This window comes from Homo sapiens, chromosome 4, assembly GCF_000001405.40.
Source record: "Homo sapiens chromosome 4, GRCh38.p14 Primary Assembly".
Classification (NCBI taxonomy): Eukaryota; Metazoa; Chordata; class Mammalia; order Primates; family Hominidae; genus Homo; species Homo sapiens.
The window spans coordinates 170,223,737-170,295,825 of NC_000004.12; the positions used below are offsets into that span (position 1 = coordinate 170,223,737).

Genomic DNA, 72,089 nt, shown 5'->3' on the forward strand with positions numbered 1-72,089 from the left:
GAATGAGGGTTACCAGAATGGTAAGGTGGGGAGGAGATGGTGAGAGGTTGGTTAACGCGTACAAAAATACAATTATATAAAAGGAATAATTTTTGGTGTCTGATAGCACTGCAGGTGACTACAGTTAATAATAAGTCATTGCAAATTTAAAAATAGAAGAAAAGATTTGAATGTTGCTAACACAGAAAATGATAAATGTTTGAGGTGATAGGAATCCCTGTTACCCTGATTTGAGTATTATGCACTGTATGAGTGTACCAAAATATTATGTGCACCCCATAAACATGTACAATTATTATGTATCAATAAAAGTCAGTAGAATTTTATCATATTAATAATGAGTATACTTTTATTTTCCCCAAGTAATTATGTATATTAAAACATGATTCTACAAACAAATTTTAAAAGAACATTTAAGAAAGCAACCACCTATCATCTTTTTAAAGTGGCTTTATTGAGATATATTTCACAAACCATAAAATTCACCCATTTAAAGTGTACAGTTCAATAGTTTTAGTATATTCACAATAGATCACATTCATAGTTACAGTAGATAACAGTGTATTCACATTATTTAACGATCACTGTAATCTAATTTTAGAAAATTTTATCAACTACAAAAGAAACTATGTAGCCACTAGCAGTAGTTTCTATTTCTTCTAATTCCTATAGCCCTTGGCAATCATGAATCTACTAACTCTATATTTTTGCATATTCTAGACATTACATATAAATGAAATCATGTACATACATGAATTATTGAGGTTGAGAATTCCCATGATTTGTCACATTTGTCACCTGCAAACTGGAGATCCAAGAGAGCTGGTGGTGTAATTTTGGCCTGAGTCTGAAGGCCTTATAACTGATGGTATACTCCAAGTCCAAAGGCATGAGAAGACCAATGTCACAGCACAACCTGGTAGGTAGTAAGGGAAAGAATTCTTAATTTCCCTGCATTTTGTTCTATTCAGGCTCTCAATAGACTGAAAAATGACCACCCACATTGTGGAGTTAACTTTACTTTACTGAGTTAATCAGTTCAAATACTAATCTCATCTGAAAACACTGTTATAGACCAAAACAGAAAAACGTGTAATCTGGGCACTCAATAGCCCAGTCAAATTCACACTCAAAAGGAACAATTACATGAGTGATCACCACCTTTTGACTTGTACGCACGGGGCATGATAATCAAGTAGTTTCTATATTTTCAGAATTTAGTGGTGAAAAGATGTCAAATTAAATTAAGAAATGAGATATAAAGAGACTCAAATCCTGGCATTTGAAAAAGAGCTATTTCTTATTTAAAATTTTCTTGTAAATTTCTTTATAAAGAAGAGTAATAACAAGTTCAAAGAAGAAATTAAATGATAATGTGTTTTCCATTGAGGATTGTTATAGCTTGGGTTAGAAAAATCTGTGAGGAACAAAAAAGGAAAACAAGAAATTACACACTGCTAATATAGGTGTGATGTTTCAGGTACTAAAAATAAATCACCTTTTCTGATACTGAGAAGAGAAATACCAAATGACTGCAAATGATCATAATATTTACTTTTATTTCTATAATTTAAAAAACAAAGATTGAGTAAGAAAGATAGAACATAGTTTTGATACTCGTGTCCCTCAGGTGCTATCACTAGGAACTAACAAGACAGATGATTTTTTCCAGAATTTTCTCTCTAGAGCTGGTAGTAGGATCTGTGTGTAAGGCACTGGTTCCAGGAAAGGTGAGATTAGCAGATATCTTTCATTATAACTATACCTTTATGTCAAAGCCAGCTAAATGAAACTATACACTAAAGTTAAAAGTTTAAAAATACTATGATTATGATTGAAGGACCACTTATAACCACCTTTAAAGAATAGTTTTGTGGCTGGGTACAGTGGCTCATGCCCGTCATCCTAGCACTTTGAGAGGCTGAGGCAAGAGGATTGCTTGAACCCAGGAGTATGGACAATGTAGTGAGACCCTGCCTCTATGAAAAAAAATGTAAATAAATAAAGAATAACTTTGAGTTGATATTAACTCTGGGGACTCACAACACTGCTTAATACAGATTAGAAAATATTATCAGGCAACATTTTATAACAGTAACTATTATTGCAGAGAAAACATTTTGGGAAAGGTGAACACCAGTGAGAAAGAAAAAGGTAGTTGGGTTATATGAGCACAAGTCTATAGATTTTGGAACAGAATTATGCTGTATTATTATCTAATTATGTATCCAAATCATCGTGGTCAAGTAAAAGAAGAAATTCAGCTATAGGGAGAGGAGGTGGCAATATGGGGTTTTAAACAAAATCTCTATCTCTACTCTTATCTATCTTATGCTGAGAGGTGCAGGGTCGAGTTATCCTAGATCTTAACTTAATGAGAGTCCTGGAGGGGAAATGGGAGCCCAGTGGAAGGAGCTAGAGGTGAAATCTTGGATTTTAGGGCCCTGCAGACACACAAACCAGAAGAGAGTGAATGATCCTTATTAAGGGGTCTGCAGAAATGAAGGAATTTCTTAAGAACCCCTACATGTACCAGGTGCCAGAAATAGTAAGTTCCTCTTCTAAGCTTCCTTGGTTTTTCTTGCTCTGTGCACAGCCCTTCCTGCTTAGTCTGTAATGAGCACTTGTTTCTCTGCTTAATCTGTAACTAGCAAACCTCTTACTCTGTAAACAAGCCTTCCCACCTAGTTGGTAAGGGACAGCCTCTGCCTTCTCCCCTAATTGGCCTTACTCAATTTCAAATACTAGCCAATCGGGTCAGCTTAGACTGTGTGGTCTGACTCCAGCCAATGGGGAAAGGACTCAGAACAGGAACTGTGTTAGGGATAAAAACCCCTGCCCTACCTGGCTAGGTGTGCTCTTGTGATTGTGACTGACACAGGCAGCACCCTTTTGCAGAAGTAGATGTGCGTTGCTGAGAAATTTTCTGCCTAAGTTCTGGTTTTCTTTGCAGCACCCAGCATTTGTTTCTAACACAGGGAAAGAGTGAGCTGGAGAAACCTCTCAAATTCAAGAAAGCGTAAAGCAAATTGAACAATACGGGTGAGGTAAGAACTTGACTTCTCTAAGTTTTTCCCCTCTACCACCCTCTTCCTAAAATAATTACAGGATGTAGAAGCTAAGATGAGTAGGCTAAGGAAAAAATTGGTAGGAAAGAAAGAAGATGCCAGAAGATGTCAAAGGTTTTTGCTTCCAGCAGACTCTAACTAAATAAATGTTAAATTAATGTAAAAATAAATATGGGCTTTTGATTATTACATGGAACAAGATCATTTAATTTTTTAACTGATTGGAGTTTAAAATTGCAGTTACTTAAGATTGACCCCTAAGTTTTGAGACTTCCCAAGTCTTTATTCCAGGTAAGTGGGAAGATAGAACATTTTAGAGAATATCTTCACTTTAATCAGGTTGAACCTTATATAGCTAACATTTTCTTTTGTCTCAAAATTATGAGAAAGGAAAATGTCATATGAACTCAGAAAAGTAATAGGATCTAAACTTGAACAAGTAAAAAAATCATGATTTTTCAATTCTCTTGTGTATATAAATTACTTAGACCAATCTTTAGCAAAAATAAAATGAGAACTGTTTTATAAACAGTAAAGCGTCTACAGATTATTCAAGAAAGAAACCTTATCTGTGAGTTCTTTGAGAACAAAAGCATTTTATGACAGCTGTGAACTAATTAGTGTCATTAGGTATTAAAAGGCAAGAACAACAAAAAACAGTGAGCAGACCATATAGAGAAGTTAGAGGACTGGAAAGAAATTAGGCATGATGTAAAGTTTAAGAACAGTAAAAACTAAATATCATTTGCATTGAAGAAAAGGTGTTTGAAAATGATGAGTTCTGTTTTTTGTTTGCTTGTTTATATTTTTCTTTTGGTAACTTTTCTTACCCCTCCCCCAAAACTGTTAAGTGCTTCATTAGTAAACAACATGATGGACAGAAAGGAGGAACACATTATGAATAGTTTTGGCTTAGAATTATGTGTTAGTTTATAATAGCATGTCTAAAATTTTTGAGTTGTATGTAAAATGCTTAAGAATTTTTAATAAAAAATCCCAGTGTGTTGTGATATCTCTTGATCTAAAATAGCTAACATCTGAATTTTATGATTTCATGCAACAATTTTATTTCATTCATGATTTTGTGGGTCAGGAATTCTGGAAGGGCCAGGCTGGGTGATTCATCTTTGCTCAGGTTGGCAGCAGTAGAAGCTGTGGGATACACTCAAGATGGCTTCTCCACCCCCATATCTGGTGCCATGGTGCTCCCTGGCCTCTCTTTCTTTCCATACAGCATTTCCAGGGCCTCTCCAATGTGGCCTGGGCTTCTCACATACAATGGTTTCAGGATAAGTAGCTCAGGGCTCTGGAAGATCAAGAAAGAGACACTAGTTCTCCTACAGGCTGAGTCTGGAACTGGAGTGGAATAATCTCTGATGCTCTCTATTGTCAAAGCGTAGTCCACCAGTTTAGATTCAAGAGAGAGAAATAGATTCCACCTCTGCATGGAAGGAGGGTCAGAAGTTTTTCAGCTTTCTTAACCCTCCACACTATAGTTTATCAACCTTTAAGTTTGTCGAGCCTTCTGAGAATCTGATGAAAAATATGGGAAAATGCACTTTCATCACATTTGTATGCAATTTTGGTGGAAACACTTACCCTGAAGATTTAATGTCTAAAATAAGTTGCTTGATGAATGGAATTATAGAAACAGTATATAATCCTTACCTTGATGTCAGATCCATTGGTCTGTTCACTAAATCCCTATCTTCTTTGTCCTCTTCATTCTTCTTTAAGCACTCTTGATTTTCGTCTCCTCCAACCTTAACCTTCTCTTCCTTTCCTCTTGAGGTCTGTCTTTGAAAGGATCTTGGTTGTAGTTCAGCAGTTATAATTTCACAAGGTTCATTTCTCTCAGGGTAGTAATAAACTTTTAAAGTATGACTAGGTCAATATTTCTCTAAATGAGCTCCTTTGTCCATAATTTATACCCAGTGGCAAACACTCTGTGACTAGAAAGACAGAAAGGAAATAATACCTTGGGACAATATTTTAATAGCCAGATGTCATTGCCACTAACCAATGTTTAGGCTGTATACAAGTATAACCTTGCTGACTGATTTCCAACTCTTATCCAAACTGTCTACCTGGATTTTGTTTCTTGTCAGCCACCACAAATACAAAGGTTGTTTCTCAATTTTGTTCTGTAAACATATGATTGCTGCATCCTCCAGGAATTGAAATTAAGCATCCCAGCTTTGGGAATATTTTTCAGAAGCAATAAAAGACTTCTTTGGCTTTGTCTTTTTATGAGGATGCTTTGCATCCTGCTCACATGCCTTGTAATGTAATCTCAAGACACAGCTGTTGTTTCAGAGAGTTCATTCATGTCAGCAGCAATTAAAAAGTCCTTTGTTTTCCAAACATGCTTCCCAGCTTGTCTTGAGGAGCTTTGCAAACAATGACTCCTACAGCTTGAGGAAAGGAATCCTTATTGTGTGTGGCAGAAAGGGTGTGTCATGCTCATTTTCAGTCTCGTTCCATGATTTACCACAGGTACACCTGTGCATCTTCTTGACAGTGAAGTTTTAAATATAGAACATTCTCAGTCATCACTTTGCCACCTTGAGTTATGACCCCTTGTAGCAATGAGTTAGAGCATACTTATAAGATGGGATGAAAATCAAACCACTCCTTTGATATTACAAGTGTTACCCTGCTTATATTTTCATTTTATATATCGAAATGGATGTATCCTGGAGACTTGAGCTTCAGTAGCTTGATATTGCTTTGCTTTTAGGTGAGATGTGTACTATAGGACAGTATCTCAAGGGCTCCCTGTGCATACTTTGTGTTTCAGGTTATGGGCACCTGGAGAATGACGAATTGAAAGAGAGACATGTGCTATGATTTCAGAGCCTCAAAAAGGCAGGTTCTTTCCCTATTGGTCCTGTTTTCCTTTCTCAAAAGTGAATGAGTACATTCCTTGTAGAAGATTAGAGAAAGTACACATGGCCTTGTCTTATCTAGCCTTTTCACTTGTAGAGTCGGGTCTCATGTGTATTAAGATAAATCACTGCTATGATCATTTACAAATATTAGTATCATGAATACATTTGTATACCTTTCAGATTGCTACACATAGACTATGTCTTATTTTAATGATTTGTGTGTGTTTGTGTGTGGTGGTGGTAGGAGTAGGGGTAACTAAACTGGTACTCAAATAACACATCCTTTCTGTTTTTGGTCAGTTTCTAGACTTCTTTTTGCTTTGGAACAAGAGGATGGGATGAAGGTGGGAGCAGGGAACTAAGGAAACTGCTAACATAATGAGCTGAAACACACAGCCGGGGTACATGTTTTGCCTTCACCTTTTAAATAATCAGAATGAGCATGTGACATCTCAAATGAAATATTCGTTTACCTAATTGACAATGGGTTTTATATTTTAGCAAATATACAAAAAAGTATAGAATCTGCACTCTAGGGAATACATAAAGATATTATAGAACAGGACAAATATTTCAAACTCAAGTTCCATAAGTCTATAGACTCTTTAAAGTCTGCTGACATTAAGATAAGGAGTAATCAGGTATATATTAAAGTAGATTTTAAAAACGTGAAGCTTTTGAGTATTTTGCAAGCCTGTTGGTGAACACACATGTGGACTCTGAGCCATGTGATTAACGTGAGCTCAAGCTTTTCTCAGCTGGAAAGCTGCCCTTAGCAATAGCATATCCTTCACTCACAATGTCTGAAAATCCGAGTAAAAGGCAGGCAAAGTAATATGTAATTAAAAAGTGTTTTTCTTATTCTGCCTTTATGAAAGTGTTGTAACCAAGCGAGTTACAGAGAAACGCCACACTGTGAGATGAATTCAGGATTCCTTTATTAGCTGGCGACCAAGAAATGGCTAGCACTCAAAATTCTCTTGGCCCCGAAGAAAGGGCTAGATTTTCTTTTATACTTTGGTTTAGAAATGGAAGTGGGGGAGTCTAGTTAAAACAATCTTACAGAAGTAAAGCAGGCAAAAAGTTAAAAGGATAAATGGTTACAGGAAAGCAAACAGTTCCAGGTGCAGGGGCTTTAGATCTATCACAAGGTGATAGACGTGGGGCTTTGGGTATTATCAACCAGATACAAACATGGGGGCTCTGGGTGCTATTAACTGGGTGAATTCCTGGGAACTGTGGATATAGCTTGCCACAGTAACTTATCAGTTTAATTGCATTCTTGGATGTGCTGGGAGTCAGCTTGCACAAGTTAAGTCCTTGAGGAAGGAGGATGGGTAAGGGGCTGCAAGTGAAGGAGCCAAGATGGAGTTTGTCTGGCTCTTTTAGCTAAGGGAGAGTCAATTCAGGTTAAAACAAGGTAGGGTATCACAAAAGAAGAGATCCAAATAATCCTAGTTCATAGAGTTAGAACTGATCTTAAATCAGCTAGTGGAAACCTTGCTTTGTGTAAAAGGAGGAAGCAGCAACAGTAACAGCAGAGAGATAAGTGATTGCCTACACACTGCTCAGTCAGCCAGGATCTGAATTTAGGTCTTTTGACTAAGCCAATCCTGAATATCAAATTAGAAAGCCTGAGAGAAGTGTACTAGGTACTTTGTTTTTACATCTTTATTGAGATAATTCACCCATTTAATATATACAGAACTGGGCTGTTTTTTAGTGTTGCTGTTGTTTGGATTTGTATCCCCACCCAAATCTCATGTCAAATTGTAGTCCTCAGTGTTGGAGGAGGGGCCTGGTGGGAGGTGATTGGATCATGGGGGCTGATTCCCTCTTGCTGCTCTCCTGATAGTGAGTGAGTTCTCACGAAATCTGGTTGTTTAAAAGTGTGTAACACTTCCCCCTTTGGTCTCTTCCTCCTGCTCCAGTCATGTAGGATGTGCTTGCTTCCCCTTTGCCTTCCACCATGATTGTAAGTTTCTTGAGGCCTCCTCAGCCATGCTTCCTGCACAGCCTGTGGAACTGTGAGACAATTAAACCTATTTTCTTTATAAATTACCCAGTCTCAGGTACTTCATTATAGCAATGCGAGAACGAACTAGTACAAACCTATTCACAGAGTTTTGGAGTTATCACCACATGTGAACATGACTTTAGAACATATCAAAACTCCCAAAAGAAAACCTTTCTCCTCTAGCAGTCACTTCCTATTCACACCTAAAGGCCCGCCTCCACCCTCGTCCTAGGCAAGCACTGGTCTACTGTCTGTCCTGATGGATTTTCCTATTCTGGACATTTCATACAAATGGGATCATTTGACATGTGGTCTTTTGTGAGTAGCTTCTTTCACTTGGCATAATATTGTAATACTTCCATGTTAAAATGATAATCCGTATTTCATTTTTTTATTGCCAAATAGTATTTTATTGTACAAACACTCCACATTTTGTTAATCTGTTAATGAGTTGAAAAATCATATAGGCTGTTTTCATTTTTTGGCTATTATGAATAGTGCTGTTATAAATATTGTGTGAAAGTTTTTGTGTGCACTGCACATATATTTTAATTTCTCATGGGTATATATTTGGAAGTGAAATTGTTGGGTCATATGGTAAACCTATGTTCAATATTTTGAAGAACTGCCAAACTATTTTTTCCTAGTTTGTTTTTAAAACAATGTCACAATATTATACTAACAACTACCATGAATCAGGGCGATGTTCAGCTGATTTTCAAAGTATATAACCATCCATATGGAAAAGTTGGTGTATATTAATACATAGTTAAAAATCATGAAGAGGCACAAGAAAGTCCTCATCATTAAAATAAGACTATGAAAAGCAATAATCATGCTTTCTACATTGTGAATAATTTGCATAGTCTACATTTAAACCAGCCAGTATATAACAGGCTTTTCGTTGGCAGCAATAAGGATTTGGCCAAGTTAATGCTAATGTACTCTTTCACTTTGCATTTCTAGATATAGAAAATGGCAACAGGTTTTTGATAAAGATGTTAAGATATTGAAAAAATAAAACTAAAAATATCAGCAGGAGAGAAGAACAGCACCATTAAAGGAAGGGACTGGTCTTAGTACTAAAGTTCTCTGAATACCAACTGCATCAGGGGTTTGGCAGCAGTATCATGCATACACTGAAGAAAGCTTTTTTGCTGCCTTTTGAAGCTGCCTTTTGTAGGTCTTATGTATAAACAAACCAGATTGAGGCTATTCAATTTTTTATCTGTATTTCTCTTAAGACATTTTGACAGCAATTTTTTTTAACCGTATACCCAGTAAAATAGCTGGAATGTCTAAATTTAGGTCCAAGACCCATTTTTTCTCTGAGCTCCCCCACAATCCATGGGACATTACTTTGTATCCTGGAACCCCACCTTCACCTGTGGAACAGGAATAATTATCCACCTGTGCACCTAAGGAGATGGGGATATGTGATAAAAAATGAGCTATGTAGCACACAGTACTCTGTGAACTATTTATTTGTTTATGTGTTTTGAGACGGAGTCTTGCTCTGTTACCCAGGCTGGAGTGCAGTGGCACAGTCTCGGCTCACTGCAATCTCTGCCGCCCGGGTTCAAGAGATTCTCCTGCCTCAGCCTCCTGAGTAGCTGGGATTACAGGTGCGTGCCACCACACCCGGCTAATTTTTGTATTTGTAGTAGAGACAGGGTTTCGGCATCTTGGCCAGGCTGGTCTTGAACTCCTGACCTTGTGATCCACCCAGCTCGGCTTCCCGAAGTGCTAGGATTACAGGTGTGAGCCACCACACCTGGCCCTGTACTCTAAACTATCAAGCCCTAAAAGGTAAGGCATTTCTATGGGCCAAGTATAACTGTGCTTATTATAAATGTTTGAAGGGATATTTTAAATGTTCAGAGCACTTATGCTTATTTTTTTCACACCTACCTATAATTAATGATCAGCACTATTTAAAGCATTTAAAGGCACATTTCTAAACTAATAGGCACAAATAAAAATATAAAATTAGGAAGAATTGAAACATTTGCTTAGCTACCACATCCAACATGAAACATTCCTTCAAAAGGCTTTCTTGGAAGATATTGGAAGGAGCATGGAGCACATACATTACAGAGAAACTGAATTTGTATTTTGCGTAATTTCAGGTTGCAGATTGCTCAGTTCTTTCCTTATTTCCCACAAACACTTGAAGCTCACCCCATTCTTAACTCCATCTCTTGGAGCTGATTTTATATTTTTGCAGGCAAAAATAAGAGGTAAAGGGATAGGTGAACTGTGGCTATTTAAAGTAAAATATATATAACACATTTCCTTTGCTCTCTTCTTGTGATACCAATACCAAAACACACCATTTTTTTTTATTATACTTTAAGTTTTAGGGTACATGTGCACAACATGCAGGTTTGTTACGTATAAAGAGTTTTTCAAGTTCCATTTAAAAAAGAAGGAAAAACATAATAAAGAGCTATTATTAAAATTCACATCAATTGGCAAGTTAAAAGCAATGCTGGGAATATGACCCTGAAGAGCCATTTCTTTTTTGCTTCTACTCACTTATCAATATAATTATAGTTTCATTAAATGCATTTGGGATTGAAAGTGTTTGTAAAGTAAACATTTACTTTAAAACAATGTATTAAAAGCTTAGAAAGATGGGAGTATATATATCTGTACACATAAAAGTACATCTCTATATATATACTTATATATTTTATTATATATAATTTATATGTAATTATATATACTTGTATATATATTATTAGTATATATATTTATATATGCAAACAGTATATACATACTATATATAAAGTATACATATATAAAGTTTATATATAAAAAAGTATATATATACTTTATGTATAAAAAGTACATATACTTTATAAAAAGTATATATTAAAAAGTATATATATATGTTTTCATGATGAAAGATTGCAAATATAAAATAAGACAAAGAATAGGAAATTTTAGTAAGAATATATCAACAGAAAATATAATTAGCAGCATGTCGAGAACATTAAATTTTGCTGCTGTCGAATTTTATGATAGTAGCAGCTGCTCTGCCACTTACTACCTAAGCATCAATATCTTAAGACAACACAGAGCCTTATTTTTTATTATTTTTTTTCTACCTGAAAAAAAACCAGACAGGGAATTCAGCAGGTGCTATTTCTGGAGAAAAATGACTAGCATTATGAACATCTTCAGTTATTTGCCTCGCTTCATGTAACTTCCTCTTTCCTCCCTCCAAGTTCTCATTATTCAAAAATCATTTACTACTAAATTATAGAAACAATAGTTTCTCCTAAAGCAGAAGTGAAGTGAAGCTGGGTATGAGTCAATAAAAAATTACGAGGCTCTCAAATCATCAAAAAGATGCCACCTATGACATATGACCTATGCTGGTCTTGGCACCCGTTTATGAAGAGACTAGAAGGGGTAATATTTTTTCTTCTGTGGAACTGATGGTCCCTGTCATCTCAACTTGAGGGAAGGTTTGTCTTTGAACCAAAACATATTCGTTTTTGGAGGATATACACATGAGCATCTTTTCCTAAGAAAATATGTCCGAAACGCTCATCATTATCTCGGCAAACAGAGCGCTGAGATCAGTGGCTTGCAAGCCTCAGTAGCCTGGCTCATTGTTTTCTTCTAGGTATGGTAGAATCAGTGAGTGCATGGCTCAGAGGGAGGCTGCAGAGCTAGGCAAGCCTCAGTTCAGACTTGGCTGCTCAGGAACAGTGTGACCTTGGCAAATTATGGGGTTTCTTAAAGCCTGTTTCTTCATTTATAAGTTTAAGTATATGCATCATTTTTTTAAAAAAGGTTTAAAAGTATGTATATAATACTTTGCACATGTTATGCACAGCAGAAGCTGCTGGGTTTCCTTACTCTTTCCTTGCCCATAGAATCCTGAGGATATTTGAGTCACAGAGTACCCAGGGCCGGGGGATTAGTCCTGACTGTTTTTGTACTATGTGGCAATCTCATTTTCCATTGCCATGGCTGATTTTCAAATATGACATTCAGTTATGGCCAATGATATGTAGCGGGGAGACCTCTGGGGCTTCTAGGAGAGGTTTTTCACCTTGAAAAGACAGAGGGGTTGGAGGAAAAGTTCTGTTTGGTGTTGGACTTTTGTTATATGAGAACTTGAGGCCTGGTGCTGCAGTAGCCAACTGACTGAGACAAAACTGAGTATGAAAAGCTGAGCTTGAGTTTGAATGTGGGTCCCCAGGTCATTATGGAGCAACCATGAGACAGCCTCTTCCAGCCTTTTGTTAAACACAATAAATATCCTGTGTTTAAAGCACTCTGGGTAGTATTTCCCATTATTTGTAACCAAAAGCATCCAACGCAAAAAGTAGACTGTTAATAATATGTGTTAATCAGTATATTTTAAAAGGGCAAATTGGTATTTATTAAAATCTATATCCTTGAATTAATAGAAAATAATCCCCAACTGAATTCCAGCTGCAATTCTATAATACTTTTTAGAATTTTGGAAATTTAAAAATCTTAAAAAACCATTTTTTTTTCGATTTCAAGGAAGATCTAATAAAATTTACTTGAATTCAATCAGTTATGTTTATTTTAAAGGCAAAGCAGAATGCCATAGACTTATACTTTGGAAGGGAATTTAATAATAATTATTTATATCTAAAATTTAAATTAACTTCCTGCCTCTAATTAAAGAGCACTTAAAAACCATCTCAAGAGACAGAACTGGGGTTTTTAAATGAATTTTTAAAAATCAACCTATTAAATAGCAGCATTTTAGGTTAGGTTTATGTAGTACACAGGTTCATGTTAGAATCCATAATTATGGATCACATCCAGTTTGGGTGATCCATGAAAAATAGCTCTTCCTTCATGCCCATAATTTACATAAAAGAAGGTATTTCTTGTTCCTTCTTTTAATTACATGGGTAATACTCACTGCAGAGGAGAATCCTAATTTCTGTTGTATTTTTATTCCTCTATTGGAGATCTTTCTCTTCCCTTTCTTCTGCTTATCTCTGACAGCCTACAAAGCTAAAGGAAATTAAGAATGTATAAACATACCAATCCCGGAAATTTGAAATCTTTTCGGATTTTATTAGACCCTGTGATACCAATCAGAAATTTGAAACTTCTTTTGTCTTGGAAGCTGCAGACAGGCTGTCATATTCTTTAAAAAAAATTAGTGAGAAATGGTACATACAGATCAGGTAAGGACCTAGATCTAGATCTGATTTTTTTTAAAGTACCAGCAATTGGCCAGGCTCAGTGGCTCACGCCTGTAATCCCAGCACTTTGGGAGGCTGAGGCGGGCAGATCACGAGGTCAGGAGATTGAGACCATCCTGACTAACACGGTGAAATCCTGTTTCTACTAAAAATACAAAAAATTAGCCGGGTGGTGGCACGTGCCTATAGTCCCAGCTAATTGGGAGGCTGAGGCAGGAGAATTGCTTGAACCTGGGAGGCGGAGGTTGCAGTGAGCCGAGATAGAGCCACTGCACTCCAGACTCCAACTCAAAAAAAAAAACAAAAAAGTACCAGTAACCCAGTAACTATAACAGTAGGTTGTTTGAGCCAGTTCAATAGAGAGTACAGGTTGTTGTATATTAAAGTAAAATGTGTAAATGTCTTCTTTGATGTAAAAGGTTACACATTCATCATTTGTCATTAAAAAATAATTATTGCGTCTCTACTATGTTCCAGGCCATTCTACATTCAAACTTATAAAACCCCTGGAGGCCCCGGGCCCTACTGCGTAGTAAAAATGCCTCAGAAGCTCCTGTAATTCCCTTGGCCATACTATTGATATTCCAAATTATATTACTATGTGAGCATAAGTGTGTGGCTAGAAAAAAGCAGTCAAGAATGATGGACTGCATGCAGGCAGGAGTGTGCCTTGTACTCACCTCAGGGTCGGTGAGCTGGACTTGTGGATTATGAACTTGTTGCAGGTGGTCGACAGGAACTGTCTGTGGTTTGGGTTGTCAGGGGGCATCAAACAATGTAACTGTGCCATGTGGGTGTTCACGTTGTGCACATGTACCCTCAAACTTAAAGTATAATAATAATAAAATTAAAAAAACAAACAAACAACAACAACAAAAAATGTAACTGCCCCCTCATCAGCATGTCAAATTGTATTAATTCTCATCTTATGTAAATTCTCTGATGAACATTCTTATTTCCTGCAAGATTATTTGAGATAAAGCTGAGAGTTAAAATATAAGTAATTTGAAATGGATTTCCATGATTATGAACAAGAAATCCTTGGGAACCCATTTCTTTGTCCATGGACCACCAAGGGGAGTGCAGAGAGAACTGCAGTTCCGTGCAATCAATTTCCTCTGTAATTATGCATTTTACAGTAATAAATTTTAAAACATGATTTTTGAGGACTCAGACTTCCACAAACTGCCTGAAAGGTCTATGAGCCATTGTGGAAGTCAGTATGGCAATTCCTCAGGGATCTAGAACTAGAAATACCATTTGACCCAGCCATCCCATTACTGGGTATATACCCAAAGGACTATAAATCATGCTGCTATAAAGACACATGCACACGTATGTTTATTGCGGCGCTATTCACAATAGCAAAGACTTGGAACCAACCCAAATGTCCAACAATGATAGACTGGATTAAGAAAATGTGGCACATATACACCATGGAATACTATGCAGCCATAAAAACTGATGAGTTCATGTCCTTTGTAGGGACATGGATGAAATTGGAAATCATCATTCTCAGTAAACTATCGCAACAACAAAAAACCAAACACCTCATATTCTCACTCATAGGTGGGAATTGAACAATGAGAACACATGGACACAGGAAGGGGAACATCACACTCTGGGGACTGTTGTGGGGTGGGGGGAGGGGGGAGGGGATAGCATTGGCAGATATACCTAATGCTAGATGACGAGTTAGTGGGTGCAGCGCACCAGCATGGCACATGTATACATATGTAACTAACCTGCACATTGTGCACATGTACCCTAAAACTTAAAGTATAATAATAAAAAAAAGAATAAAATAAAAAAAAAAGAACTAGAAGGGGGGAAAAAAAGAAAGTTTAAGAGTAATGTGGAAAGTAAATATAAGCATTTGTGCAACAGTGGTGGAAGGAATATGGAAATTAGATAATAGAAACAAGATCACTAATAAAGTTTATCACTATAAAGTTTAGGTCAGTTTTATCTTCCTCTAGCACATGAAATTGGGGCTGGAGCTGGCATCACAACATCACTGAAGTCTCTGCATGGTTGGGAACCTTCACACCTCCTCATGAGGAAGGGAATAAGCACAGCAGTGTGTGATTCTGTGGACAATCATCTTGGAGCTGTTGGATTTAGCAGTGGCTAAAATGGCCATATGTTTTGAAAAGGAAGCAAGTCCTAGAGTTTGTTAGGTTGAAACTGGCAAGCAATCACAACTTTTTTGTCTGACTACATTTTACTTTCATTGCTTAGTAAAAATATACCCCAAACATCGGTAATGTCTAAGTACTTTCATTAAATGGTTTTATTTAAAAAGTGAGCAAGACATTTCCTCATATCACCATATCCTGTGATATGTTTTTAAGTTTGCAAATTGGAAAGCAGGCCCAGAGACTGGTATGTCTTGGGTGGCCTTTCATGGCCCAAACTAGTTGTAATCGCCTATTTCCAATTTTCTCCTCTCTTTCTTTATCCATTGCAGGATTAATGAAGACTCAGGTATATGGTCATATTTTCAGAACCATGTTAACCATAGTCAAAGGAACTTGTAAATGTATACAGACTGTTTTTTTAAAGTTATGTCACACATTTGCTTTTTATTATTTATTTACTTTTTGTAATTTCAGCCTGTATTTTAGATTCAGGGGGTACATGTGCAGGTTTGTTACTTGGGTATATTGCATGAGGCTGAGGCTTGGTGTACGATTGATCCTGTCACCCAGGTAGTAAGCAGAGTATGCAACAGTTAGTTTCTCAACACCTGCCCTCCCTCTCCTTCCCACCTCTAGTAGTCCCCAGTGTCTATTGTTCTTACTTTTATGTCTATAAGTACTCAATGTTTAGCTCTTACTTATGAGCGAGAACATGTGATATTTGGTTTTCTGTTCCTGTATTAATTTGCTTAGGATAATGGCTTCCAGCTGCATCTATGTTGCTGCAAAGGATATGATTCATTCTTTTATATGACTGCATAGTATTCCATATACCAGACTATTTTAAAATAAAGGCAGTTTTTCTCTTAAGGAGAGAACTGCAAATAATGAAAATGTGTTCAAAAGTTATTTAAAATCAAAACAAGCTAAGGGTCTTTGTCCATTTTGTGCTGCTATAACTGAATATCCAAGACTGAGATATTTATAAAGAGGAGAGACTTATTTCTTAGAGCTGGGAAGTCCAAAGTTGAGGGCGTGGCATCTGGTGAGGGCTTTCTTGCTGCATCATCCCATGGTGGAAGGTGGAAGGGCAACAGAGCACGCACAACAGAGAGGGCTGAACTCATCCTTTTATCAGGAAACTACTCCTTCAATAACAGCATGAATCCAGGCATAAGGGCTCTACCCTCATGAGTTAATTACCTCTAAAGCGTCCAACTTCCCAACACTGTTGCACTGGGGATTAAGTCTCCAACACATAAACTTTGGTGAACACACTTAAACCATAGCACTAAGTTAGTTATACTGAATGAGAACGTGCTCGAAGTGTTACTATTTGCAGTTCAAATTCTATTAAAAACTGTTGAGGCATAACTTTTAGCAGGCTCAAAATGCCTTTCTTTTTATGTTTCAGGTTAAGAATGGAGAAGGAAACAGGCTTAATGTGGCCAAAAACCTTGCATATTCTAATGTGGCCACTCAAACATTTTTTCTGTCTCTCTCTGGAGTTTAAAGGCAGGGTAAAAATATCTCTGATTTGGAAATCAGAATTGATTTCCATTTTTACAGATGTGCAGCTGAAAACCTTGGAACATTCCTTGGACCTTCTTTTTCTCTTGCACCTCACATATGGTTTGTCAGCAAATGTTGTCACCTTTACCTTCAGAATATATTCATACTCCATCACTTCTCACTACCTTCTCTGTGAGCATCCATGTCATGGCCACCATCTCTCTCCTGGGTGACTCTACTGGTCTTCAAACTGGTCTTCCTGTTTCCCTCCTTGCTCCTGTTAGATTCTTTTTTCAACACCTTAGACAGAGGTCTGTTAAAATGTTAAGTCAGATCATGTTACCCCTCCACTCGAAACCCTGTGATCATTTTCCATCTTACTCAGGGTTCCAGTCATGGCCCTTCCAGTGGCCAACCAGGCCTTACATTCTGTTCATGTTAGCTCTCTTGTCTCATTTCCTCATTTTCCCTGCTCACTCTACTTCAGCCACACTGACCCATTGCTTTCCCTTATCTTCAAACCCTGGAATAGTGGCTGTCACATAGTAGGTACTCAATAAATTTTGGATAGATGAATGGAAAACCAAGTATCTTCTGTGCTTATACTGTGATCAGAAATTCAAAGAAAAATGGACTAAGTCCCCCATTTTGTGTTTAGCTCCTAATGTCCCTTGTAAGTTCCTGGGGGACCTTAAATATCTTTTTATTTTTCTTTCTCTATTATTATTATTTTTTTGAGATGGAATCTCACCCTGTCGCCAGGCTGGAGTGCAGTGGTGTGATCTCGGCTCACTGCAACCTCCGCCTCCCGGGTTCAAGCGATTCTTCTGCCTCAGCCTCCTGAGTAGCTGGGACTACAGGCGCCCGCTGCCACTCCCAGCTAATTTTTGTATTTTTGGTAGAGATGGGGTTTCACCATGTTGGCCAGGATGGTCTCGATCTCTTGACCTTGTGATCCACCAGCCTTTATCTCCCAAAGTGTTGGGACTATAGGCGTGAACCACCATGCATGGCCTTCTTTTTAGTTTTCAAAAGCCCTAAATCCTGATTTCCTCTGAAGTTTTTGTTTGCATTCTGCATTCTGCCTTCCGTGTGTGCTGTCCTTTTTCTGCATTATGTTGCTCTGTTGTGCATGCTTGAATCCTTCACTCCCCACAGCTCTGTGTATAGCAGGCTTGGTTAAGATTTGGAATAATTAATGTTTAGGTCCTTGCTTTCTTAAAAGCCATTACTTTCTGCACTGAGAACTTTTGATGGATTCATCTACTCAAACTCCAGCCTCCTTCTATTTCCTTGGTTTTGCTTTTTCTCTTTCCCAAAGTACTGCATTCCTTCTTAGGACATCTGATTATCAGAGCATTCTTTCATTTCTGAGCCAGACTATCTCATATGGTTTCTACGCATTAGCAGATAAAATTCATTTTCCTAATTCTGTAACGCTCATTTAGAACAAATAACATCCCTTTTTCAGTGCTTCTCAGTCTTCTGGGGCTCTACGAAAGTATTATAAGCCTGGATAATTTGACTAAACATAGTTTTCTTAAAACGAAAACCATTCCTCCATCTGGAAAGTTCTATTTATTTTGGAAAAAAATATGCTTTATAGTGATTAGGCCTCAGATATAAGCTCATTAGCCACATTATAGCCTGCATTTATTAATACATATTGGCTTTTTCAAAAAACTTTCTTAATGGATCTCTTGATATAGTAAAAACTGTGAATGGTTTTAATTGTCTAATGTATATTTTATGACAGATAAAAATATTATTATATCTGAATTCATGCTCTATTGCTAAAACTTAAGAATGTTATAAATAAACTACTTGAAATGTCCCATTTTTTGGGGAAAAAAACTTTTTATGAAGCTTAATGTGCAGTTAATTCAGAGCCTACACAAGAATGGCCTCCTCTTAAAAGACTAACTATTCATTATGTGGCATTTTGTAGAGAAATTTAACTAAAGCAATGTAGGCAGCTTCACTCCAGTTCTTGGCAATAAGCAACACTGATGATTAATGACCTACACTGGTAATTGGCTCTTGGTTACAGATGCCATGGACATTTAAGAAATGAGACTATAATGAATGGAAATATCTCAGTAGTTCAACTAGTGCTTACTCACTGAGGGATTAAGGTGACCTGACATGCTAGTGCAAGCCTGGTTATGTAAAACTGCATATGCTGTTTTTAGGTTTTCTTTGCATGGCAGTAATTTTTTTTTTCACTTAAAAAGATCTTAGAGTTAGGAAACCCTGCCAAACAGAGAACATTATGAAACAAATGCTACCAAAAACATTTGAAACCAACCTGCTAGTCAACCTAAGAGAAGTAGTTTCTTATTTTCTAAGCAAGTGACATTTCCTAATGATCACCTGCTATGAATGGGTTGTATTGTTACATTCTGTCAGACTTTAGCTTTATAAAGGTCTGTGCCTACAGGCGAACCCATGGGAACTGGGTCCTGGATTCTGCAAAGAAGAACCAAATCAAGAATCACTGTCCATGACCATTTTAAAGACCTGGTATAGGAACTAAGCCTTTCTTCTTGTTTAAATTTGCCAGCTTTGCACTTGGATTTGCCCTTTCAGATTTTGATGTGTCTGCACACTGAGATTTGTCAGTTAGTAATAAACTTTGCCAATAACTGACCATACCATATCTACCCACATTTTTTTTTTTTTTTTGAAAACTGGTTTTCTACAAGTCTTAACTTTTTTGGCTTCCAATTGGAGATTTTAGACTTGGGCAGTTTGGGGAGTGGCTGTAACTAAGAAAGCAATTCTCGCATGAGAGCCAGTGAAAGGCTTGGAAATATGAACATCTAGGTTGTTTCTGGAAGAACAGGCTGTATTTCAGCATGGCATGGGGTCTGTGGATGCATACGGTGCAGTAGACTCTAATGTTAAGCTCCACCTGATCGTAAGGGGCTCAAATGCCACTCATAACAGCTTGGCAATATCTTGTAGACTTGAAGTTTTCAAACAGGATAATGAGACATGACCATCTTTTCGTATGTTTTTGGAAGATAGCTGTCTTAGGGTGAAGGACTTAGGGAGCAAGAGGAAAACTGGAACAAGAACTGAACATTTTTGTTAGCTCATCACCAAGATAATGAGGACTTAAATTAGGGAAGGGGCTGTAAGAGGGATAAGAAGAGCAAGTTCTGTAGTAGGTAAGGCAAGACTTGGCATGTCACAGAGGTAAGAGAGAAAACAGGAAGAGCTGAAGCTAACTCAGAGTTTTCTAGCCTGTGGGGGCAGAAATGATGGCTTTGTTATGCGAGGTATGCAGCACATGAGGAAATAGGTTTTGCTGAGAAAATGTTGAGGTTTGAATATGTGGAGGTTGAAGGACTGATGAGACATTTTTCTGTTAATTAAGGTCCAGCTAGTCGGCAGAATTTAGGATTGAGGTCAGGGATGAAAGACATAGAATTGTCAGTCATCTACTTGTAGGAAATGTTTTCTCAGTGTGAGCACAGTCAGTCCTTGGAGGGCAGGTCTAGGTTTTGTTCACTCCTGTGTTTCCAACCTTTAGTGGCTGGCACAGACATTACACTGAATACTGAATGAAATAATGTGTCATATACTCCCCACCCCATTTCTTCTTTCCATTTTTCTACCAATTACTCCAAAGAAAAGAAATGTTAACCTTAAATAGTTGTATTATTATGATTTTCTTTCTAATTTAGAAGATAAACTTGCAGACTGAGAGGAGATTGGATTTTCAACACAATGGCTAAGTGTTCCTGATCTCTTATTTTCAATCTCCCTAATGCTAGCTTTTTAAAAATACGATGATTAACAACTTCTGCAAGACATTCAGACTTTATCACAGGTCTTGAACAAGAGTTAATTTTACTGTTTTGTTGAATGCTATAGCAATATATTAAAATTAGAAAGAAATATTCAGTTATGCAATATTAGGAATAAGGTTGGTTTCAACAAAACAGGTAGCCTTTCTAAAACAGAGAATGTGGTGAAAATAACAATGTTAAATTACAAATTAAACCAGTTCTTTGTCAGTGAGTAAAAACATGTTCTTGGAATTATGATTTTTTTTTAATAAAGCTGTTTGGGAGAAAAGTTCGGCTTTATCATGGTTTTCAGTCTAATCACATTGTAGCCCAAATTCACTAGTCTGAAGGTTTTCAGTGGTGGTAATGAGACAGGTATAGCAAAGGTTTAATAACTTGTGCTGTGTTTTGGCTACCTTATGTTATTTGTATATTATCTCTTTGTGTTTTAGAAATTGCCAATGTTCCTTTTTTCTGAAAAAGAATTTTTATGTCTAAAATGAGCTTTTAAGGGATTTGACTGAAAAATAACTTTGGAAATGATAACCGATTTTATATGACTCTGATTAATCGTCAGCCACTTGTAAGCTCCTTGAAGAAAGGAACTGGATCTTTGTGTGTGTGTTCATGTGTATGTATGTGTTAGGAAGTTTACATCCAACAGAGGAAATTTATGTAATTTATACATGCTGAATATGGATGAGGAAATGAGTGGTCATTGAATAGTGATCATCTACAAGATATTTTCAGAGACAAAAACTACATTAAACTGGTTTCAGGAAACATCATAATTCCATCAAAAGTATAGCTTTTGAACCAATGACTTTCAGAGCTGTTCAGAAGGACGCCATTGTTAAACTGATGTGCTATCTTTTCAGTCTGTGAACAGCACGTGGCATATCCAAACTGGCAGACAAAAGGTACGAACACCTATTGATTGCTCTTTGTTGTGTCTAGTGGGTGAATCAAACATTGAGAAGACTCTCAGTGACTTCTCCTTTTGCATTTTCTTTTCTATTCCAAGTCAAATATCACATAACATAGTAGGGAAGCCTGAAAACTGACAGTCTCTCTCATTGAGTATAAACCCTGTTCAGTATTTTTCTTTCCGGAATATTAGCCAGGGCTGTCACATTCTCTTCTATCTATGACCACCTCAGAATACACCTCTGCATGAGTAGGGAAGGTGCCGTGCTTGTGGGAGCCATATTCAGTGAAGCCCAGTTTGCATTCTAAACATTTCAGTGCACTGGGATGGCAGATGCCAGCAGAACGCTGTCCCTTGTCGGTCTTTGTCATTTCTCTTCATCCCCATGGCTGCCTCTAAGAAAAGTATAAAACCTCCTAGACTATGTCTAATTATGTAATCCCAGGTGGGCAAAAACTGCTCCCTCTCTTCAACTAATGACAAGTTTATGATCTAGGGAGGAAGAATTGATAGTCCTGGTTATTTTTATGCTAACTAGTGCCAAGACAGATGCTGTTTTGTTCTTGGAGGTATCTAGAGAGGTCTCTCCCTCAGGTGCATCATGGAAACGGAGTTGGACTGTTTTCTGAGTACCAATACGGGAATTTTTTCTTTCTTCTCCAGGCCTTAGGGTAGAGCAGCAAGATTATCTGTTGGGTCTTTTAAAAGGGAAGTATCCACTCCCTTCCCCTGCCCCCTTTTATTTAGAGACAGTGTGTCGCTCTCTTGCCCAGGCTGGAATGCAGTGGCCTGATCATGGCTCACTCCTGGGTTCGAGCAATCCTCCTGCCTTGACCTCCCACAGCACTGGGATTACAGGCATGAGCCACCATGCCCGGCTGGAAATATCCTCTTTTGAAGAGCATAAACTCTGTTTCCGCATACTTCAGATTAGTACTCCTCCTGTACCGTCTGTGACTGCTGTGTCTCTGGGCTGCTGCTGAGCTTGTGGCTGTGTCCCTGCCCCTGTCCACACCCCCTGCCTGGCTCAGGCCTCAGAATGCTACTCTGATCTCCAGCATGGACTCGATGTATTTCTCATGAAAACTAATTGAATTTCGATTCTGAATGCCTGAATTCTCCATCAGTCATTTGATTATAGCTCAGCCTCCCCATAGGCCCATAAAGGAGAAGAAGTGCTGAGAGGATACTCTGGCTAAGGACTCTTCCTCATGACAAGGCAGGGTTTTGGAGAAATACCTCTCGTGCCCTGGCAAGTGAACCTTGCATGAGCTGGGAGGGCCCCTCTTGCCTTCTCATTGAAGTCTCAACTACTGATGGGGACAGGGCCTCTAAACGTGAGGCTACATGGTCATATCACTCTGCAGATGAAAAAGGGCATGGAAAGATAAACTCATGAAAAGTCCTGTTAGGTATTGCCAGCCAGGGGCTCCTTCCCCGCAAAAAACAGCCCTGGCTTCTGTCCCTGCACTGGCCACACAGAGGCGATTCAAAGCTATATGGAGGGGCCAAAGAGGCCACAAGACTACTCACTCAGAGCTTCCTATTTGCTTTTTATTGTAAGGTTATCCATCACCTTTTATAATGCCCTAATTGTGTCTTTAAAGTCCCTCTGTTTTTGTTCACTTTGACTACTAGTGAGACTTCTCTTCTTCCTTGGAGGTAAAGGAGGTGAGCAGCAGGGGGAGAAAAAAGCACTGACTTCCTTCTGGAAGTCAGTCATTTCAGCCAGTACCATGTATTTCAATGCTTTCCCATTTTGTTGCCAACAATAGCTTTTGACATAGGCCTGTCTTCTCCTGGGCATCTCCTTCTGCTGGAGTTTCATGACTTTGGTGGATAAGACCTCCAGCCTTTCCCTAGGCTCTTGGCTCAGGGTGGGTTCTGTGTCTCAGAGCTCCTTGAGAGTGGCTGAGGGCTCAGGGAGGGACATGCCTGCCTTCTGCTCCTACATGGGGGTTGAAAGCCCTGGATCTCCAGGGGCCGGAAGTGACCACCACTTTCTTTCCTTTCTCACAGCCTAGTTTCTGTGTGGCAATCCACAGCACATCTAGCTTGTTCTTGCCTTTGAACCCTCACTCGCGCAGTTCCTGTTTTCTGGAGTCCTTTTCCTTATGACATTTCAAATTTGACTTATCCTTCAAGGCTTTTGTCATCTTAACTCCTCAGCACGTAGGGTCTCTTCTGCAAATGTAGAGATTATTCCATACTGTCTTATACTTGTGTTCAGTGAGACAATTCCATTTCTCTATTTTTTTTTTCTTGGCTCACACTTGCCAAAATTATTCTGAGTTATTTGCAAACTTCTACCTAGAATCTAAGTGTCTTTTGGGGCCTAGCTACTTCCTAGGGATCTGATTAAACTTGATCAAACCTTGCTTCCCCAGCTAGTGACAGGCCAGAATTCTCCCTCCAGTTGCTGAATGTCTGGGGTCACTTTCTCATCACTGAGATAAAAGCTGCTTTGTTTGTTCTGTCTTTCACTCTTCCCTAGAGCAGGGGTTGGTAAATTATGATCATTTCCTGCTGGCCAAATCTGGCCTATTGCCTGTCTTTGTATGACCTGTGAACTAAGAATGAGTTTCACAGAAGCTTTACTGATAACACAGTCAATTAACTCATATTTTGTATGTGATATGTATTATATACTGTAATCTTACAATCAGATAAGTTAGACAAAAGAAAATGTTATTAAGAAAACGTAAGGAAGAGAAAATGTATTAACTATTCATTAAGTGGAAGTGGATAATTGGAAAGGTCTTCATCTTTATTGTTTTTATATTGAGTACGGAGGAGAAGGGGCTGGCCTTGCTTTCTCAGGGATAGTAGAGGCAGAAGAGGTGGAAGACATGGAAGGGGAGGCAGGAGAGGCAGGCACACTCGGTGTAACTTTTTTTTGAAAAAAATCCATGCATAAGTTGACTCATGCAGTTCAAAGCTGTGCTGTTCATGGGTCAGCTACACACGACTTGCCGAGTGCTCACACTGGAGTTATTGCTCTTTGACTCTTTTCTGACTCTATACATCATTCTTTTTTTACCACTTTCTACCCAATCCTCTCCCTCCCTGCAATGTCTGGCAAATTTATTTTCTTATCTACTACAGCTTAGTTTCACCTAAAACAATGTCTCCTGGCACGTTTACCTCCAATGAGGAAATCTGGGGCCAGCTGTTAATATAATTGCACTTCCCATCTTTCTCTACATTTTTAATGCACCTTAAACAAAAGCATTGTCTCCTTGATAATCTCTCAGCTTCTTTACTCTGACTTTTACGATTTATTAAAATATTTGAGAAACAATATGCCTGATAATTAGAATCAACAATAAAATATATATATGTCGTGGTTTCCAAGAACCCTGGAGCATGGTGTGGGGTGGGAGGTGGGGGATGGCAGGGACCTAGAAAGGTCATTGAGGCAGTGAGGTAGTGATTCACTTAAGTCCCACAACTGGTTAGTATCGTTAGTCATTCACTCAAGACCAGGACTCAGGTTTCCTGACTCACATCAAACCACACTAGCTCCTCGAATGTCCTTTAAATTTTCTCCTAGTAAGGAATGATACAAGCAAATAAATCAACAAACTTATATAATTTCACATATTTAACTGGTGGGGCAAGATGATCCAAAGTAATAATCATGATATGATGTCAACTGTGGAAAGCTATCAGGAGGGAATTACCAATGAAGTGCCTGAGATGGTGATAGCATGCATGTGCACACAGGCAGGTAGATGAAGTGCCCCTTCCAAGCTTCCTTCTTAAATAGCACAGCACCAAAGACAATTATCTCTACTGAATTGCAAAAGCAATAATTATTGTATCTCCTAGAATACTCCATTTTTTCCTATTTTCTCACCTCACCGCTAATTTAAGATAACTCGATGGCATTTCAGTAGGAGAAAAGAATTTGTATGTAAATGAGGGAACAGACAAAAACAGGTTATTAAAGTCCATTGGATTCTAGAAAGCTTCACATTTGATTAAAAAACTATGATTCTACAAAAGTGTTTAAGAACATCTGGAGATTTTTTTCCACTAAATTATTTTGAGAATAGTAATGTGATTTTTATTCTAGAGTAAAATGAATTCTGCAGCAGCTTTGTAATAAAAGTGCAGCAAAGTGAAAATTATCTGAAAACTTTGCCTGCCTCAACCATAGCATTAACACCATATATATTGGGAAGCAGAGGCATTTCTGCCAGTTCATTCTCTCCTTTTAGATGTGACTTTTTGATAGGACGTGTATATATCTGTGTCTATATATGTATAGGTACATACATACATAGCAGTAAGTTTTTTATTATAATTATTAAAATGCAAAATTATAAACAACTTCACATAAATAGAATATTTTACGATTTAAAAATTATGTCAACAGATTACATGGTTAACATTATTTATGTTAATGTTAAGTATTTGAAAGTAGTCACCACTAATCTTCAATAGGATGTGAGGCTTCTTACAGTTTTAAACACATTGTAGAATCAGGCAACAGAGACCATCAGTTCAATGTTAAAGAAACAGAAAGCATTGTTTGATGCCATCAACTCAGGCAGGATTTCAGAGGATCAATGACATCCTATTTTTTTTCCTTAGGTAGGTAGAAGAGACTAGGTGTGTGGTAAGAAACTGAGAAATAGCTTAAATTGATCAGATAGTTATAAGCCCTTGATACTGTAGTTGCACATTTTGTTTTAGGTTCCTAAACATCTAAGAATATAAAATAAATTTATCAATATTTATTCGGCAAAGGAGAGAGAGAGTGTGAGAATCTGTATGTGAGATGACCATCACATAAATCTTCCAACATGGCATGGCAAATGGAGAGAAATGGGAATAAAATGTAACTTCTAGAACTACTTTTTATCAATCAGCTTTGACCTCTATTTCAGGACAGATTGTTTAAGTATTTTCTTATTGGTGGAAAAAAAAGGCTTCTCGATTTGTTCACGGAAGCTCTTAGACTGATTCCTCTAAGGGATATAAGAGGGACGCTTTCCTTGAAATCATTTTGCTTTATTCAATACATTGTACCAACTTAGTACACATTTTGGATTTCTCAACTTCTTAGACTTGTATATATGATAGTTTTCTATTGAGTTTTTGACTTCCTATGTTACAGATTTTGTGATTACAATGTTACCCTATTCTCTAGAGATTCATGGTTGTGAATCTCAAGAGTAGTTATTAGCTAAATAAGATTTCTAACAAAATTAAAGGGTTATGGAAGATGCTATTGATAATTTTGTAATATCAGAAAAGTGGTAGCAAATTGAACAGAAGTTCTGTGTGTGTGTGTGTGTGTGTGTGTGTGTGTGTGCGCGTGCGAGCTGTGGACACTGTGACAGGCAACATAATAGCTTCCGAAAGATGTCCATGTGCTGATTTCTGGAATTTGTAAATCTGTTACCTTACATGCAAAGGGAATTTTGTAGACATGATTAAGAGCATCTTGATTATCCAGATGGGCCTAGTTTAATTACACGTTTCCTTTAAAGTGAAAGAGGGAAGCTGGAGGGTGAGAGAGGGAGATATGATGATGGAAATGGGGATCAGAGTGATGTGACTGCTGACTGGTAGATATAAACCAAGAAATGTGGTCATCCTCTAGAAGCTAGAAGAGACAAGGAAACAGATTCTCCCCCACAGCCTCCAGAAGGTGTGCAGCCTGCCTATACCTTGATTTTAGCCTTGTGATACCCACTTTGGGCTTCTGACCCCTCCAGATCTGTAAGATAAATTTGTGTGGTTTTAAACTACTATGTTTATGGTAAATTTTTACAGCAGCAATAGGAACCTGATATGGATAGATACCGTCTGAAAGTCTGGTGAAACCTATGAGTCTCTTTGCAGGATAATATTTTAAAATGCAGAAAATAAAATAGAGATAACACACATCTCTATGTATAAAATAAAATACAGAGATACTGAAAAGGAAATCAAGTAGATTAAAAACTTTTACCATAACATTAAACAAATTTGTGATATAGTAATATATGTACTTTGTGTTAATATCTTAAATGACAAGGTAAATCATTTAAAATATAGACAAGTTAAATGTGATCTTGTAAATATTTGTCAGTGTGAAGGCTAACCATTTGTTGACTCTGCCCAATTCATGTTTAACAAGTTGTACAGTCCTATAGAGGATTAAGAATTGAAATTTGAACAGTAGAGATTTGTAAAACTTTGAGTTTTCATCTTTTTCCAAGTTTGGTCAAGGAACAATTGTACGTGGGGAACACTGGAAAACAAAGTCATTGTCTGGGTCACCAATAAGAAAGTCCATGATGTCACTGTTAACTGAATAACTGAGAGGGAGAACTACCCAGTAGTTGGCCAGCTATCTTGCATAAGTATTGTTAGAAAAATTCCATGCAGTCTCCAAAGGGGTTTAATAACTACCATGATTTCAAATTAGAGATGAGTATAAATATTATTTTGATATACCTTGAAAACCATATTGTGGTATGAAAATATCTATGCTATTTGTGACAAAATGACAGATACCACTAGTACTTTTTTCCTATATTTATAATTTAATGAAATGCTAAATTTTCACTAGAGATTAAAAACAAAAGATGGATTCTTTTTCAATTCACTTTCATGGGCCCTGTAAATTCTATCCATAGGTCCCAGGTTGAGAACAACTAGAATGGAAGCAGGACAACGAGTGGTTTTGTAAAATGGAGCTATTCTTCTTCCTCTTTTTCATTCTAATTTTGAGAAGAAGGGTTGTCTTGCTTATGAACATAAATCACATTAAAATACACAAAACACACAGAGACGTGATGGATCTGTCTTGCCAGCCCCTGATGGTGGAGATTTGATTGGTTGTGGCTAAGGGATCAATTTCCTTTCTCTCGATGTGTCTTCTTTTTCTTCCTTAATCAAAGTGTTTCTTTTCATAGGGAGGCAAGTAATTTTTTAAAATTATTTGATAATGAGAAAATTATATTCTATGTCATAAGAAAATAATTAAGTGGGAGGTCAAGAATGGAGGTTAAGCAGATATTTAGATCAGATCATTTGTGAGATTATTTGTAAATATGCTGTATGTACTGAATGTTTGTGTTCTAAGTTCATTGGTTGAAATCCTAACCCCCAATGTGATGGTATTAGGAGGTGGGGCTGCTGGGAGGTGATTAGGTCATGAGGGCAAACCCTTATGATGAGATTAGTGCCCTTATCAAAGAGATCCCAAAGGGCTCCCTCGCTCTTTCCATCCTGTGAGATCACAGTGAGAAGATGGTCATCTGTGATTCAGGAAGTGGTCCCACCCCAGGTACCAAATCTGCTGGCACCTTAATTTTGGACTTTTTAGCGTTCAGAACTGTGATAAATAAATGCCTATTGTTTAAGCTGCCCAGTCAATATCATTTTGTTATAAAACCGGAATGGACTTTATAATATGTGTCATATGAAAATTAAGGGAAATGATATTATGATGTCTGTATTGTCATTTTTTCAAGGAAAGTTACAGAATTGATTTGAGCATGAATATCCTGATAGTGCAAACCAATCAGACATGTTACTTAAAGAAATCTTGTCCTGTGAGGGAGTAGATCTACAACTTCAATTGTACAACCCAACTTGGAGAGTAGCGTGGGTGTTCTTCAAACACTTAGGTATTCCCTGATATCAAGAGTGAAGTGCCCATTGTTTATAATTCACAGAAACAATGGACCTGTTTCCCTCAATCCTTTTAAAATTGAACATTACTCATTTTTTATTGAAAAAACCTTTTTTTCTATATAAAATACGGCTCTTATTTAACTTGCTGTCATGAAGACAAATTGAGCTAGTCAACTCAGTAGTAAAATAGACCTCTGTTCAAATGTAGTCAGTAAAAAGTCCAGCTAAGTTGGCATTTTGCAGGGTTTGCATTAAAGCATAAGAAATGACAACTTGCTGAAGAGCAAACCAGGCAAAACAGACATCCAAGTTCAAGAGAAAGTTGAAATCTGGAAGGAATACCTGAGCTTTTTGAAAATGACAAGGAAAGCTGCACCTGGATTCTGCTGTGACCACCATCGATTCCATTCTATTACTTAGCCATATGGGACAAAGGTAGATCTCATGAGGTTTTTAGAAAGAACCTAAGGTATATTACGACAAGTGAGAATACATAATAAATCAATAGCCAGATGTTGCTGGCTATAATGGAACTTGTTGATCCGTAGCAGAGACTTTGGATTAATTTTCAGTGTAAAAAATGCATCAGAAACAGCTGACTGAAACTTGAGAAAACTGAAGTGAAGAATTTCTTATCTGATTAAAGACTGAGAGGCAGAAGCAATCTTCACTAGAGTGTGAACACTGTATTCAGTTACTGATTTTTTGCTAGTAATCTTAGATTTCATATATTTTGATATTTCTTCCTTCCCTCCCTGACCAACCACACTCATTTGTAGTTGTGTGTATGCACTGATGTATGTAGGCCATAGAATGTGTGCAAAGAGGTAGATTTGTGCATATGAATTGTAAATTAACCAGAGCTACAGAGTAGACAGATCGGTAAGTTTATCAGGCTTTTATAGTCACCTACTAGAGTCCTTGATGAAGGTTATGGAGCTAAACATGGAGTTAAGAGACATATCTCAGGCAGAATCCTTATTTAAACATGTAAAACTACAAGTCCAAATATCCCTTGATATTTGAAAACACTATTAATGTCTATTATCATAGTGACCCCAATGGTTATAAGGACTTGTGAATTCACCAGTTATGTACAAGCGCCCTGGCTATTGCACACTTCACACTGCAAACTACCCTGTTAGGTGTGGGATTTAGACATGATGCCAGTAGATGGAGGCATCATGTAGGACCAGGGGTTGGGAGGTAAAGTATGTGCGATCAGGCACCAGAGAAAGGAGGAGAAAGAGGCTGGGATTTCTGTGGCACACTAATTTGGTGACATGGTTTGGATATTTGTCCCCTCCAAATCTCCTGTTGAAATTTCATTCTCAATGTTGGAGGTGGGGCTTGGTGGGAAGTGTTTGGGTTATGGGGGTGGATCTCTCATAAATGGCTTGCTCCCCTGTAGTGATGAGTGAGTTTTCACTCCATTAGTTCACCCAAGAGCTGGTTGTTAGAAAGAGTCTGGCACCTTCTGTCCTCCTTACTCCCTCCCTCACCTTTTGACATGCCAGCTCCCATTGCCTTCTGCTATGAGCAAAAGCTTCCTGAGGCCCCACCAGAAGCAGATGCTGGCTCCATGCTTCTTGTAAGCCTACAGAAACAAGAGCTTTATTTATTTATTTTTTTTTTTGCAGATGAAGAGAAATATAACTTTTTATTTTTCTCATACAACTACATTTTTTTAAACATATTAAAAGTCTTCTAGAACTTCCACAGTGCACAAATAGGGCATTGAGGGGTTTTGTTGTTGTTGTTTTTTTGAGACGGAGTCTTGCTCTATCTCCTAGGCCTTGAGGTATTTTATTTTTATTTATTTTTTATTTTATTTTATTTTATTTTATTTTATTTTATTTTATTTTATTTTATTTTATTTTATTTTACTTTTATTATACCTTAAGTTTTAGGGTACATGTGCACATTGTGCAGGTTAGTTACATATGTATACATGTGCCATGCTGGTGCGCTGCACCCACTAACTCGTCATCTAGCATTAGGTATATCTTCCAATGCTATCCCTCCCCCCTCCTCCCACCCCACAACAGTCCCCAGAGTGTGATATTCCCCTTCCTGTGTCCATGTGATCTCATTGTTCAATTCCCACCTATGAGTCAGAATATGCAGTGTTTGGTTTTTTGTTTTTGCGATAGTTTACTGAGAATGATGATTTCCAGTTTCATCCATGTCCCTACAAAGGACATGAACTCATCACTTTTTATGGCTGCATAGTATTCCATGGTGTATATGTGCCACATTTTCTTAATCCAGTCTATCATTGTTGGACATTTGGGTTGGTTCCAAGTCTTTGCTATTGTGAATAGTGCCGCAATAAACATACGTGTGCATGTGTCTTTATAGCAGCATGATTTATAGTTCTTTGGGTATATACCCAGTAATGGGATGGCTGGGTCAAATGGTATTTCCAGTTCTAGATCCCTGAGGAATCGCCACACTGACTTCCACAATGGTTGAACTAGTTTACAGTCCCACCAACAGTGTACAAGTGTTCCTATTTCTCCACATCCTCTCCAGCACCTGTTGTTTCCTGACTTTTTAATGATCGCCATTCTAACTGGTGTGAGATGGTATCTCATTGTGGTTTTGATTTGCATTTCTCTGATGGCCAGTGATGATGAGCATTTTTTCATGTGTTTTTTGGCTGCATAAATGTCTTTTTTTGAGAAGTGTCTGTTCGTGTCCTTTGCCCACTTTTTGATGGGGTTGTTTGTTTTTTTCTTGTAAATTTGTTTGAGTTCATTGTAGATTCTGGATATTAGCCCTTTGTCAGATGAGTAGGTTGCGAAAATTTTCTCCCATTTTGTAGGTTGCCTGTTCACTCTGATGGTAGTTTCTTTTGCTGTGCAGAAGCTCTTTAGTTTAATTAGATCCCATTTGTCAATTTTGTCTTTTATTGCCATTGCTTTTGGTGTTTTGGACATGAAGTCCTTGCCCATGCCTATGTCCTGAATGGTAATGCCTAGGTTTTCTTCTAGGGTTTTTATGGTTTTAGGTCTAACGTTTAAGTCTTTAATCCATCTTGAATTGATTTTTGTATAAGGTGTAAGGAAGGGATCCAGTTTCAGCTTTCTACATATGGCTAGCCAGTTTTCCCAGCACCATTTATTAAATAGGGAATCCTTTCCCCATTGCTTGTTTTTCTCAGGTTTGTCAAAGATCAGATAGTTGTAGATATGCGGCGTTATTTCTGAGGGCTCTGTTCTGTTCCATTGATCTATATCTCTGTTTTGGTAACAGTACCATGCTATTTTGGTTACTGTAGCCTTGTAGTATAGTTTGAAGTCAGGTAGTGTGATGCCTCCAGCTTTGTTCCTTTGGCTTAGGATTGACTTGGCGATGCGGGCTCTTTTTTGGTTCCATACGAACTTTAAAGTAGTTTTTTCCAATTCTGTGAAGAAAGTCATTGGTAGCTTGATGGGGATGGCATTGAATCTGTAAATTACCTTGGACAGTATGGCCATTTTCATGATATTGATTCTTCCTACCCATGAGCATGGAATGTTCTTCCATTTGTTTGTATTCTCTTTTATTTCCTTGAGCAGTGGTTTGTAGTTCTCCTTGAAGAGGTCCTTCACATCCCTTGTAAGTTGGATTCCTAGGTATTTTATTCTCTTTGAAGCAATTGTGAATGGGAGTTCACTCATGATTTGGCTCTCTGTTTGTCTGTTGTTGGTGAGGGCAATTAGGCAGGAGAAGGAAATAAAGGGTATTCAATTAGGAAAAGAGGAAGTCAAATTGTCCCTGTTTGCAGATGACATGATTGTATATCTAGAAAACCCCATTGTCTCAGCCCAAAATCTCCTTAAGCTGATAAACAACTTCAGCAAAGTCTCAGGATACAAAATCAATGTACAAAAATGACAAGCATTCTTATACACCAAGAGCTTTAAATAAGCCTCTTTTCTTTGTAAATTACTCAGCCTCTGGTATTCCTTTGTAGTAAAGCAAACAATCTAATACACTTGGTTAAAGAAAGAGGAAAGCAGTGATTTTCATTTTGATGCAGCACTTTGGCCAGGCAGTGTTAGCATGAGTACATCAGCTGGTTATGTCAAGATGTGTAGCTGGGTTGCTTTTGCTGTTTTCTAGACTTTCCAGTCTTTTTTTCTTTCCTTTTGAAAGAGGAACTGAATCTTTAATTCTGTTTTTTTTTTTTTCAGTCTTGTTGCTTAACCATTTAATACACAGCAGGTCATCTGGCACATGTACTATTCTAAGCTTTATGGATACCATGATGGATACATCAGCATCCTCAAGGAGTCTGAAGTTGAAGTTGGAGATGTAAATAGATCATTCCTTCTTGCTTAATACGAGACTGGCTGGAGGCCTTCATTTTAAAGAAAGAAACTAACATTTGCTGAATTTTGACTGTGTCCAAGCACTATGCTAGGGGCCTTAACATTCATTATATACCACATAATCCTTGAAAAAATTCAGTGGTGTGGAAGAGTCCCACAGCATATCTACCAGCAGCCACCAACTCTCAATAGCTTTTTAGGCAACTTAAGGCTGAATTCACTGCTTTCTAAATGGATCTTGGTCAAGCTACTTAACTTTCCTGAAAATCAGTGTCCCCAAAAGATTAAATTGGTTGTAATTAATAATATCTACTTCCAGGATGAGAATCAAATGAAATAAAATAATTTACAATACTAAAATATTGAGCGTACTATCATAATTCAATGAATGTTTCCTCTTCTACATTCTTTCCATTTTACATTAAAATGAAAGGAATTGTCATTCTTTCACACATGGCTTCTCAAGGATAGAGCTCCTATAACATATGTATCACTGGCAACACTGAAAAGAATCCAGCGGAAATAAAAGCTGATGATCAATGGCCGGGTCTTGCCTTCAACCCTATCAGTGCTAGCTCCAGGGACATACAACTCCTGCTATATTGGGCATGAAATGATTTAACTGTTATGTTCTGGGCTGCTGTTAGCAGAGGGATGTTGAATGGTCTTACATGGGTAGTGTCATGGCTTTGTGGAAACAGAGAGTTCCTTTTCAGCTACTTTCTTTAAAAAATTTAATTTTCCTCATCCCTTCCATTTTTGACAGCAGAAGAATGCTGCAGCCATGTGAAAGCATTCTAGACCTAAAGGGAAAATAATCTCCCAGAATGTTCAGAGGAGGTTTCTGATTGGCTCAGAACCAACCCCTTAGACCTTCAAGGAGGAAGAATCACTATCAGGCCACATGAAGTATTAGAATTTATTGCCTATCAGTATGGGTAGTAAAATTTATTTTGAAAAGGATATATAAACACTTTTAGAAAATAGTACATATCTATGGTTAAAAAATTGTGCTATAGATTTAACTTGCTTAAGACTGTTGCTGCCCTTGCCAAATGCACTTTTATTTGTTACGTTAGATCTTTAAAATGACCTTGGTAGCTGTAAATTATATGCTTTGTATTGTTTCAACACAAATTGATTTCAACTTTCAAGTTGAAATGGCATCCTTTAATGCTCATGTTGTAAGCGGGAATATTATCTCTCTCATCCTTCTTTGTACCTCTTTTCTATCTCCTCTGTCTCATGGTTCTGTCATCAGTACCTTTGCTTTTCGTTGTTAAGTTCAGCCTTGAATGTAAAAAGGGAGAATGTGAGGCCATCTGGCAAATAAGTCAGGAACAAAGGTTTAAAGAAAAGTGAGGTTAAACAGTGTAATTCCTCTGGTGTTTACTTCTCTGATTATCTACCTCAGGATTCTGAAATTTGGTTGTGCAAGAGGATTACCTGGAGTGTTTCTTCAATAGGTAGTTTCCTGCATCCAAGCCCTAGAAAGTCTCATTCTGTCTGTTTGAGGTGCGCATAGAGTGCTTAATATTGACTAAGCACTGCAGACGGTGGTGATGCAGATGGTCCTCAGAGCATGCTGCAGGAAATATTTAATCTCGTTTCCCTTGGTGATGGAGAATAACACTCCTTTTGGCCCCAAATGGCAGAAGATGCCATTTCAAATGTTAGCTGTGTGCCTCCTAAGTCTAGTGAAATGGCCAGCTTATCCTGAGAACTCTGGAGTTGGTGGAAAGAATTGGAATCCAATAGCTGGCATCTAGAAGATAAATTTGTAGTATTGGATACATTTACCCATCATGCACAAGTTTATATCTTGGATTAATAGGATGCACCGAGTCATCAGGCACCCTGGAGGAGATCTTTCAGTGAAAACCAGCCGCTTTTGGAAGGGTTTCAGTTAGTCTTTGTAGAGGTAACTGGAGCTACTTCCCAGGAAGACCCCTATCCTGATAGATTTACTGAACTCTGCAAAATACATCAAGGATATTTTCCCTTGACCAGAAGAGATAATGGAGCTAGCACATGGCATTCCAATTATGTACTTCCAATACGTCAGAAGAGATGCCACTGGAACTGTCCCTTACTATTGATGCCATGGCTGAAAGCTTAGATGCCCATCGATCTTTATTTTTGTATAGTTAAGGGACACATTATAGGGAACCTCACTTAAAAAATTATTTCAGGTTTAGGGGTACATGTGAAGGTTGGTTACATGGTTAAACTTGTGTCACGGGGGTTTGTTGTGCAGATTATTACATCACCCAGATATTAAGCTCAGTACCTAATGCTATCTTTTCTGTTCCTCTCCCTCCCCCAAACCTCACCCCTCAAGTAGACCTCAGTGTCTGTTGTTTCCTTCTTTGTGGAACCTAACTTCTTTTCCAGTTAGCCTCAGGGACAAGTTACAGGATCTAACAGATTTATTCCTGCAGCGCCACCTACAGGAGAATGTATCAGTGAGGGTTCGATCAGGAAAACAGAGTCACTATGAATGCTGTGAATGAAGGCGTCTTACCTGATTGCGAAGATGTTGGGTAAGTGAAGGCCCAGTAGAGGGCGCTGGAGGATCAGAGAAAGAGCACCAACCAGCCTTCCTGAAGCACTGAGATGGGGGATAAGTCAGTTTTCAGGGAAATCAGAGAAGCTAGGTATACATCTGAGGACTCCAAAGGCAGGAGGCCCTGGCTCTGATGCTTCTAAGGCAGATGAATTGGGTGCCAGTGGTGGGGGCGAGCATGCATTGGAGTGTTCCTTGTGGGCCAGAGGTGAGCCCCAAAGGAGAGAGCTGTTCTGGGGCCATTCAAATTCTGTCCAAGAGGTCTCTGCAAGAGAGCTGGAAGGACCACACATGAGCAGCCTGTCTGAGAAAAATCTGTTGCTGCTGTCTAGGTAAGCCTCCTTGGTTGTTCTCTGGCGAGACTGAAGCGCCCACACAAGCCATCCAAGGAAAGGAGTCGGTTTTGGTCATCCCTCCCAGCGAGAGGTGGCTGGAGACATCTGCAAATGCCAGGAAAAACCCGCTCCAGATTGTACTGGGTCTGACCTTGACTTTTTTTCCTTTATCTTCTCCACGCCTGGAGGGACCCATGGCAGAGCTAGAAAATCATCTGGGAGAAGAGGCAGTGAGGTGGGGAAACAGAAGAGAAGCTGAAATATACCCTATTACAACCTTCTGAGCTTGTCTAACCTAGGAGAGGCGAGGTGCTTTCACGTTAGGTAAAATTCACGCTTTGAAAAACATTGGACTAAGTTGTATGTATTTGTTACTATTCTTACGATTGAAGGTAAACAGGTTTTTGAGTATTGAGTAGTGATTGAAGAAGTTATGGACTTTATCAGAGAATTCATACAGTGGCAGGGAAAGAACTGGCGCACAGAGTGAGTTTAAAGAGCAGTGGGACAAAGAATAAAGTTAGTTTCTGATTAAGTCACATGGTCATGAATGTTCAGCTTAGCAGTGACTTGCCATGGTAAAAATGTCAGGCAACCCATAGTAGTTTCATCCAGCTTATTTTGACTCCAGTTTATTTATTTACTTGAAAGACAAGTAGAAGAAAAGAGTTTCTGAATATTTGGAAGATTTTGCCGAAGTAAGTAAATGCAGTTGCATGTAGTTGAAGAGCATCAGATAAGACAAAACTGAGCCTTGTTGCAGAAGAAAATCTTGCTCAGTGGCACTGGAGCTGCTGCCACGTCTTCACTGACTTATCCCTAGTTTTTAGAAGCTGCTGTTAACTTCCTTTGATGGTCTTTGGTCAGTAGCTAAGCCTATAATATGAGCCTTTAGCTGCTTGGGAATTTCAGTCTTATTTTGCTATCTTCATCCTTTTACAACTTGTAAAATCTATGCAATTGAGTTGAAATTTTTGATTTCTACTCAAGAATGCAGAAGATGAAATGAAGAGGTAATGTCATATATCTAAATTATCTAAATTCCAATCTCCTTTTGCCTGAATTTGTAAACTCCTATATGCTTGTGAACCCCTTAGTATAGAGGTGGAAATTATATGGCTTATTCATAACAGGATAAAAATCTTAGACATAAAATTAGAAATAAAATAAACTGGAATATGAACTTGAAATAGTCCTAATCTCTATCCTTTTTCCCTTGGAAAAACCCTAATTCTTTTTTTCTAAACTTAACCCTAACCATAATCCTCTAAATAATATAGGAACAATTTGATTATTGATTTTGTGACTATAAACGTTTTTATTAAGCTTCACGTTTTCGAATATAAAGAAATTGTGAAAATGAAGCATTTTGCTGAACCAAAATTGCATTGTTAGTTCTTGCAAGCATGGGTTTCTTTTCTTGTACTAAGTAAAATTTCTTAAAGTGTAAATCAAAAGCTAGTACCTAAAGAAAATTCTGGCTTTCCTGCTGGTTCACCCTTGCTTAGTGTCCTATGCAGGGATGGGATGGGTACCCTCAGGGCAAAAGTACTGGTTAAGCTTCTTATGGTATCTACAGCATGCAGGTCTGCCCTTGAGCCCAATGGAGAAATTTACTAGGATGCCATCTGAGAGTGTGAACCCAAATTGCCCTATTTCAGACCTTTTAAAATGCCCCTTCGAAAGAAGTGTCTATTAGAAAAAGCCACCTTGGGACAGTAATTGACATCTCATCCTCAGTATGCTTTCAGTGTTGTCCTTGAGTCGGATTTGATGGCTGAAAAGCAATGTACCTGGTTATTAGCTTTGCCCTTTGTAGCTACCCTCCCTGAGCTGCAGCATAATGGGATGTTCCCAGTTTTTATGGAGGTCGCAACAAGAAAGAGGCATATGAAATTTGCTCCTTCATTTACTCTGACACCCTCTATTACGTTATTTAATGTACTTTGTATAAATCCTCACATGAGCCATTCCTTTAGAGTTTGGTTACAGGTAAAAAACTTGTCTCTCCTAAGGAATTTGTTGCTAAGCTTCTTTCTCTTAGGTTATAAGAACTCAGTATTATTTACACACTTACATTTTATTTCTATGGTTCTGAAATACTATTGCAATTTATAAACCTTTTTAAGCCATAGTTTACATGTTGTTCCAAATTATTTTTGGGAAGGGGTAAAAATTAATTAAACAAACCAATAATATTCTGTGATTGTCCTAGTTTAGTAGCCTTAAAATATTACTTTTAGAAAAACTACCTTTAAAAGATGTTCTAACTGCCAAGTTATTTAAAAGTATAACATAAAAATATCCTTATTTTAACATGGGAAATAACATTATGTATTTTATGGCACTATTGTGGTGATCACCTCCTCACCTAAAAAGAATGGTTGAATATTCTTCAATTTATTTACCATTCATGCAGTACATAACAATATGTCTCACTCAAAGGGTGTGTTTATTTTCCCTATTTATTGCACTTTTGTTGTTATCATATATAATTGTATCAAAAGTCAAGCCTTCATTATACAATAAGTACATGTATACATGTATTCACAGTAAAAATCAAGTGATGGATTTACTGATTTTTAAAAGCATATCCCCAATTCATTCGTTTTTTAGACTCTTTTTGCCCATTTCAAAGAAGCAATAAACAGTATCTAGTCTTTGTTGTTTTTCTGATATAATATTTTCTTCTTTTCATAATCAGCTGCACTTTTGTAACCTCTTAGAAAGCAATAATTACTTTGGTCTGTCCTTTTATTGCTGTAATACTCTACTTTTCTCTTAAAAAATTTCAAAGAGCATAGAAATCAGTGCTCTAAATGAGTGAAACACATGTAAACACCTTAGATACCATAGTATCTATGGCAACTGTTTTTTGGATAAGGTAATTTAAGTAACAATATGTTTGTGAAATATTAGAATGAAAACTTCCATAAATTTGTCTTTTATAAAAATAATAATTGTTATTTTTCATATCTGTTGATGAAATACATACTTTCAGGGAAAATTTATTGAAAGGTTAATTTCATTATTAAAAAACTTGGAACCATTTGGGTTTAATATCTGCTTCATGGAAGTACCTGGACTGGTATATTAGTGAATTTCTTTTTTAAATTTGAATTTTTTTTTATTATACTTTAAGTTTTAGGGTACATGTGCACAATGTGCAGGTTTGTTACATATGTATACATGTGCCATGTTGGTGTGCTGCACCCATTAACTCGTCGTTTAACATTAGGTATATCTCCTAATGCTATTCCTCCCCACTGCCCCCAACCCACAACAGGCCCCGCCGGTGTGTGATGTTCCCCTTCCTGTGACCATGTGTTCTCATTGTTCAATTCCCACCTTTGAGTGAGAACATGTGGTGTTTGGTTTTTTGTCCTTGCGATAGTTTGCTGAGAATGATGGTTTCCGGCTTCATCCATGTCCCTACAAAGGACATAAACTCATCCTTTTTTATGGCTGCATAGTATTCCATGGTGTATATGTGCCACATTTTCTTAATCCAGTCTATCACTGATGGATATTTGGGTTGGTTCCAAGTCTTTGCTATTGTGAACAGTGCTGCAATAAACATACATGTGCATGTGTCTTTATAGCAGCATGATTTATAATCCTTTGGGTATATACCCAGTAATGGGATGGCTGGGTCAAATGGTATTTCTAGTTCTAGATCCCTGAGGAATTGCCACACTGACTTCCACAATGGTTGAACTAGTTTACGGCCCCACCAACAGTGTAAAAGTGTTCCTATTTCTCCACATCCTCTCCAGCACCTGTTGTTTCCTGACTTTTTAATGATCGCCATTCTAACTGGTGTGAGATGGTATCTCATTGTGGTTTTGGTTTGCATTTCTCTGATGGCCAATGATGATGAGCATTTTTTCATCTGTCTTTTGGCTGCATAAATGTCTTCTTTTGAGAAGTGTCTGTTCATATCCTTTGCCTGCTTTTTGATGGGGTTGTTTGTTTTTTTCTTGTAAATTTGTTTGAGTTCATTGTAGATTCTGGATATTAGCCCTTTGTCAGATGAGTAGGTTGCAAAAATTTTCTCCCATTCTGTAGGTTGCCTGTTCACTCTGATGGTAGTTTCTTTTGCTGTGCAGAAGCTCTTTAGTTTAATTAGATCCCATTTGTCAATTTTGTCTTTTGTTGCCATTGCTTTTGGTGTTTTAGACATGAAGTGCTTGCCCATGCCTATGTCCTGAATGGTAATGCCTAGGTTTTCTTCTAGGGTTTTTATGGTTTTAGGTTTACCATTTAAGTCTTTAATCCATCTTGAATTAATTTTTGTATAAGGTGTAAGGAAGGGATCCAGTTTCAGCTTTCTACATATGGCTAGCCAGTTTTCCCAGCACCATTTATTAAATAGGGAATCCTTTCCCCATTGCTTGTTTTTGTCAGGTTTATCAAAGATCAGATAGTTGTAGATATGTGGCATTATTTCTGAGGGCTCTGTTCTGTTCCATTGATCTATATCTCTGTTTTGGTACCAGTACCATGCTGTTTTGGTTACTGTAACCTTGTAGTATAGTTTGAAGTCAGGTAGCGAGATCCCTCTAGCTTTGTTCTTTTGGCTTAGGATTGACTTGGAAATGCGGGGTGTTTTTTGGTTCCATATGAATTTTAAAGTAGTTTTTTCCAATTCTGTGAAGAAAGTCATTGGTAGCTTGATGGGGATGGCATTGAATCTATAAATTACCTTGGGCAGTATGGCCATTTTCATGATATTGATTCTTCCTACCCATGAGCATGGAATGTTCTTCCATTTGTTTGTATTCTCTTTTATTTCCTTGAGCAGTGGTTTGTAGTTCTCCTTGAAGAGGTCCTTCACATCCCTTGTAAGTTGGATTCCTAGGTATTTTATTCTCTTTGAATCAGTTGTGAATGGGAGTTCACTCATGATTTGGCTCTCTGTTTGTCTGGTATTTGTGTATAAGAATGCTTGTGATTTTTGCACATTGATTTTATGTCCTGAGACTTTACTGAGGTTGCTTATCAGCTTGAGGAGATTTTGGGCTGAGACGATGGGGTTTTCTAGATATCCAATCATGTCATCTGCAAACAGGGACAATTTGACTTCCTCATTTCCTAATTGAATACTCTTTATTTCCTTCTCCTGCCTCATTGCCCTGGCCAGAACTTTCAACACTATGTTGAATAGGAGTGGTGAGAGAGGGCATCCCTGTCTTGTGCCAGTTTTCAAAGGGAATGCTCCCAGTTTTTACCCATTCAATATGATATTGGCTGTGGATTTGTCATAAATAGCTCTTATTATTTTGAGATACGTCCCACCAATACCTAATTTATTGAGAGTTTTTAGCATGAAGGTTTGTTGAATTTTGTCAAAGGCCTTTTCTGCATGTATTGAGATAATCATGTGGTTTTTGTCTTTGGTTCTGTTTATATGCTGGATTATGTTTATTGATTTGCATATGTTGAACCAGCCTTGCATCTCAGGGATGAAGCCCACTTGATCGTGGTGGATAAGCTTTTTGATGTGCTGCTGGATTCGGTTTGCTAGTATTTTATTGAGGATTTTTGCATTGATGTTCATCAGGGATATTGGTCTAAAATTCTCTTTTTTTGTTGTGCCTCTGCCAGGCTTTGGTATCAGGATGATGCTGGCCTCATAAAGTGAGTTAGGGAGGATTCCCTCTTTTTCTATTGATTGGAATAGTTTCAGAAGGAATGGTACCAGCTCCTCCTTGTACCTCTGATAGAATTTGGCTGTGAATCCATCTGGTCTGGACTTTTTTTGGTTGGTAAGCTATTAATTATTGCCTCAATTTCAGAGCCTGTTATTGGTCTATTCAGAGATTCAACTTCTTCCTGGTTTAGTCTTGGGAGGGTGTATGTGTCGAGGAATTTATCCATTTCTTCTAGATTTTCTAGTTTATTTGTGTAGAGGTGTTTGTAGTATTCTCTGATGGTAGTTTGTATTTCTGTGGGATTGGTGGTGATATCCCCTTTATCATTTTTTATTGTGTCTATTTAATTCTTCTCTCTTTTCTTCTTTATTAGTTTTGCTAGCGGTCTACCAATTTTGTTGATCTTTTCAAAAAACCAGCTCCTGGATTCATTAATTTTTTGAACGGTTTTTTGTGTCTCTATTTCCTTCAGTTCTGCTCTGATCTCAGTTATTTCTTGCCTTCTGCTACCTTTTGATTGTGTTTGCTCTTGTTTCTCTAGTTCTTTTAATTGTGATGTTAGGGTGTCAATTTTAGATCTTTCCTGCTTTCTCTTGTGGGCATTTAGTGCTATAAATTTCCCTCTACTGCTATAAATTTCCGTCTACACACTGCTTTGAATGTGTCCCAGAGATTCTGGTATGTTGTGTCTTTGTTCTCGTTGGTTTCAAAGAAAATCTTTATTTCTGCCTTCATTTCGTTATGTACCCAGTAGTCATTCAGGAGCAGGTTATTCAGTTTCCATGTAGTTGAGCAGTTTTGAGTGAGTGTCTTAATCCTGAGTTCTAGTTTGATTGCACTGTGATCTGAGAGACAGTTTGTTATAATTTCTGTTCTTTTACATTTGCTGAGGAGTGCTTTACTTCCAACTATGTGGTCAATTTTTTAATAGGTATGGTGTGGTGCTGAAAAGAATGTACATTCTGTTGACTTGGGGTGGAGAGTTCTGTAGATGTCTATTAGGTCTGCTTGGTGCAGAGCTGAGTTCAATTCCTGCATATCCTTGTTAACTTTCTGTCTTGTTGATCTGTCTAATGTTGACAGTGGGGTGTTAAAGTCTCCCATTATTATTGTGTGGGAGTCTAAGTCTCTTTGTAGGTCTCTAAGGACTTGCTTTATGAATCTGGGTGCTCCTGTATTGGGTGCATATATATTTAGGATAGTTAGCTCTTCTTGTTGAATTGATCCCTTTACCATTATGTAATAGCCTTCTTTGTCTTTTTTGATCTTTGTTGGTTTAAAGTCTGTTTTATCAGAGACTGGGATTGCAACCCCTGCCTTTTTTTGTTTTCCATTTGCTTGGTAGATCTTCCTCCATCCCTTTATTTTGAGCCTGTGTGTGTCTCTGCACGTGAGATGGGTTTCCTGAATACAGCACACTGATGGGTCTTGACTCTTTATCCAATTTGCCAGTCTGTGTCTTTTAATTGGAGCATTTAGCCCATTTACATTTAAGGTTAATATTGTTATATGTGAATTTGATCCTGTCATTATGATGTTAGCTGGTTATTTTGCTCGTTAGTTGATGTAGTTTCTTCCTAGCCTCGATGGTCTTTACAATTTGGCATGTTTTTGCAGTGGCTGGTACCGGTTGTTCCTTTCCATGTTTAGTGCTTCCTTCAGGAGCTCTTTTAGTGCAGGCCTGATGGTGACAAAAATTTCTCAGCATTTGCTTGTCTGTAAAGGATTTTATTTCTCCTTCAGTTATGAAGCTTAGTTTGGCTGGATATGAAATTCTGGGTTGAAAATTCTTTTCTTTAAGAATGTTGAATATTGGCCCCCACTCTCTTTTGGCTTGTAGAGTTTCTGCCTAGATATCAGCTGTTAGTCTGATGGGCTTCCCTTTGTGGGTAACCCTCTCTGGCTGCCCTAAATATTTTTTCCTTCATTTCAACTTTGGTGAATTTGACAATTATATGTCTTGGAGTTGATCTTCTCGAGGAGTATCTTTGTGGCGTTGTCTGTATTTCCTGAATTTGAATGTTGGCCTGCCTTGCTAGATTGGGGAAGTTCTCCTGGATAATATCCTGCAGAGTGTTTTCTAACTTGGTTCCATTCTCCCTGTCACTTTCAGGTACACCAATCAGACATAGATTTGGTCTTTTCACATAGTGCCATATTTCTTGGAGGCTTTGTTCATTTCTTTTTATTCTTTTTTCTCTAAGCTTCTCTTCTCACTTCATTTCATTCATTTGATCTTCCATCACTGATACCCTTTCTTCCAAGCTGATTCCAGTTGATCGAATCAGCTACTGAGGCTTGTGCATTTGTCACGTAGTTCTCGTGCCATGGTTTTCAGCTCCATCAGGTCTTTTAAGGACTTCTCTGCATTGGTTATTCTAGTTAGCCATTCGTCTAATCTTTTTTCGAGGTTTTTAACTTCTTTGCCATGGGTTTGAACTTCCTCCTTTAGCTTGGAGTAGTTTGATCGTCTGAAGCCTTCTTCTCTCAAGTCATCAAAGTCATTCTCTGTCCAGCTTTTTTCCGTTGCTGGTGAGGAGCTGCGTTCCTTTGGAGGAGGAGAGGCACTCTGAATTTTAGAATTTTCAGTTTTTCTGCTCTGTTTTTTCCCCATCTTTGTGGTTTTATCTACCTTTGGTCTTTGATGATGGTGACGTACAGATGGGGTTTTGGTGTGGATGTCCTTTCTGTTTGTTAGTTTTCCTTCTAACAGTCAGGACCCTCGGCTGCAGGTCTGTTGGAGTTTGCTGGAGGTCCACCCCAGACCCTGTTTGCCTGGGTCTCAGTAGCGGAGGCTGCAGAACAGCGGATATTGGTGAACAGCAAATGTTGCTGCCTGATCGTTCCTCTGGAAGTTTTGTCTCAGAGGAGTACCTGGCCGTGTGAGGTGTCAGTCTGCCCCTACTTGGGGGTGCCTCCTAGTTATGGTACTTGGGGGTCAGGGACCCACTTGAGGAGACAGTCTCTCTGTTCTCAGATCTTAAGCTGTGTGCTGGGAGAACCACTACTCTCTTCAAAGCTGTCAGACAGGGACATTTAAGTCTGCAGAGGTTTCTGCTGCCTTTTGTTTGGCTATGCCTTGCCCACAGAGGTGGAGTCTACAGTTGCAGGCAGGCCTCCTTGACCTGCAGTGGGCTCCACCCAGTTCAAGCTTCCCAGCCGCTTTGTTTACCTATTCAAGCCTGGGTAATGGTGGGCGCCCCTCCCCTAGCCTCGCTGCCACCTTGCAGTTTGATCTCAGACTGCTGTGCTAGCAATGAGCGAGGCTCCGTGGGCATAGGACCCTCCAAGTCATGTGCAGGATATAATCTCCTGGTGTGCCGTTTGCTAAGACCATTGGAAAAGCACAGTATTAGGGTGGGAGTGACCCAATTTTCCAGGTGCCGTCTGTCACCCCTTTCCTTGGCTAGGAAAGGGAATTCCCTGACCCCTTGCACTTCCTGGGTGAGGCGATGCTTCACCCTGCTTCGGCTCACGCTTGGTGCACTGCACCCACTGTCCTGCACCCAGTGTCCCTCAATCCCCAGTGTGATGAACCCAGTACCTCAGTTGGAAATGCAGAAATCACCTGTCTTCTGTGTCGCTCACGCTGGGAGCTGCAGACTGGAGCTGTTCCTATTCGGCCATCTTATATTAGTGAATTTTTAAACTCATACTTCCGTAAGTTAAAATTGCTTCAGTCTTCTGCTTTCTCATGAATTTTTTGGAGTTCCTAGAAGCTTAATGACTCCATGTATCAATGAGTCAAAACAAGTTATATTGATTATTATACCTACTGTGTGTAGGACCCAACCACCAGGCTCATGCAATATTCAAGCTATCACCACATACAATCATTGGTCATAGCAATCATGAAAACAGTGAGAAAACAGTGAATAGTTTCCTTCCTGCCTCTCTTTCAATCTTTCTTCACTCCTTTCCTGCAAAATGAAAGCCTCTGAATGAGCTTGTTATTTTTGGTACCTCACATATATACAGAGTAAATGGGAATCTTTCAGTCTCCATGTCCAGCTAAGTTACTGTTTACTTTTTCTATTTCTAGCTCTCCTAGGAAATGTGTGTCAAGATTCATACAATTAACCCAGAAGGAAGCAATTTATTTCTGTGAATTATTATTTAGCTGTATGATCTTTTCTTATCCCTCTACCATGGCCAAGTTGAAATTTAAATTCTGTATTCCTAAAATAATTAATAATCCAGAAAGGAGCTGTTTTTTTTTTCTATTTAAACACCAACTCTAGCAAACCAGAATAAAGTGTCCTGCAATTTAGATACAGTTTGGAAATATTTGCAGTGCTGAGACTTGATTACAGAGTTGGTAGCAGGGATGGTTAAAGATTGACCATCTTGCGTTCTGCTTTGGGCAAATCTTAGGAAAGGACCAAAGTGCTTAAATTCAGAGTACAAATTTATTCACTAAACTAATATTTATTTTGCTCTACTAAGTGCTAGGCTTTTATTTTTTTCAAATTTTGCTACTGAGGATAGATAATAAATTCTTGTCCCATGGATGTAACAACAACGACAACAACAAAAATCTAGATTTGTTATTATTATTGAAGCCATCAGCTACAATATATATTTGATTATTTTAACACGCAGATATCAAATTGCCAAACAACCCTTTATCTAATGGCTTGGATGAACCCTAATTTTTAAGAAGAAATAAAACAGATATTTATTTTTTTGACTTTCAATTAGGTGGGTAGAAAAATAAATTTGTATAATTGTTTTTTACTTATTTAGGTTCTATGATAAATGGCTATTTTTTTACATAGTTGATATGTATCTTTATAATGTATAATTTAAAAAGAAGTTTCATTATATTCACTTTATTCTACTCTGTAGAGCTAAAAGTAAGCAAAGGGGATCTACTTAAAAATGTTATGTTAAATATAGTGAACTCCAAGTTTCTCTTCAAAGAATCAGTATGTCAGTATATTCAGCTCTCTTATTCTCTGTTCTCTATTTTAAAGTTTAACTTCCTGGTTCTCTTCACCCTCTTGCTTCTAGTTTCAGTAAACAACCCCCTCCTAGCCTCTATCACCTGCTCCATCCTGAGTCGCCCCTGGTCACTTGCTCTGACTTCAGTTATCCTGAGTCACCTGTTCTGTAACTATTGTTCCCACCAAACTACTCACCCTGCCACTCTGACTTGTACCCATGCTCTCTTTAAAATAGCCAGTCGGAATTAGCTTAGACTGTGTGGTCCAACCCTAGCCAATAGGGGAACGACACAGCAGTGGGGGCTACCTGCTTTAGGGATAAGAACCCCTTCCCCTCCCATGTTCAGGTGCGCTTTCACCATTTCTCCATTCACGAGTTGTACCCTTCTATAGAAGTAAAAATTGCCTTGTTGAGAAAATTAAATTTATGTTCGAGTGCTATTTCTTTGTGGCACCGAAAATTTATTTATAACAGTTATTAGCTTTTTCAATATTTTTTAGAGGTTGTGAGAATTGAGGAGGTGGAGTCTTAGAGCATTCCAATATTTGTAAAACAAACAAAAAGAACTAAACCCACCTCCCCATCTCGCACACCCCTAACCTGTGAAATTACATTTGTAAGCAAGGCACTTCATAGTAGATGGCTCCGTTTCCTAGAGAGAAAGTTTCCTATCCGTCTAGAGCAGTTTTATTGTCCTTATTTCATGTTTCCATAAATCACACTACTCTTTGTTCCTTCTTTGTCACAATTTTCCCCAAAATGGTAAAAGTTAAGAAAGATGAAACTTTTTAGGCTGCTTGCCATGCTTTTGCATGATTAATTCACACATGAAGAAAACAAAATACCTTTAATTTTTAATTAAAGAATTTACAAAAGGAGAAAAGTGTTTATTGAGTGATAAATAATAATGATTGATTAAAGGAATGTGTAACCAGCTCTATGAGCTATTGAAATATCCTGCCAAAGAGAAAATGGGAAGAATTCTGTTTTGTCAGAATTCCATTTAAAGTAATAGATATTGGGAAGGGGAACCAGGAGATTTCCAGGTAATAGTAAGGCTTTTAGGTGAGTGAGGTCACTGGCTGAGGGAGCCCTCATTCAGAATGGGCAGAATTATTCAAGTTTCATGATGCCCAAGAGTGGATGTGGGCAGCCAGAGAGCTGATCTGTGGTTTTTTGAAACAGAGTTCCCAGGGCCGTGTTATCTTTCTGTGGTCTTGTTAAACATTTTCATCTCAATTCCCCAGGAATGTGTTTTCTTACGGGAAACATATTCTGACTTTAAAATGTAATTCATTTTTGATACTAGAATTCAATTCATTCAAATTTAGAGTCACCTTTGTTGGAAAAATCTTAACAAAATTTTATTTAAATTACCTTTATTACACAAAGCCACGTAAAGTGTATTTGGTTTCATGTATGAGTGTGTTTATGAAATGAGGTGTTGGACATAAGTCAATTTCAGAGACTTGAATCGATACAGCCTTTAGTACACTTTTGTGTAGTTCGTTTTAGTTTCTCGCATATTTTCTCATACTTAAAAATTCTCATGAGTTTAAAGGAATGTTGGTACTATTCAGGCTACTAAAGCTTGGCTCATGAATCTCAGGAAGTGTTCAATACTTTATAGTCAGGAAAAATAGATTTTGTATCTTGACCTTTACATTAAGCTTTTCTTTTCAGAACTATATTACCTTGCAAAGTACACAGGGAACTGGAGCCAGCTTGTGACCTTTTGTTAACATGTAGTTTTGAGAAATGGGAAAAAGGCATTTTTATTATCAGGAATTTTATTACCTAAAAGAGTTAGGAGTCAGTTGAAAGACCTGCCTTTCTTAAAAAGACAGCTAGCCATATAACTTTGGGACAGATACTCTCTTTTGGAGAATGCTGCAATGCCTGCAGTGCCATCCCAAGGCCATTATGTGAAGTGGGAAGCAAATAGATTACGGAAGGTGAAGATGCTAAGAGAGGCGAGGAAATACTTGTCATGTTGCTGTCAGGAACATACATGAACTTGTTTTTATTAGTTAAAATCAGCTTAATTAATATATAGGGGACTCTAGTGTTAATTGAAAATTCCCCTAGTGGATTAGAAGGGTAAGGGTGATTGGGTAGGGAGGTTAACTTGTTCATTTGTGTATTTTCTGTTTCTTTCCCTGGAATATATATATACAGGGCTTTGTTTGTTTGTTTTTTTCAGTGTTGTTTCCTTAGCACATTGCAGAAAGTCGGTAATCAGTATCTGGATAAATAAATGAATGCTAAAACTAGCCAACTAATTTCATTTTAAATTAAGACTTTTCAGGAATCACTATGTTTACTTATTACTCGCTAAGAGCTTGAAAGACTGTTCTAGGAAGGTAGATTTTATAGACTCAGGGAGTGGGTTGGGACTCAGGAACAATTAAATCAGCAGACTGTGAACTGTTAGCATGCTTTCTACAGTCACGAGGAAGAAGCAAGAGCCTTGCAAGGAATGATGGGATAGCGCCTTTATTGTGGGACAAACTAATTGCTTAATGAATAGCCAATAACATTTCCTCATACTCTGGTTTCTCTTTGGATCTTATAAACCCTTTGTCTTTTACCAAAAAAAAAAAAAAAAAAAAATCAAAACCAAAACCAAAAAACAAAAACATTTCCTTATGTAAAGGGACATGACTTTTAAAAAATATGAATATTTCCACTTTTCTTGTGGTTCTCCCTCCTGTCCTTCTGTCTTTTCAACCAGTTGTCAATCCTTGCCTCAGAAGAGTTTATGATTCTACAGAACAGCAAAGAAAAGCTTTTGGGTTTCAAAGGTATTGACTTTTATGTTGTAAAAATCTCAGGTCCAAAGGGAAAGTTGATGATATAAGAGTAAGGTTCCTGTTTGCATCCTTTTCTCCCACTGCAGGGTTGGGGAAAAGAAGCCCTCTGCACACCAGAATTACCCAGAGACATGGAACACTTAGCACTGCATCATATGTTGGCCTTACAGAGGTCCTCCGTATTCCAATGTGAGGAAGGAAGTGGTGGTACATTTGCAGAAGGCACTAAATTAAGCGACTCTAATGAACCAGATAGAAGGGACCACTGCAACAGGATTTAGTTTCCTCCTCGAACCATGAAAGAGACCAGGAGAGAATAGGCCTTCCTCTTTGGCAGCCAACATGGAAACAGGATGAACAAGACCAGGAGGAGGTTTTCCTCTGTTTCACAGGTATTCCATAGTCACTGGAAACTCATATGCATCCTGGAAAGCAGTAATATTGACTTTCCACCACAAAGTCAAAGTTTGCAACAGAAGCTAAGTTGTTATAAAAGAAAATAATTGCTTTAATATACGGACTGAAATTTGCACCCAATGCATTTAGATTTTGAATGTTACTGTTCAAAAAGCCAAGTCTGAAGCCAAATGTTTTTTTCTTTCTCTTTTAATGTTGATTTGCTTTTTCTGCCTGGATGCTTCAACAATTCTAACTTCATCTTTAAAATTTAGTAACTTAATGAGAATATACCTGGCTTGCTTATTCTGCAACAGCTTTCATATTAGAAGATATATTTTAAAATTTTTATTTAGTTTTATTCAAAATTTAAAGAAATACTTTTGTATTCTTTCTCCATATACCTTTTCTTTCCTATTTTTCAATGATTGATAGATGTCATTTATCTGCTATTTATATTCACCAATTTCTTTTCATTAGCTTTGAGCTTTTTGTCTTTTTCTCTCTGCATTTATACATGTTTTAAGACATTTTCCATGCTGTAATTTCAATTTTTAACTTGTTTTCTTCTGTTTCTAATTTATGTATTAGGTCTATAATAATAGAATCTTTTGTTTCTCATTTTTTCCCCTTTAGCACTTCAGTTTCCCTAATTTGTTTTATCATCTTGTCTTTGAGTTCTTTTATTGAATTCATTTTCTTCTAAATTCTTTTATACTGTGAAGTACTTGTGGGAAATAAGTTCTGTTCTTTGGGTTATGTCTTCTTGATGATGGATTCTTCATATGTTATTCACTAGCTAATTTTTTTTTCAACTGTAGTCTGTTGCCATTGTTTCCGTGGCATGCATTTTCATTCGGTTATTGGTTAACAGAGTGCTTTGTCTGGAAGTTTCTGTTATGACATAGTATGGGTAAATTCTCTTTGCTATAGTTCCTTTGTTTTGGAGAGTTGTTTGATTGTTAATTTAGGTGCTACATTTTGACGGCTTGGTTGTCTGTTCTATCGGCTTTTCTGAAGCCTGAGGGTTCAAGGATTAAAGAATTATAACCCTTGTTCTGGACAATTTGGGTTTGGCTTTCTCACTGAAATCCTACAAATGTCTCCTACTAGGGACTACCTATTTCCATTAATATTATCTATTTTCTCCATCTGAAGGTGGTAAGTTCCAGTATCTGTTTTTGTCTTTCTGAGATCCTCCAGGGGTGCGATCCTCCAGGATCCTCCAGATCCTCCGGGACCTCTAGTATCGAATATCTTCCTGTGTCTTTCTACTCAGCTCTCAGTCACCCTCTCTCTAAGTTGGAGGACATTAGCAGCATTCTTAGAATTTCTTCAACCTACTCTTTTTCTTTAGTAAGGTTTTTGGAGAATGAGAATCTGTTGGGTGTCTTGTTGGATTCCATGGTATTTATTTATCATACCTATTGTGAATATTCACAGCACTTGCTATAACATTTTGATGTATTTGATTATGTAGCACCACCCCTAACATGCCAAATGTAATGCAAAGTTTATACATACATTTTAAAATACGAACAAATCTGAATTTCTGACTTATGTTCTGTTTCCATTGCTTGACATTTACAGCATGAAGCTACTTCCCTTCCCTTGTTTGCTTGCTGCTGGTAAATTTGAGGCCATTTACTTTTTCTTTATTTAAAAAAAAAATCTTAACCCGAAAGACTGAGCTATGACTTCATATTAAGCTTTATAGTACAAGGCAAAAAAATGAATTCAAAATAGAGAGTTATGTAAAACCAAGTGTATTCATTCAATGAGAGTTCATTTTTAACTCTCTTGCCATTATTTACTGGGAACATAAATCTATTGTATTTTAACTTAAAAATGTAATTGTGCTCTAGATTCCAATTATCTTTCTTTTCTCAGCATTGTTATCAAACAAGTCTTAAAATGGGAATTTCAGTGCTTTTTGAATGAATTAATGTATTTTAAAATTTTCCTATATTTTACATAAACACCGTTTTGGAATGTGACTTTTGATAAAAATATTCCTCCTCAGTGAAATGAACCATCCCTGCAACTCTTACAGCAAATATATATAGTTATGCTAGTTTTATCTCTTCCCTGATGGGAAAGCACACAATTATCTATAAGATATTTCAGCCTGTAACTGTGTTTTATCCTTCTTTGAAGAACCCCCCCCCAACACATGTCTGTGTGCACACCCAAAACAGCTTTAATATTACTATAATAATATAGCAAAATGTTTGACGCTGGGTGCTATAAACTTTAATAAATGCAATGCAGTTTGAGAATCTTAACAAATTTCTAAGTGGACTCTTAAAAAACAGACTCTCAATACCTAAATCAGGATTACTAAAATGATTGCTGAAATGAAGTGTTTTATATTTCTATTGAGAAAGAAATATAAAATACAATATTATTATTATATGAGAAGTTTGAAAGAAAATATTCATTATCTCAATGTTTTTGGACCAAAAAAAAAAAATCTTAGTAAAAGTAACGTAAATACAAAAAAGTCTTCATTTTGCTTAACATATAAACATTTTCAAGGAAATTAAACATATCTGGTAGTTTTTAAGAAAATTAAAACTAGAAAATTTGATCCAAATTGCATGTTCTTTTCAGGAGCACGGACTATTCTCTCATGTTGAATGTGGCACTTTTTACATACAAGCAGGAGAGCAACTACACCAAGATTTTGGAAAACATGTTATGTAAGGTAAGATACTACTATTTCTAGTTTAGAAAACTGGAAATCATTTTCTATGAAGAAAAAGTAAGACTTCCAGTATTTAAAAAATTGACTAAATATGGCCAGGCATGGTGGCTCACCCCTGTGATCCCAGCACTTTGGAAGGCCGAGGCAGGTGCATCACTTGAGGCCAGGAGTTCGAAACCAGCCTGGGCAACATGGCAAAACCCCGTCTTACTAAAAATGCAAAAAATTATCCAGATGTGGTAGTGTGTGCCTGTAGTCCCAGCGGCTTGGGAGGCTGAGGCACAAAAATTGCTTGAACCCCGGGGGGGTGGAGGTTGCAGTGAGCCAAGATCATGCCACTGCACTCCAGCCTGGGTGACAGGTGACCAAAAAAAAAAAAATTTGACTGCCTTTAATAACTATGGCAATTACTGAAATTTATTAAAATATTTACTATCATCAAACATGTGCTACTGTTGTTAATCATATGTATTCTTTTGTTAAATACAGACATTGTAATAATACCCCAGACAATAGCAAAATGCTAACTATTCTTTACTTGTTTACCTATTCACCTAAATAAGAGCAAATTTACTAGTCTTCTATTTTACTTATGGGAAAAAAACCCATTATTTCCTTAAATGAAGTAAATCATCAATTAAATCAATAAAAGAACTGATAGTCTATAATCTTAGATCCCAGAATTTTTCCCTAGATACTTTTAGTTCTACTGGGAACTATAGTACAATAATATTTGAATATTATTAAATTATATTACTTATAAAATTATCAGCTTCAAGGTGTAGATTTTTATTGATCTGATTTTTATTAGCTTAGGTAATAGTTTTCTGTCTTGTTTTTAATCTTTCTTAAGCCAAATTTTATCCCTAAATTAGAAATGTCCTAGAAAGGAGTCTCTCATGCTGAACAGCTTTCTACTTTTCAAGAGGACAGCTACCCTTTCTTTACTTTCTGCCCACTTGTGCTAGTATCTGCTCATTGTGGGAGAAACACACAGTCACGCTGTGTTTAAAGTCATGCTCATGGCCAGGCACAGTGGCTCATGCCTGTAATCTCAACATTTTGGGAGGCCAAGGCAAGAGGATCTCTTGAGCCCAGGAGTTTGAGACCAGCCTGGGCAACACAGTGAGATCCTATCTCTAAAAAAAAATTATAAAAATAAAAAAAAGAAAAAGGAAAAATAAATAAAGTCATGATCACTAATCTCAAGTGGGCCCTTAGTGCTGTTGGCAATTATACTATTTTTCCCTAGTACTTTAATTCTTCTGCTCTGTCCTAGATAACTGTTTCATTCCTTTTCTTTTCTTTTTTTTCTTTTCTTTCTTTTTTTTTTTTTTTTGTTTTGTTTTGAGACAGAGCCTTGCTCTGTCACCCAGGCTGGAGAGCAGTGGCATGATCTCAGCTCACTGCAACCTCCGCCTCCCAGGTTTAAGCGATTCTCATGCCTCAGCCTCCCAAGTAGCTGGGATTACAGGCATGTATCACCATGCCCGGCTAATTTCTATATTTTTTAGTAGAGACAGAGTTTCACTATGTTGCCCAGGCTGGTCTTGAACTCCTGACCTGAAGTGATTTGCCCGACTCGGCCTCCCAAAGTGCTGGGATTACAGGCGTGAGCCACCATGCCCGGCCTCATGCATTTTCTATTTTCAAAACTCTAACATGTTCTTTCCCTTTCTCATTTTCAGTTTTTATTTTTAAAATCAGGAGAGAATTTCTGCAACATCCTATGACCACAGATCCCTACCCATCTGCATTGGGGCACTTACAGATCACCTTCTCTTCTGAACTTTGTATGAAGTGACCATGTCCCTCCTATCCCTTTCCATGTGCACAAGATCATGTCATCTCTAGCTTATTCAAAGACATTGCCTTAGCAATCTGCCCTTGCCTTCTGTTTCATCAGTTTCTAAGCAACAACTAGAAAGGCCAAAGCCTTACAGGACCAGTCTGGCCAAGGCATAGCTACAGCATCTTTCTCATCTGTCTAGCAGACAGTTTCTATTAGATCATTCCCACAAGTACATACAAGCAGACTTACATTTCTCACCTCACACTTTATAAAAAACAAACAACTCCCCAGGCACCCACTTCTCCTCTCCAGGTACAGCCCCTTTGTTATCCTTTCCTCTACAACTAAACTTCTTAAGAGAAATTTCTATACTAGCTGTTTCCTAGTTCTTCCTCATTTTCTCTTGTGACTTCACTCCAGTCAATCCAAGATAACCATTGACCTTTCTGGTGTCAAATCTAACATTTATTTTTCAGGCCATATCTTATTTCATCTTTCCACAACATCTGATACAGTTGATTCCTCTACTTCACCTTCTTCACTTTGCTTGAAGGACACCACAGAAATAGAACATGGCCAGACTCAGAAGTGCCCCTGGGACCCTCTTCCAATTACCATCATTTTCCTTCTCTCCAAGTGAGCCACTTTCTAGCTTTTTATCATCATTACTTTCTTTCTCTTATAGCTTTTCCATTTCACCATGGATTCCTAAAAATTATACTTGATTTTTGTCTGTTTTTTTTTGAGCTTTCTCTAAGGGATTATGCAAAAGACATTATTTTTGTGTCAGGCTTCTTTTATTCCACATCATATTTATGAGCTATATCTGCATTGAGAAGAACTATAGGAGTAATTTTCTTCACTTTATACTAGTTCATCAGAGGAAAATATCACAATATATTTATTCTACAGTTGATAGACACGTGAATTTGTCTGGGATCCAGTTCCTGGACCATTTCAGACTCGTGTTCTAGCCTGGCTTCCTAGCTGAGGTGTCTTAGGAATGGTGGTACTGTTCCTAGCTGCTGCTACAGATGGGAAGCCTTCTGTGCTATGCTGCCTGGTGAGAAAGATGCTGTAGCTATGCCCCAGCCAGATTGGTCCTGTAAGGCTTTGGCCTTTCCAGTTGTTGCTTGGAGAAATTGCTGACTCACCTTGGAAAAAGGAGGAGTTAACAGCTCATGGTGGATTTTGACCAATGGAAGATGGAGAAGAGGAAGAAGCTGAGGATAAATTATTTTCTTTTCCAATCACCAATAAACAGATACATGTGAAATGAGGTACTTAGATGGCCTCTTAGAAAACATCCTGGGAGATCAAGGCATCAGTTGCAATTGCTGTCAAATAAAGGCCAGTTCTGTTCCACTTCCCCTGTGTTTTCTCCTCTTCTTTCCATACCTAATTTGGGATTCCTTTTCGACTCACTCCTGTGTCTCTGGAGTCATACTCCTCAATAAAATGGGAGCACGTACACTTTTGACTAAGGCTCTGTTTTCTAGAAAGCCCAGAAAATCCCTCCCAGGACCAGCTACATAGTTGGTTGGACCAAGTGCAATAAAAATACAGGGGCTTTTGCTCAACAATTATTAAGAATGTTAAGATTATGGCAGTAGAACATTAAGCCAAGTGGAGCCCTTCTAAGCCCTGGGTCCTATGTGACCTCACAGGTCATGTGTCCATGAAGCTGACCTTCATTCCTCCCATTCAGCTCCCCACAACCCCCAGTCCTCCAATTCTCCATACCCCTTCCTCAAGTCCTCCACTATTACTTGTTCATGTGTGCTGCTAGAAAATACCTATCATTTATCTATCCATCTTTCTATCATCTCTATATGTGGATAGGTGCTTTTTTTTTTTTTTTTTTTTTTTTTTTTTTGCCAAACACTAGTTTTCAAAGATGAAGTGCTATTTTTAAAGGGACTCTATTATCCTGGGGAAAAATGTTTACGTATATTAGTGAGGAGGAATTTTTAATGATTAAGAAAGATTATGTCTGTTACACATACTACCATTTGATATATGACAGCTTAACTTTTTTTTTTTTTTTTTGAGACAGAGTCTCGCTCTGTCACCCAGGCTGGAGTGCAGTGGTGCAATCTTGGCTCACTGCGAGCTCTGCCTCCTGGGTTCACGCCATTCTCCTGCCTCAGCCTCCCGAGTAGCTGGGACTACAGCACCTGCCACTACGCCTGGCTAATTTTTGTATTTTTAGTAGAGACAGGGTTTCACCATGTTAGCCAGGATGGTCTAAATCTCGTGATCTGCCTGCCTTGGCCTCCCAAAGTGCTGGGATTACAGAGCAAGAACATCGCCATCTTGGACAAGCCCCTCATTCTAAAGTTTACCTTAATAAAAAAAACGCCTAAATCCAAAGGGCATCAGCCTAATGGTTAAGGGCAGCATGAACATGAACCACAAATAACATCTCCAACCAGAAACATTCCAAGCTCCTCCCCAGCCAGAGACATGCTAGCCCTGAGATAACCCCCCTCCAGCCAGGAAGTTGCCAACCTCAAGATAACACTCCTCTGGCTAGAAAGATGTCGTCAGCCCCAAGATAACCTCCCCTCCTCCCAGAGACATTCCAACCCTGCCATAAAACTTCTCCCTCACACAGAAATATTCCAAGCTTGTAATAAACCCCCTCACCCTAAAACCAATATATAGTCTTAGTCTGTAAGAGAAAGTGCTCCTGACTGAAATCGGCCAGAAGCCCCTCTCATGTTTTATCTAAAATAAACCCATCTTTACTGTCAAGCCACGTTTCATGTTTCTTTCCTATTTCTTTAACTCTTACACAAACTTAATTATTTAATATAGTCATATATAGTTCACCCATATTACTGCTTTATTATTTTAAAATGATTTATTTGGGTGTTTATTAAGTCTTGATTAAGCACATTTACACACACATGTGTCACAATTCTTTGACAAGTTTAAGTTCAGTTCTTGGCACAGGTAGGCATCCCATAAATGGTATTATTCCTGCTTCCCTACCATAAGTCAGTAGCTTTTCCCATCTTTTTCTTTTCCTATCATTGCCCCCCTCCTAGGATTGTCAGATTTTGCATAAATAAAGGTTAAAATTTTTAAAAATGTAAAAATTAATAATTTAAGTATTAGTGAAAATACAGAATGCCCAGTTAACTTTGAATTGTCAGATAACATAATTTTTAGTATAAGAATGTTCCAAGCAATATTTGAGATATAGAGGTATATCCAAATACTTCCCAAAAGTTAAAAAGAAAAAAACCTATTCATTGTTGACTGGGCACAGTGGCTCACGCCTGTAATCCCAGCATTTTGGGAGGCCAAGGTGGGTGGATCACGAGGTCCAAGAGATCAAGACCATCCTGGCTAACACGGTGAAACCCCATCTCTACTAAAAATATAAAAAATTAGCCAGGCATGGTGGCACGTGACTGTAATCCCAGCTACTTGGGAGACTGAGGCAGGAGAATTGCTTGAACCTCGGAGGCAGAGGTTGCAGTGAGCCAAGATCACGCCACTGCATTCCAGCCTGGGAGACAGAGCGAGACTCCGTCTCAAAAAAAAACAAAAACAAACAACCTATTCATTGTTTATTTGAAATTCAAATTTAACTGAGTTTCCTGTATTTTCACTGGCAACCCTACCCCTTCCACCACTTTGGATTATAAGGTCTCTGAATACAGGCTTATGCATGCTACACTGTATCTTTACAGTAAAAAGAGCAGCGGTAGCTTCTTAATATGTACTTATAGATTGGAGGAAAAGTCTTTGGGATGAAAAGCATCCCAAACAATCAGATATTTCTTTTTTTGGTATTTTTTTTTTTTTTTTTTTTTTAGTAGAAATGGGGTTTCACCATGTTAGCCAGGCTGGTCTCAAACTCCTGACCTCAGGTGATCCACCTGCCTTGGCCTCCCAAAGTGCTGGGATTACAGGCATGAGCCATTGCGTCCGGCCTACAGTCAGATATTTTTATATAATTTCCCTTAGGACCTTCTAAGCCTAGATTGTTTATTAATAATTTATGATCCTATTTATCACGAGCACTGCCTGGAAGTTTATAAGGAAAGCTGTACTATAAGGGAACAAACATTTACCTTGGCAATTCTATAGCGTGCCAGCCCAGGAAGACAGTCGCATACAAACCTTTGTGTGTCTGCCTTTGTTCCAGAAGATGAATTTATAATGGCCCTTCAGAGACAGAGATACTTTTTGCATTACTCTATAGTTTTCTGCTTTCATCTGGGCAAATAATGTAAACTTAATACAACTTTCTTTGTCTTTTCTCCCAGGTTAATTGTGACCTCTATGATGGGGATATGATAAAGAAGAAAAGTACCTCACAGCGATGATTGGCATGTGATCACTTAGCCAATGAGATAAGAGGCTGTAGAAACGATGTGATAATGACATCTCCTGAGTTGCAGGTCCATATTAGAAGTGGATATGAAGTAAACATTGAGCTTTCCTCACATTTAATTAACAAGCTTTATTATAGATACAGCTCAAATTAGTTAATTCAGGAAGCTTATTTTGTAGAAATTAAAACATTAATAAACACATACATTTAGAAATAAAGAACTCGGCTGACCCTTTGACTCTTTGAAACAAGTGGCCTTCCATGCTGTGAAAGATTGTAGCCACTCTTTGAGACATTGGAATGGTGTCCATTGCATTTTATCAAGTTAACTATAGGTCAGCCTGGGAAATCTGAAGTTTCCTTATCTCCTGTCACTGTGGTTGCTGTGAGATTTTGTGTCATCACTGTGCTGTCTTCCCTCTCCACATGAAGGTGAGCTGTCTGGCTTCACTCTAACGTTTGTGATTTCACGCCCGACCTGATTGTTGCCAAGCAATTCCTTTGTTTGGAGAATTCTGTGCTTTGTTTAGAATTTTTTAAAGGTTCTTTTCCTGTGGTCAGATTTCTGTTTGCTACTGTGTCTTATGCCTTGTTCTCCTACAGAGAAGATTCTTTGAAGTTAGTGGAAGCTCAGCTTAAAGGAAGATCTACTGCTCTGTGTGGTGGATGACCATGGGGGAGCGAGAAGGCAGCCTCCGGCTTTTGTTTTGTGTGTGTGTGTGTGTGTGTGTGTGTGTGATGTACCTGGAAAAATAACACGACTAGGATTAAAGAGTATGTTTGGCATGTTTAAAATAAATTGTAAACCAAACGTATTTTAAAGAATTTATACAAATTTGTCATTTAGTAAAATGAATGACTATTGAGTATTCATGTCAATAAAACAACCACTTGAATACAACAAAGCATGCGTTGCGCATGTTTCTCCCACTGTTTTTCTCCATCTATAACCTCCCTACTCATCAGTTTGAGATTTTTTATATGGAATAAGTGTGGTTCTTGCAAGGAAATTATCTTTAGAATAAGGATAAAGTATTTAAGAATATGTACTTAAAACTTAGCAAACCCATTGGAAAATGATCCAGAAAAATGGTATTCAGAGATAAAAATCAGAATGTGTTTGGGAGAAGAGCACTGACGAAGGTTGGTGTATGTGGCATGTAAATAATACATTGATTTAGATGGACTTTTACTATGGGGGAAAGCTCATCAAGCCTCACGTAATGAGTTAGTGTCTACCCTTTTCTTTGAAAATTTCATTTTCATTACAATGGGTTTTGGGCATTTGTACTTTGTTATCTCTTCAAGTTCATACAATTAAAGTGGAACTCGACTTCTTTTGCTTGGAGATACTAAAAATTCTGTGCAGTGGAAGGAACTGTGACCTTTCTTAAATGGGTCCATCTTCTAGCTCAAAAAAATAATTCTTAGATGGTGCTTTAACGCCTAGTTTTAGTGCAAGACAGATTGTCAGGGTAATAAATTAAAGGCACCTCACTGCAGCGCTGTTGGCCAATGTTCTACCACAGGCCCATATTAATATTTTATTCCCTTTAATATTATTACATGATGCAGGCTTTATTTAAATGGATTTGATGGGTCTCTTGGTTGGCTTGACAACCAGAGGGAAAAATTAATGTTCTGCATTTAATCTCAGCTCAAGGCACTAAATTATTTTGGAGGTCAAAATCGTCATGCATATCATGCTAAATTATTGAATGTAATAACTATTAGCTAGCTGTCTACTTATGGGTTTTAAAAATTGTTTACTTCATGCATCTTGAGCTAATTTTAAAGTAAATCCCTCTTTTAGTTTTTTCCCTCCTATATGCCACTATTATCTTAGCCCTTGCAATTGTGATAATATAACTAATGGAAGATGCCAGGTGCCCTTCTTGTAAGTGAAATCTAACTGACTAAATGTTAATAAATCGCCAAAAGCATTCCTCCTTTTGCTGGTTCCATCTTCATATGAAGTTCAAGTATGTTAAGAGAAATAGTCATTTTGTTGTAATGGAAGCTATTATCTTATTTAAAAAAATCACATAATATTTTGCCAAAAAGAAATATTGATTACTAAAAGAATACAGTAAGCCATATTCTAATTATTTTAGGAATAATTGGAACAACATTAAAAAAGAAATGATGCTGTTGGATTTCTTTTTAAGAAATGATTTAATGGGAGATATGACAAATGAAATATAAAATGATGTATTTATTATTTACAGTGAAAATAACTCACATATCCTTGTCCAAGGTATGATCTTAAGAGGTGAATCAATGTCAACAGTATTATGAAATATTTAGGTTGTATAAGGATACAATTCTGGATTCTTGGACATTTGTGTAATGACTTGTAAGTAAGTGTGGCTTGAGAGTAGGCTTTTGTGTCTTTCTATATAAGAAAGGTGGTAAGGGGAAGTTTGAAGACACCTGTTATCCTGTACAGTTTCTGCCTCCTCTGGATTTTATCTTAACTAGAGCAAGCAATTCCTATGTATGAGGTTTTCTGGGGTTAAGCAGTTTTAGCTGGATTACTTAAAGTAACATCAGTCATGGCCAATGGGCCATGATGAAAAAAGAGCTTCAAATAAGAAGCTGATTTTTATTCCTGGTAATGAATGGTGATGTGCCAAAAAAAAACCACAAAAACCTGCAGCTCTTTCAACAGCAGGGTAACAGCTTCTGTGCATATGGAGAGTGAGCACTTGACAAGACTGGCTATTGGTGTACAAGCTGGACCTTATTGAAAGGGCTGAAGCAGCACTCTTTATGCCATCTTTCTTTCTGTCTTTCCTATCTTGCTTATAAATTACTCCATTCATCTAAGTGAAAGCTTTTGGATGACTGTTAGTGTGGAAATGGTGGGTCTGTCTAGTGACTCAAGATAGCTTCTTGGTGGCATCTAGTCAAGCAGAGATAGATGCAGGTGGCATCTAACAAGCAAGGAGTAGGTGAGGACCGCTCAGCCTCTGTCCTCATCAGCCACTGAGGTAAATCAAATGACTGATAACCAGGTAATAGGCAGGCTGAGGGTGCTGAGGTGAGGAAAACAGTTTAACTTCCTCACCAGGTGCCTGACTTCCTGACAATAAACATCTAGGACCTATGCTGTGATAATGTCATTGGGAGGAGATATGTTTCCTTTTCTTTCTCTTCATCCAGTGACTCAATTAATGCAAGAACAAAGCAAAACAAAATAAAAACATTTTCAACTAGTACTTGCTATGCTGGGGAAATGGAATAGAGGGTTGAATAAGACTTTGTTCCCTCCCTTGATGAGTGCATAGGCTACTGTCTTGCTTAATTTGTTGACCTGGTACATGTGGCTCTTTCAGAGGAATCCTTGGAGAAAGCATCAAAGGCAATCAAACTAGGGAAACTAGGAAGGCTGTGTGGAGCAGAACAATGAGCCACTACAGAGATAGGACTTCATAACAGGATAGGAAAGATAGAGGAGATAGGAGGATGTGTATCTCATCTTGGGACAGAGAGAGGCTACATTCAAGGTGTGAGAGGTTTTGAGATGAGGATTAAAGAGGATGTCAGCGCTTGGTGAATTAGAAGTAGATAAGTCTTTTTATTTGTTTGTTTATCTTTTGGGGTTTATGAGTTTCTGAGACCTAAGTATTTTCATAGGTGACATTTTTGAGCTGGATGTTTTGACTTCTTTAAGATCTGTATTTGTATCTATCAATATAGTTATATAGATATATGTATAAAGATTCTCCTTGCTCTCCATCTCTCTTATTTAAAGCTGGACACATTTTATGCTTAGACAGAGTTTTAGGCTCATAAGAGCTGGGATGGGATAAAGAGACAAAGCAGCATTTTGATACAGGGCCCCACTCTGTCACCCAGGCTGAAGTGCAGTGGTGCGATCATAGCTCATTGTAGCCTCAAACTTCTGGGCTCGAGTAATCCTCTTGCCACAGCCTCCCAAGTAGCCAGGACTACAGTTGCGTGCCACCGTGCCTGGCTAATTTTTACATATTTTTGTAGAGACAGGGTCTTGCTATTTACTCAACTAGTCTTGAACTCCTGGCCTCAAGCAATCCTCCTGCCTCAGCCTTCCAAGACAGCTTTCTTTAAATGTTTCATGCTACTATCCCTTAACATCTGTACTCTCCAGAGGAAGAATAATATTATTACATTTTAGTGTAAAATAAATAATTGGAGAAAAACACATTTAATTCTGTGACTAATGGCATTTGTAAGAAATCACTTTGTAGATTTTTAAAAAGTTCTTCCTTTAAAAATGTACTTTAAAAAGCAACACTCTCTCCTTATGCAATTAGGAAACATGTCACAACAATTTTTGTGCCAAAGCTTTATAAAAATAAAAAAGCTTTATAAAAATAAAGAAATTGCTGGGCGCAGTGGCTCATGCCTGTAATCCCAGCACTTTGGGAGGCCGAGGCGGGCGGATCACCTGAGGTCAGGAGTTCGAGACCAGCCTCAACATGGAGAAACCCCATCTCTACTAAAAATACAAAAAATTGGCTGGGCTTGGTGATGCATGCCTGTAATCCCAGCTACTTGGGAGGCTGAGGCAGGAGAATTGCTTGAACCTGGGAGGCAGAGGTTTCGGTGAGCCGAGATAGTGCCATTGCACTCCAGCCTGGGCAACAAGAGCGAAACTCCGTCTCAAAAATAAATAAATAAATAAATAAATAAATAAATAACTTTGAAAAACTGTTATTGTTAAGTGATGCCGCCCATAATCCTGCTATCACCCTGAGATGTTTGTCTTCAGTAGATAAAAAAAGTAGAGATGCTAATCATTTTCTGTTATTTCTAGAAAAGCTCATTAGTAAATATGGAGTGACAATCTCTGGCTAGAAAAACAGAACAACCCCTGTTGTAAAGGATTCTAAATTCTTTTAGTAGTTGCAAAATCATAATTGGCATATTAAATAATTGGGATCCGTGAACAGACTTCAGAGTTCTAGCAGGTATCTATGAAGAGAAGTAAAAGATTGAACCTCAAATAGGATAAAAGCTGTCACAATTAGTTTAGCCAGGTTTGATAACAGCTAAGGATGAGTGGGAGAAATATCATTTGTTCTTGAACATTTGCAGTGTATATGCTTTACTTATTGGATATCGAATAACTAGGTTAATCGGGTGTACTGAATTTGGTAGAGTACAATTTGGAAACAGGTTTATTTTTCTGCCTCTACTGCTTTTGTGGATGTCTCACTGTTATTTCTGGGTGACATCTTGTATGAAACCCATAGCTTTAAATACCTTTATAAATTTTAAAATGTCCAGTCTAGTCTAAATTAGAACTTTGTTTTCTTAAGCTCCTCTACCCATCTCTCTCACCTAAGCAAAGTAAGATCTGGTGCACTTCCATAAGCTCCTGTTTTTATATCCTCTCTCCTCTGCCCTTTGTCTGGCTTCTCCAAGCAGGGTTGAGGAGCAGGGATTGAGGAGGAAAAGAAGACAGAAAATGTGGCAAAGCCCATTTTACTTACCTGGTGCTTTGTCTGGTGTTTCTAGCTCTTTCTTAATTTTCAAGTGACTTTTCTCATGGCAAGCCTTCTCTCATGGCTATAATAGTGGGCCCCTCGGGGGATGCAAAAGAAATTTCCACCCTTCTTAGCTTCCTCACTGTATAAGGGAGGGCAAAGATTAGGCTGCTCTAACAAAGAGAACAAACACACAACAGCTTAAATCATGCATCCTTAATGGTAGTGAAAATTGGTTATTGGCAAAGGGGGAATGAAAAGCATCTTAGCTATTACAATGGTTTGTGGCCTTCTAACATCCAATAAGGTCTAATTTCTTTGGATTTAATCTCTCTTGTTAGAAACATAATCAAATTAAAATAAAAAATTAATAGGATTAACCTTAAGTTTATTTATTTTCTTTTTCATGGAGCAATAATAAAAAAAATGATGAACATTTGCTTAAATAGGGATTTATTACTCTCTCACTTGATAGTCCAGCTTTGCCTGAAAAGATCATTTAGGGACCCGAGTTCTTTCCATCTCATTCTTCCACCAACCCCTAAGGTGTTAACCTGGTTTGCATGACCAAAAAGCTGTCATGGACATGTCTGTTTTTCAGAGAGAGAAGAGGAAAGAGGTGAATCCAGGACAAGCAACTTCATTTTAGCAAGTGAGGCAGAAGTTGCACCCATTACTTCTGTTACATTGCAATGATGATAACTTAGTCATGTGGTTTCTTTTCATGGGAGGAGGCTGGGAAATATAATTTGAAGCTTGACAGTCACATGTCCAACAAGAAGGGAAAATAATTTTGTGGGGACAACTAGTCATCTGCCATACTGACCAAGAAAATGCACTCTTTGACCGCTTCTGACTCCCTTTCACTGTTGCCTTTCAGTGATATATCCCACACGGCCCCTTTCTGCTGTGGTCCCTCATCCTGCAGGCAGCTCTCTTGGGCAATATCCTTCGAAGACCATTCTAGCTGATCATGCAAAGTGTCTATATGGCCAAAGGAAGCTCATATAACCTTGCTGCATTATATGGCAGAGGGGCACTTTGATCTCATAACTGCATTCTCTTCTCTTTGCTCTGTGCATATGAATAGCTCCAGCTAGCCTGCTATCTTCAGAATTTCCAAATAAGAAGATGGCAAGTGTAAGGAGACATGTTAAGATCTTGTAGAAACTCTTTGGTTTTCTATTCTGTTAGCAGCAGAGGCAGGCCTTAGCATTTCTTTCAGGTAGGGAGAAAGATGCCTGGTGAGATGCAAGGCTCTTCTCTTGCAAACGTCTCCAGGCACGTAGAAGAGTTCTTTTTTTTAAAGCTTCCTCACTTGCCTTGGCAGCTGAAAAGCAACCCTATACTCTCTCCTATAAGAATAGTAAGAGAAATGCCAGAATGTGTTAAATTTTTTTTTTTTTTTTGCTTCAAGGCATTATTCTTTCTGATCAGTTTCAAACATTTCAAATGATTCTTATAAAGAAGGGTAGGAGTGGGGTGGATCTATGTAACGAATGCTTTTTTTTTTTGGTCTTAGTTCAGGCTGCTATAGCAGAAGACTGAGTGGCTAATAAATAACAGAAATGTATTCTCCACAGTTCTGGAGGCTGGAAAGTCCAAGATAAGGGTGTCAGCATGGCCAGATTCTGGTGAGAGTCCTCTTCCAGTTTGCAAATGATCTGTTTTCTTTCTTATATCCTCACATGGTGCAAAGAGGGCTAGAAAGTTCTCTGGGGTCCCTTAGGGCACCAGTACCATTTATGAGGTCTTCATCTTCATGACCCAATTATCTCCCAAAGGCCCCACCTTTTAATACCATCACATTGAGAGTTAGGATTTGAACATATGGGTTTTGTGGGGACAGAAACATTCAGTCTGTTTCATTTTTGGTACCCTGAATCTGATTCTTTTGCTTCATTTTTTTTCCCAAATTCCAGCCATGGCTGTGATGGACAGAATTAAGTATGTGGCTATCATTCCACCTCAAGCATCTATTATAGATCTCTCCATTTCTCTGTCTTAGGACCTTCTGTAAATAGCAGGGGTCCCCTTGGCCCCTTGTAGGTTGAGTCCCAAAGTGCAGTGCAGTTAATATTCCAAGCAACCCTCAACCAGTGGACAAACCTGTAGACAAATGCCCCAGACTCCTCTTTTCTGGGTACGCCATCCTGTGGGGCATTCTGTGTTCCTCAGAGGTTCCTGCAGAAGGGAACCCCTGTTGCCTGTGGCAGCAGCCTCACTAATGCCCCATGAGTTGGCTTTGCACCTTCCCTGTCTTAATTTTCCTGTTTCTTCACTCTTGTTTTCTGGGACAGACTGCTACATGAACTAGCTGAATACAAATACTTTCCTCAGACTCTCTTTTCTAGGGGAGCCCAAACAAGGGAACTGTCCTGTTACATTTTAGTAAGTCTTACTGCTACAGGTTTGGTGGCTCTCTTTAGAATGTAGAAATACTTATTTTTATGAGTTTTGGGTCCTCAGCTAAAACTCTGAGTGAACAGACTTTCATATTTATCTTTTCTTTCCTATGATAGTATATTTTCTTAAATTCACTTAGCTTCATATTAGAAATTAGTGTTTAGTTAAACAAAAGGCTTGTTTTCCTTTTTAAAAAAGACATTCTTGAATGAATTATGTGCTAATGGCCTTAGATTTAGTTATCTGAGAAAAATATGGCCAATTGGCTAGAGTGCAAAATATCAAGTGGTCTTATTTGGTAGCCTAACTGTAGGCATGGTAAACTGGAATAATTAGCTTATGCAGGAATTGGCTTATCACCTATGGGGCAACTTCTACATCACAATATCTTTATGTTTTAAATTTGAAGGCATGCATTTTTCCTTTTGCAATTTTTGATGTTATGTCCTTTGTCTTGACCATATAAATTGTACTTAGAATATTGTATCTCCACAGTGAATATTTGAAGAGAAAACGAAGAGGTTATTAAATGTGTTTGGGAATATCATAATTATAATAGGTAAGCAATATTCATGTTGTTACTATTGTGTCTTTTCCTTTGTAATTATTAGGAAAGCTAGTGGAAAAAATAAAATAGAAGTATTTGCCTTCTCTATGCCTTTTTGGAATGAAAAATAATTGGCACTTGACATGAAATAGAATACAGAAACCGTATCCTGAAGCACGCAGTCCTCCCTTCTTCCTTTCAACTCTTTTGTAGAAGGTCAACTTGTATCCTACAATTTACTAAAAAGCTATTATTATTGTGTTGTAGCAGTATTTCTTCAAGAGTTGAAATGATAGCTGGCTTTAGTATAGAAAGCCTGATAAAACTGTTATAAATCACTAGTGGTTTGGGAAAGAAGACTAGATTCTTATCACTTATGATTTCTACAGTTTCTCAGAGAATTGCTTAGGACTTTTGAGTCTCTTTCTGTTAGTATCTCCAGCGACTTAAGTTTGTTGGATTTGATGGAAATTGGTAAGAACGCTTGAAGGTTATTCAGAAAGTTTGCTTCCAACCCTCTTGTAAGAAATATGTTCACAGTTGACTAGGGAGTAAAGTAAACTTTCTTAGAACATTGTTAAAACAAGCTACTGCATCCCTTGGCTCAATTCTTCCCTACTACACACAAGAAACAGCTTCTAATTTTCACAACTGCACAATCAAAGTTTCTTTTTCCGATGTTGTTTATGACCTAGTTTTAACATTTTGAAGTATTCTTTCACTCCTTTTCTAGTGTGAAAAATGGTGTCCATCCATCATTAATTTATGCTGCTATTATGCAGCCAAAATGTGCTTGGGAATCCTTTTGGGGCCTCCAAAGGAAATCTGAGGGATGGATTTTATGTTCAGCAAAACCATTCTTGAAAAATAAATGTAGATAGATGTACATTTTTAAAAAGAAGGAGAAGACTTTTTAAAAAAAGTTTAAACAGCTTTATTGAGATATAATCATATGTCATACAATTCACTCATTTGAACTCACACAACTCAGTACACACAAAAAAATCCAAATCATCTCATTAAACAATGGATAAAGAACATACATAGACATTTTGCAAAAGAAAACATACATATGGTCAACAAGCATATGAAAAAATGCTAATCATCAGATAAATGCAAATTAAAACTACAATGAGATATCTTACACCAGTCAGAATGAATATTATTAAAAAGACAAAAAAAAAAAAAAAGAAGAGATGTTGGTGAGGATGCAGAGAAAATGGAATGCTTTCCTTTGCATCCTCCTACTGGTGGGATTGTAAATTAGAGCTACCTCTATGGAAAATAGTTTGGATATTTATCAAAGAACTAAAAGTACAGCTACTATTTGATTCAGTAATCCCACGACTGGACATATACTCAAAGGAAAAGAAATCATTATATAAAAAAGATACCTGCACTTGTATGTTTATAGCAGCACTATTCACAATACTGAAGATATGAAATCAACCTCTGTCCATCAACAGATGAATGAGTAAAGAAATTATGATATATATATATCTCACAATATATATTTCACACTGTATATACACACACAACAGAATACTATTCAGCCATAAAAAGAATGAAATCATGTCTTTTCCAGCAACATGGATGGAACTGGAGGCCATCACCTTAAGTGAAACAGCTCAGAATCAGAAAGCCAAATATGTGTTCTCACATAAGTAAGAGCCAAATAATGATATAGACATAACTTGTGGAACAATAATCATAGGCGACCCAGAAGAGTTGGGGTAGTAGAGGCGGTTGAGGGATGAGAAATTACTTAATGGGTATGGTGTACACCATTTGGGTGATGGTAACACTAAAAGCCTAGACATTGCCACTGAGCAATATATCCATGTAACAAAACTGCACTTGTGCCCCCTAAATTTATACAATTCTTTTTTTAAAAAAAGAAAACATACAACTCAATGCATTTTGAGTATTTTCACAGGTATGTACAACTATCACCACAGTCAATTTAGATCATTTTTTATTACTACAAACAGTAGCCCTGTACTTTTTAGAGCAATCCTTCTATACTTTTACCCTCCCAGCCTCAAGTAACCACCAGTTGAATTTCATTCTCTATACTTTTACCTATTCTGAACATTTCATATAAGTATATATATATATTATGTGATTATATATATTATGTATATATAACATGTTATGTATATATATTCTGTTTTTTATATATATATATATAAAAATATGTTTTTCTGTGACTAGCTTCTTTTCCTTAGCATAATATTTTCAAAGCTCTTCTAGTTGTAGTATCTATCAGTACTTCATTCCCATTCTATGGATATATCACAGTCTATCCGTTCATCCATGAGAAACATTTGGGTAATTTCCATCTTTTGGCTATTGTGACTAAGGATCCTATGAAAATTCATGTTGAATTTTTTGCCAGAACACCTGTTTTAATTATTTTGTGTATATATACCTGGGAGTGAAATTGCTGGATCTTATGCTAATTCCATGTTTAATTTATTGAGGAATCACAAAATTATTTTCCACATTGGCTGTGCCATTTTACATTCTCACCAGCAATGTAAAGAAGGGGAAGATTTTAAAAATATCCCCAATTCAAAGAATTCCAGACCTAAACACTTCCTGGCTATGAAATATCTTCATGAATTAGGAGACTACCCTGGTGCTAGCTTTCATCTACTTTATAGTCAGCCATAAGTTAATTTGATTTTATTTTGTATTCAAAGGGCTACTTAATCATTGATTTGAATGCTGTTTCAACTAATTAACATTTTAAAACAATGTAGTAAAATAAAAATATCAGAATTGTCTATATTAAATTGGCTTAGATTTAAATGCTGCAACATGGACTTTTCTCTCTGATGTCTGGTGGTCATTAGCATAGATTAGATACAGGAATTTGCATTTTAGAATAAAACTCTTACAGAAAAGAGGACTGCTTGGGTATAAACCAATATTTCTCAACTTGATGTTTTCTAAGGAATCATTTTGTTACAGGCCATCTTAGAGTCTGAGGTCAAAAATGTAAGAAACAATATGTTGGTCACTTTTTATTTTACCTCCTTGACAGCTTCCTCGTAAGTATCTACTGAAACTATCCCCTTTTCATCATAGTGCCATCAGTACCTTAGTTCAGACCTTTATGGAGTTATGCCTAAAATATTGCAACCGTCTTCCAAATGCCTAGTGTATTTTTTAGGCCTGATCTCACATTTTCTTGAGCCACCTTTGTGCTCCAACTATTGTGGCCTCTAGTTGTAAGCATCTGTTGCACCTCAGTTGTATCGCATACCTACCCTAGGTCCTCTCTGCCACTGCTATTTAGGATTTTGTGAGAGCACATTCACCCATTCTGATGAATGTACAAACCTTGAAGTATGAGACCATTAACACTCTCTCTGTAACCATTGACCAATCCACATCAATGTTAATGTAGATATTAACCTCGTCTTGACTTGAGTGGATTGTCCTAAAGCACATTCTACGTAGTTTCTCAGAAGGTTCCTATTGTGTCCTTGCTCAATTTATTTGTTGGTCTTTGCAAAAACCAAACAGATGTGACATACGACAATGGCTGACTGTAAATGTAACCTATTATTAGCCCTAATCCCAAGTGTTGTGCTCATTGTAGAATCTTTACTGTAACAAATCATTATAGAATATAATGATTTGCAGGAGAATTGCTTGAATCCAGGAGGAGGAGTTGGCTGCAGTGATCCGAGGTTGTGCCACTGTACTCCAGCTTGGGTGACAGAGCGAGACTTCATCTCAAAAAAAAAAAAAAGTATCCTGTGTTTATATAGGAAAGACAGCAGTACATATTCACTCTCTTGCCCCCAAATTCCACTGCAATATAATCTTCAGGGATCTTGATCATTAAAAAATTCTGTGAAAGGTCATGGTATTTTGCTATATTAATAATATACAAATTGGACTTGCTGAGCAGCAAATAAAAAGTACTGTGGGTACATTAGTTAACACCCATGCATTCTAGAGTCTGGGAGATAAACCTTATAAGATTTTAGGTTTCAGTCCAAGGGGTGACTTTTTTAGGTATGTAGATATCTTTGGTGTGCTTGGACATTCTCTCTAAAGTAAAGGAAAATTTGTTGCATCTTGCATTTACTGTCACTAAGAGGAGGCATAATGTTTGATGGGTTTGTTTGAATTCTGAAGGTAGCATATGCTGTGCTTGGGAACAATATTCTTACTCTTTTATTGGATAATTCAGAGTGACACTAGCTTTGAGTGTGGCTCAGAGCAAGAGAGGCTCTGCAGCCCATCTAGGTTAGGTTAAAAGTTGCCCAGCAATCCCAAATGTGTAATCTAACAGAACAAATAGTGTTAGAAGTGATCATAATGGATAAGGATGTTGTGTGATGAGTCACAACATAGTCCCTTAAGGTTCTGGAGCAAGGCCGTACCTTCTACAGCAAAGAATGACTACTTGATATTTAAAAAGCTGCCCTTGACATCCTGCTGGGCCTTAGTAGATTGGCTACTTGACCATGGAACATCAAATGAGTATGAAACTGAGTTGCTAATCATGTTGATAGTTCAAACCCACTGCATCATGAGATTCGGCATTCGAGGGACACTTT

General features: G+C 37.7%; 1 long non-coding RNA gene across 1 annotated transcript; it reads left to right on the plus strand.

The window, feature by feature from the left end:
* The first annotated feature begins 2,854 nt into the window (after window positions 1–2,854).
* Window positions 2,855–59,987, plus strand: LINC01612 (long intergenic non-protein coding RNA 1612). The gene is made up of 3 exons (NR_125889.1): window positions 2,855–3,047; window positions 52,846–52,939; window positions 59,015–59,987. It is a non-coding gene; the product is annotated as a long intergenic non-protein coding RNA 1612 (long non-coding RNA).
* The last annotated feature ends 12,102 nt before the right edge of the window (window positions 59,988–72,089 follow it).